Source organism: Phytophthora infestans, genomic scaffold (assembly GCF_000142945.1).
Source record: "Phytophthora infestans T30-4 supercont1.4 genomic scaffold, whole genome shotgun sequence".
Classification (NCBI taxonomy): Eukaryota; Oomycota; class Peronosporomycetes; order Peronosporales; family Peronosporaceae; genus Phytophthora; species Phytophthora infestans.
Genome location: NW_003303755.1, coordinates 3,244,841 through 3,313,206, shown reverse-complemented (window position 1 = coordinate 3,313,206; position 68,366 = coordinate 3,244,841). Strand labels below are relative to the sequence as shown.

The following is a 68,366-nucleotide window of genomic DNA, read 5'->3' as shown; positions in this document are numbered from 1 at the left end:
CGATTATGGGGCGACGAAAGCCTTCAGCAGCGGCCAAGCACGCAGCAGCGGCCAAGCACGCAGCACTATTCTCGGATGAACGCGTAGTAGTGGGTGTGGATGACCTGGTGCTGCTGCCTTCCGTGAGCGAGACGTCCATCCTGGAGAACCTCAAGATGCGCCACGCCGCTGACGTCATCTACTCGTACATTGGCCACGTCTTGGTGGTTGTAAACCCATACAAGTGGTTCGATATATACGCAAATTAAATTGTGAGAGAGAGAGAGAGAGCAAGCCTCACGCAAGCCAGTACGCCTCATCCGCAAGTTCTATTCGATACATAAACTAATATAAACCATACTTTACCTAAGTCAGTGTCGTCGTGAGCAGCACGGCGGCACGGTCGCTCTTGTCCATCGATCACAGTAAACCTTGGTATAACCGCACGTGGCATGCGCAGCCGCAGGCTGCAGCAACAGGCGTAGGATAGGATGTAGGATCGGCTGTCAGTGTCAATGCCAGGCACTGACAGGCCACTTGTATGTACTGCTGGTGCTAGCCTCTTTACACAGGGGCTGGCATCTCACAGGTTTAATACAAACTATAAGTTACCTATCGAAATGCAATGTCGTTTGACCAATGCTTGGCTTTGAGCGACCTTGGTACCTTGTACCAAATATCCCGAACTATGACGTGTCATACACCTGAAGTGTGAAGTGTCACACTTCATGTAACCAGGGTACGCTTAGGGCTACGTACCCCGTTACAGCTGGTGACATTGCATTTCTATAGGTGACTTTTAGTTTGTATTAAACCCAAGCTTTATCGACCTATAAATATACTCAGTTTACATTCTACCTTAAATAGGTCACTTCGCTCTCTTTTGATAAAGAGGGGACCTGTGAACTACCGTTCATTGAGAGTTTGTAAACTCTCGGAAGCTAACTTCCTCTACCGCAAGGTGCTGTGTGACCCCGTCACAGCGCGACTGCACGAACTTCCGATAGGAGATCGCTCGGTTGAGTTTTGCACAATATGATACATGTATAATGCTACAGGATGGAATATTACACAATCCTGTAGCATACTATCCGTCATTTCGGACCAGAGGTGTAGTAACTAAGTTAGTCTGACTCTCCTCTCTCCATATTTGGTGTGTTTTTAGAGTTTTTTTCTTTCAAAGTTTTTTACAGCTAAAATTATTAAAAGAAAAACAACGAATACTGGTTTTAGTACCGGTACAAAGTCGCCTCGGTTGACGGCACTTGTCGCACCGATTCCGTCTCGATTTCCCCTCAGTCCAGGACTTCTCCCTTGAAGCAGTTGTACCAACTTCACCTCGGCCGATTATGGGGCGACGCAAGCCTACAGCAGCGGCCAAGCACGCAGCACTATTCTCGGATGAACGCGTAGTAGTGGGTGTGGATGACCTGATGCTGCTGCCTTCCGTGAGCGAGACGTCCATCCTGGAGAACCTCAAGATGCGCCACGCCGCTGACGTCATCTACTCGTACATTGGCCACGTCTTGGTGGTTGTAAACCCATACAAGTGGTTGGATATATACGCAAATTAAATTGTGAGAGAGAGAGAGAGCAAGCCTCACGCAAGCCAGTACGCCTCTCCGCAAGTTCTATTCGATATATAAACTAATATAAACCATACTTTACCTAAGTCAGTGTCGTCGTGAGCAGCACGGCGGCACGGTCGCTCTTGTCCATCGATCATAGTAAACTTGGTATAACCGCACGTGGCACGTCGGTAAGTGCGCAGCCGCAGGCTGCAGCAACAGGCGTAGGATAGGATGTAGGATCGGCTGTCAGTGTCAATGCCAGGCACTGACAGGCCACTTGTATGTACTGCTGGTGCTAGCCTCTTCACACAGGGGCTGGCATCTCACAGGTTTAATACAAACTATAAGTTACCTATCGAAATGCAATGTCGTTTGACCAATGCTTGGCTTTGAACGACCTTGGTACCTTGTACCAAATATCCCGAACTATGACGTGTCATACACCTGAAGTGTAAAGTGTCACACTTCATGTAACCAGGGTACACTTAGGGCTACGTACCCCGTTACAGCTGGTTTCTATAGGTGACTTTTAGTTTGTATTAAACCCAAGCTTTATCGACCTATAAATATACTCAGTTTACATTCTACCTTAAATAGGTCACTTCGCTCTCTTTTGATAAAGAGGGGACCTGTGAACTGCCGTTCATTGAGAGTTTGTAAACTCTCGGAAGCTAACTTCCTCTACCGCAAGGTGCTGTGTGACCCCGTCACAGCGCGACTGCACGAACTTCCGATAGGAGATCGCTCGGTTGAGTTTTGCACAATATGATACATGTATAATGCTACAGGATGGAATATTACACAATCCTGTAGCATACTATCCATCATTTCGGACCAGAGGTGTAGTAACTAAGTTAGTCTGACTCTCCTCTCTCCATATTTGGTGTGTTTTTAGAGTTTTTTTCTTTCAAAGTTTTTTACAGCTAAAATTATTAAAAGAAAAACAACGAATACTGGTTTTAGTACCGGTACAAAGTCGCCTCGGTTGACGGCACTTGTCGCACCGATTCCGTCTCGATTTCCCCTCAGTCCAGGACTTCTCCCTTGAAGCAGTTGTAGCAACTTCACCTCGGCCGATTATGGGGCGACGCAAGCCTACAGCAGCGGCCAAGCACGCAGCAGCGGCCAAGCACGCAGCACTATTCTCGGATGAACGCGTAGTAGTGGGTGTGGATGACCTGGTGCTGCTGCCTTCCGTGAGCGAGACGTCCATCCTGGAGAACCTCAAGATGCGCCACGCCGCTGACGTCATCTACTCGTACATTGGCCACGTCTTGGTGGTTGTGAACCCATACAAGTGGTTTCGATATATACCGCAAATTAAATTGTGAGAGAGAGAGAGCAAGCCTCACGCAAGCCAGTACGCCTCTCCGCAAGTTCTATTCGATACATAAACTAATATAAACCATACTTTACCTAAGTCAGTGTCGTCGTGAGCAGCACGGCGGCACGGTCGCTCTTGTTCATCGATCATAGTAAACTTGGTATAACCGCAAGTGGCACGTCGGTAAGTGCGCAGCCGCAGGCTGCAGCAACAGGCGTAGGATAGGATGTAGGATCGGCTGTCAGTGTCAATGCCAGGCACTGACAGGCCACTTGTATGTACTGCTGGTGCTAGCCTCTTCACACAGGGGCTGGCATCTCACAGGTTTAATACAAACTATAAGTTACCTATCGAAATGCAATGTCGTTTGACCAATGCTTGGCTTTGAGCGACCTTGGTACCTTGTACCAAATATCCCGAACTATGACGTGTCATACACCTGAAGTGTGAAGTGTCACACTTCATGTAACCAGGGTACACTTAGAGCTACGTACCCCGTTACAGCTGGTGACATTGCATTTCTATAGGTGACTTTTAGTTTGTATTAAACCCAAGCTTTATCGACCTATAAATATACTCAGTTTACATTCTACCTTAAATAGGTCACTTCGCTCTCTTTTGATAAAGAGGGGACCTGTGAGCTGCCGTTCATTGAGAGTTTGTAAACTCTCGGAAGCTAACTTCCTCTACCGCAAGGTGCTGTGTGACCCCGTCACAGCGCGACTGCACGAACTTCCGATAGGAGATCGCTCGGTTGAGTTTTGCACAATATGATACATGTATAATGCTACAGGATGGAATATTACACAATCCTGTAGCATACTATCCGTCATTTCGGACCAGAGGTGTAGTAACTAAGTTAGTCTGACTCTCCTCTCTCCATATTTGGTGTGTTTTTAGAGTTTTTTTCTTTCAAAGTTTTTTACAGCTAAAATTATTAAAAGAAAAACAACGAATACTAGTTTTAGTACCGGTACAAAGTCGCCTCGGTTGACGGCACTTGTCGCACCGATTCCGTCTCGATTTCCCCTTAGTCCAGGACTTCTCCCTTGAAGCAGTTGTAGCAACTTCACCTCGGCCGATTATGGGGCGACGCAAGCCTTCAGCAGCGCGCAAGCACGCAGCAGCGGCCAAGCACGCAGCACTATTCTCGGATGAACGCGTAGTAGTGGGTGTGGATGACCTGGTGCTGCTGCCTTCCGTGAGCGAGACGTCCATCCTGGAGACCCTCAAGATGCGCCACGCCGCTGACGTCATCTACTCGTACATTGGCCACGTCTTGGTGGTTGTAAACCCATACAAGTGGTTGGATATATACGCAAATTAAATTGTGAGAGAGAGAGAGCAAGCCTCACGCAAGCCAGTACGCCTCTCCGCAAGTTCTATTCGATACATAAACTAATATAAACTATACTTTACCTAAGTCAGTGTCGTCGTGAGCAGCACGGCGGCACGGTCGCTCTTGTCCATCGATCATAGTAAACTTGGTATAACCGCACGTGGCACGTCGGTAAGTGCGCAGCCGCAGGCTGCAGCAACAGGCGTAGGATAGGATGTAGGATCGGCTGTCAGTGTCAATACCAGGCACTGACAGGCCACTTGTATGTACTGCTGGTGCTAGCCTCTTTACACAGGGGCTGGCATCTCACAGGTTTAATACAAACTATAAGTTACCTATCGAAATGCAATGTCGTTTGACCAATGCTTGGCTTTGAACGACCTTGGTACCTTGTACCAAATATCCCGAACTATGACGTGTCATACACCTGAAGTGTGAAGTGTCACACTTCATGTAACCAGGGTACACTTAGGGCTACGTACCCCGTTACAGCTGGTGACATTGCATTTCTATAGGTGACTTTTAGTTTGTATTAAACCCAAGCTTTATCGACCTATAAATATACTCAGTTTACATTCTACCTTAAATAGGTCACTTCGCTCTCTTTTGATAAAGAGGGGACCTGTGAGCTGCCGTTCATTGAGAGTTTGTAAACTCTCGGAAGCTAACTTCCTCTACCGCAAGGTGCTGTGTGACCCCGTCACAGCGCGACTGCACGAACTTCCGATAGGAGATCGCTCGGTTGAGTTTTGCACAATATGATACATGTATAATGCTACAGGATGGAATATTACACAATCCTGTAGCATACTATCCGTCATTTCGGACCAGAGGTGTAGTAACTAAGTTAGTCTGACTCTCCTCTCTCCATATTTGGTGTGTTTTTAGAGTTTTTTTCTTTCAAAGTTTTTTACAGCTGAAATTATTAAAAGAAAAACAACGAATACTAGTTTTAGTACCGGTACAAAGTCGCCTCGGTTGACGGCACTTGTCGCACCGATTCCGTCTCGATTTCCCCTCAGTCCAGGACTTCTCCCTTGAAGCAGTTGTAGCAACTTCACCTCGGCCGATTATGGGGCGACGCAAGCCTACAGCAGCGGCCAAGCACGCAGCACTATTCTCGGATGAACGCGTAGTAGTGGGTGTGGATGACCTGATGCTGCTGCCTTCCGTGAGCGAGACGTCCATCCTGGAGAGCCTCAAGATGCGCCATGCCGCTGACGTCATCTACTCGTACATTGGCCACGTCTTGGTGGTTGTAAACCCATACAAGTGGTTCGATATATACGCAAATTAAATTGTGAGAGAGAGAGAGAGAGCAAGCCTCACGCAAGCCAGTACGCCTCTCCGCAAGTTCTATTCGATACATAAACTAATATAAACCATACTTTACCTAAGTCAGTGTCGTCGTGAGCAGCACGGCGGCACGGTCGCTCTTGTCCATCGATCATAGTAAACTTGGTATACACTTAGGGCTACGTACCCCGTTACAGCTGGCGACATTGCATTTCTATAGGTGACTTTTAGTTTGTATTAAACCCAAGCTTTATCTACCTATAAATATACTCAGTTTACATTCTACCTTAAATAGGTCACTTCGCTCTCTTTTGATAAAGAGGGGACCTGTGAACTGCCGTTCATTGAGAGTTTGTAAACTCTCGGAAGCTAACTTCCTCTACCGCAAGGTGCTGTGTGACCCCGTCACAGCGCGACTGCACGAACTTCCGATAGGAGATCGCTCGGTTGAGTTTTGCACAATATGATACATGTATAATGCTACAGGATGGAATATTACACAATCCTGTAGCATACTATCCATCATTTCAGACCAGAGGTGTAGTAACTAAGTTAGTCTGACTCTCCTCTCTCCATATTTGGTGTGTTTTTAGAGTTTTTTTCTTTCAAAGTTTTTTACAGCTAAAATTATTAAAAGAAAAACAACGAATACTGGTTTTAGTACCGGTACAAAGTCGCCTCGGTTGACGGCACTTGTCGCACCGATTCCGTCTCGATTTCCCCTCAGTCCAGGACTTCTCCCTTGAAGCAGTTGTAGCAACTTCACCTCGGCCGATTATGGGGCGACGAAAGCCTACAGCAGCGGCCAAGCACGCAGCACTATTCTCGGATGAACGCGTAGTAATGGGTGTGGATGACCTGGTGCTGCTGCCTTCCGTGAGCGAGACGTCCATCCTGGAGAGCCTCAAGATGCGCCACGCCGCTGACGTCATCTACTCGTACATTGGCCACGTCTTGGTGGTTGTAAACCCATACAAGTGGTTCGATATATACGCAAATTAAATTGTGAGAGAGAGAGAGAGGAGGCAAGCCTCACGCAAGCCAGTACGCCTCTCCGCAAGTTCTATTCGATACATAAACTAATATAAACCATACTTTACCTAAGTCAGTGTCGTCGTGAGCAGCACGGCGGCACGGTCGCTCTTGTCCATCGATCATAGTAAACTTGGTATAACCGCACGTGGCACGTCGGTAAGTGCGCAGCCGCAGGCTGCAGCAACAGGCGTAGGATAGGATGTAGGATCGGCTGTCAGTGTCAATGCCAGGCACTGACAGGCCACTTGTATGTACTGCTGGTGCTAGCCTCTTCACACAGGGGCTGGCATCTCACAGGTTTAATACAAACTATAAGTTACCTATCGAAATGCAATGTCGTTTGACCAATGCTTGGCTTTGAACGACCTTGGTACCTTGTACCAAATATCCCGAACTATGACGTGTCATACACCTGAAGTGTGAAGTGTCACACTTCATGTAACCAGGGTACACTTAGGGCTACGTACCCCGTTACAGCTGGTGACATTGCATTTCTATAGGTGACTTTTAGTTTGTATTAAACCCAAGCTTTATCGACCTATAAATATACTCAGTTTACATTCTACCTTAAATAGGTCACTTCGCTCTCTTTTGATGAAGAGGGGACCTGTGAACTGCCGTTCATTGAGAGTTTGTAAACTCTCGGAAGCTAACTTCCTCGGTGCTGTGTGACCCCGTCACAGCGCGACTGCACGAACTTCCGATAGGAGATCGCTCGGTTGAGTTTTGCACAATATGATACATGTATAATGCTACAGGATGGAATATTACACAATCCTGTAGCATACTATCCATCATTTCGGACCAGAGGTGTAGTAACTAAGTTAGTCTGACTCTCCTCTCTCCATATTTGGTGTGTTTTTAGAGTTTTTTTCTTTCAAAGTTTTTTACAGCTAAAATTATTAAAAGAAAAACAACGAATACTGGTTTTAGTACCGGTACAAAGTCGCCTCGGTTGACGGCACTTGTCGCACCGATTCCGTCTCGATTTCCCCTCAGTCCAGGACTTCTCCCTTGAAGCAGTTGTAGCAACTTCACCTCGGCCGATTATGGGGCGACGCAAGCCTACAGCAGCGGCCAAGCACGCAGCACTATTCTCGGATGAACGCGTAGTAGTGGGTGTGGATGACCTGGTGCTGCTGCCTTTCGTGAGCGAGACGTCCATCCTGGAGAACCTCAAGATGCGCCACGCCGCTGACGTCATCTACTCGTACATTGGCCACGTCTTGGTGGTTGTAAACCCATACAAGTGGTTGGATATATACGCAAATTAAATTGTGAGAGAGAGAGAGAGCAAGCCTCACGCAAGCCAGTACGCCTCTCCGCAAGTTCTATTCGATACATAAACTAATATAAACCATACTTTAGCTAAGTCAGTGTCGTCGTGAGCAGCACGGCGGCACGGTCGCTCTTGTCCATCGATCATAGTAAACTTGGTATAACCGCACGTGGCACGTCGGTAAGTGCGCAGCCGCAGGCTGCAGCAACAGGCGTAGGATAGGATGTAGGATCGGCTGTCAGTGTCAATGCCAGGCACTGACAGGCCACTTGTATGTACTGCTGGTGCTAGCCTCTTCACACAGGGGCTGGCATCTCACAGGTTTAATACAAACTATAAGTTACCTATCGAAATGCAATGTCGTTTGACCAATGCTTGGCTTTGAACGACCTTGGTACCTTGTACCAAATATCCCGAACTATGACGTGTCATACACCTGAAGTGTGAAGTGTCACACTTCATGTAACCAGGGTACACTTAGGGCTACGTACCCCGTTACAGCTGGTGACATTGCATTTCTATAGGTGACTTTTAGTTTGTATTAAACCCAAGCTTTATCGACCTATAAATATACTCAGTTTACATTCTACCTTAAATAGGTCACTTCGCTCTCTTTTGATAAAGAGGGGACCTGTGAGCTGCCGTTCATTGAGAGTTTGTAAACTCTCGGAAGCTAACTTCCTCTACCGCAAGGTGCTGTGTGACCCCGTCACAGCGCGACTGCACGAACTTCCGATAGGAGATCGCTCGGTTGAGTTTTGCACAATATGATACATGTATAATGCTACAGGATGGAATATTACACAATCCTGTAGCATACTATCCGTCATTTCGGACCAGAGGTGTAGTAACTAAGTTAGTCTGACTCTCCTCTCTCCATATTTGGTGTGTTTTTAGAGTTTTTTTCTTTCAAAGTTTTTTACAGCTAAAATTATTAAAAGAAAAACAACGAATACTGGTTTTAGTACCGGTACAAAGTCGCCTCGGTTGACGGCACTTGTCGCACCGATTCCGTCTCGATTTCCCCTCAGTCCAGGACTTCTCCCTTGAAGCAGTTGTAGCAACTTCACCTCGGCCGATTATGGGGCGACGCAAGCCTACAGCAGCGGCCAAGCACGCAGCACTATTCTCGGATGAACGCGTATTATTGGGTGTGGATGACCTGGTGCTGCTGCCTTTCGTGAGCGAGACGTCCATCCTGGAGAACCTCAAGATGCGCCACAGCGCTGACGTCATCTACTCGTACATTGGCCACGTCTTGGTGGTTGTAAACCCATACAAGGGGTTGGATATATACGCAAATTAAATTGTGAGAGAGAGAGAGAGCAAGCCTCACGCAAGCCAGTACGCCTCTCCGCAAGTTCTATTCGATACATAAACTAATATAAACCATACTTTACCTAAGTCAGTGTCGTCGTGAGCAGCACGGCGGCACGGTCGCTCTTGTCCATCGATCATAGTAAACTTGGTATAACCGCACGTGGCACGTCGGTAAGTGCGCAGCCGCAGGCTGCAGCAACAGGCGTAGGATAGGATGTAGGATCGGCTGTCAGTGTCAATGCCAGGCACTGACAGGCCACTTGTATGTACTGCTGGTGCTAGCCTCTTCACACAGGGGCTGGCATCTCACAGGTTTAATACAAACTATAAGTTACCTATCGAAATGCAATGTCGTTTGACCAATGCTTGGCTTTGAGCGACCTTGGTACCTTGTACCAAATATCCCGAACTATGACGTGTCATACACCTGAAGTGTGAAGTGTCACACTTCATGTAACCAGGGTACACTTAGGGCTACGTACCCCGTTACAGCTGGTGACATTGCATTTCTATAGGTGACTTTTAGTTTGTATTAAACCCAAGCTTTATCGACCTATAAATATACTCAGTTTACATTCTACCTTAAATAGGTCACTTCGCTCTCTTTTGATAAAGAGGGGACCTGTGAGCTGCCGTTCATTGAGAGTTTGTAAACTCTCGGAAGCTAACTTCCTCTACCGCAAGGTGCTGTGTGACCCCGTCACAGCGCGACTGCACGAACTTCCGATAGGAGATCGCTCGGTTGAGTTTTGCACAATATGATACATGTATAATGCTACAGGATGGAATATTACACAATCCTGTAGCATACTATCCGTCATTTCGGACCAGAGGTGTAGTAACTAAGTTAGTCTGACTCTCTTCTCTCCATATTTGGTGTGTTTTTAAGAGTTTTTTTCTTTCAAAGTTTTTTACAGCTAAAATTATTAAAAGAAAAACAACGAATACTGGTTTTAGTACCGGTACAAAGTCGCCTCGGTTGACGGCACTTGTCGCACCGATTCCGTCTCGATTTCTCCTCAGTCCAGGACTTCTCCCTTGAAGCAGTTGTACCAACTTCACCTCGGCCGATTATGGGGCGACGCAAGCCTACAGCAGCGGCCAAGCACGCAGCACTATTCTCGGATGAACGCGTAGTAGTGGGTGTGGATGACCTGATGCTGCTGCCTTCCGTGAGCGAGACGTCCATCCTGGAGAGCCTCAAGATGCGCCACGCCGCTGACGTCATCTACTCGTACATTGGCCACGTCTTGGTGGTTGTAAACCCATACAAGTGGTTGGATATATACGCAAATTAAATTGTGAGAGAGAGAGAGCAAGCCTCACGCAAGCCAGTACGCCTCTCCGCAAGTTCTATTCGATACATAAACTAATATAAACCATACTTTACCTAAGTCAGTGTCGTCGTGAGCAGCACGGCGGCACGGTCGCTCTTGTCCATCGATCATAGTAAACTTGGTATAACCGCACGTGGCACGTCGGTAAGTGCGCAGCCGCAGGCTGCAGCAACAGGCGTAGGATAGGATGTAGGATCGGCTGTCAGTGTCAATGCCAGGCACTGACAGGCCACTTGTATGTACTGCTGGTGCTAGCCTCTTTACACAGGGGCTGGCATCTCACAGGTTTAATACAAACTATAAGTTACCTATCGAAATGCAATGTCGTTTGACCAATGCTTGGCTTTGAGCGACCTTGGTACCTTGTACCAAATATCCCGAACTATGACGTGTCATACACCTGAAGTGTGAAGTGTCACACTTCATGTAACCAGGGTACACTTAAGGCTACGTACCCCGTTACAGCTGGTGACATTGCATTTCTATAGGTGACTTTTAGTTTGTATTAAACCCAAGCTTTATCGACCTATAAATATACTCAGTTTACATTCTACCTTAAATAGGTCACTTCGCTCTCTTTTGATAAAGAGGGGACCTGTGAGCTGCCGTTCATTGAGAGTTTGTAAACTCTCGGAAGCTAACTTCCTCTACCGCAAGGTGCTGTGTGACCCCGTCACAGCGCGACTGCACGAACTTCCGATAGGAGATCGCTCGGTTGAGTTTTGCACAATATGATACATGTATAATGCTACAGGATGGAATATTACACAATCCTGTAGCATACTATCCACCATTTCGGACCAGAGGTGTAGTAACTAAGTTAGTCTGACTCTCCTCTCTCCATATTTGGTGTGTTTTTAGAGTTTTTTTCTTTCAAAGTTTTTTACAGCTAAAATTATTAAAAGAAAAACAACGAATACTGGTTTTAGTACCGGTACAAAGTCGCCTCGGTTGACGGCACTTGTCGCACCGATTCCGTCTCGATTTCCCCTCAGTCCAGGACTTCTCCCTTGAAGCAGTTGTAGCAACTTCACCTCGGCCGATTATGGGGCGACGCAAGCCTACAGCAGCGGCCAAGCACGCAGCACTATTCTCGGATGAACGCGTAGTAGTGGGTGTGGATGACCTGGTGCTGCTGCCTTCCGTGAGCGAGACGTCCATCCTGGAGAACCTCAAGATGCGCCACGCCGCTGACGTCATCTACTCGTACATTGGCCACGTCTTGGTGGTTGTAAACCCATACAAGGGGTTGGATATATACGCAAATTAAATTGTGAGAGAGAGAGAGAGAGAGCAAGCCTCACGCAAGCCAGTACGCCTCTCCGCAAGTTCTATTCGATACATAAACTAATATAAACCATACTTTACCTAAGTCAGTGTCGTCGTGAGCAGCACGGCGGCGCGGTCGCTCTTGTCCATCGATCACAGTAAACTTGGTATAACCGCACGTGGCATGCGCAGCCGCAGGCTGCAGCAACAGGCGTAGGATAGGATGTAGGATCGGCTGTCAGTGTCAATGCCAGGCACTGACAGGCCACTTGTATGTACTGCTGGTGCTAGCCTCTTTACACAGGGGCTGGCATCTCACAGGTTTAATACAAACTATAAGTTACCTATCGAAATGCAATGTCGTTTGACCAATGCTTGGCTTTGAACGACCTTGGTACCTTGTACCAAATATCCCGAACTATGACGTGTCATACACCTGAAGTGTGAAGTGTCACACTTCATGTAACCAGGGTACGCTTAGGGCTACGTACCCCGTTACAGCTGGTGACATTGCATTTCTATAGGTGACTTTTAGTTTGTATTAAACCCAAGCTTTATCTACCTATAAATATACTCAGTTTACATTCTACCTTAAATAGGTCACTTCGCTCTCTTTTGATAAAGAGGGGACCTGTGAACTGCCGTTCATTGAGAGTTTGTAAACTCTCGGAAGCTAACTTCCTCTACCGCAAGGTGCTGTGTGACCCCGTCACAGCGCGACTGCACGAACTTCCGATAGGAGATCGCTCGGTTGAGTTTTGCACAATATGATACATGTATAATGCTACAGGATGGAATATTACACAATCCTGTAGCATACTATCCATCATTTCGGACCAGAGGTGTAGTAACTAAGTTAGTCTGACTCTCCTCTCTCCATATTTGGTGTGTTTTTAGAGTTTTTTTCTTTCAAAGTTTTTTACAGCTAAAATTATTAAAAGAAAAACAACGAATACTGGTTTTAGTACCGGTACAAAGTCGCCTCGGTTGACGGCACTTGTCGCACCGATTCCGTCTCGATTTCCCCTCAGTCCAGGACTTCTCCCTTGAAGCAGTTGTAGCAACTTCACCTCGGCCGATTATGGGGCGACGCAAGCCTACAGCAGCGGCCAAGCACGCAGCAGCGGCCAAGCACGCAGCACTATTCTCGGATGAACGCGTAGTAGTGGGTGTGGATGACCTGGTGCTGCTGCCTTCCGTGAGCGAGACGTCCATCCTGGAGAGCCTCAAGATGCGCCATGCCGCTGACGTCATCTACTCGTACATTGGCCACGTCTTGGTGGTTGTAAACCCATACAAGTGGTTGGATATATACGCAAATTAAATTGTGAGAGAGAGAGAGAGCAAGCCTCACGCAAGCCAGTACGCCTCTCCGCAAGTTCTATTCGATACATAAACTAATATAAACCATACTTTAGCTAAGTCAGTGTCGTCGTGAGCAGCACGGCGGCACGGTCGCTCTTGTCCATCGATCATAGTAAACTTGGTATAACCGCACGTGGCACGTCGGTAAGTGCGCAGCCGCAGGCTGCAGCAACAGGCGTAGGATAGGATGTAGGATCGGCTGTCAGTGTCAATGCCAGGCACTGACAGGCCACTTGTATGTACTGCTGGTGCTAGCCTCTTTACACAGGGGCTGGCATCTCACAGGTTTAATACAAACTATAAGTTACCTATCGAAATGCAATGTCGTTTGACCAATGCTTGGCTTTGAGCGACCTTGGTACCTTGTACCAAATATCCCGAACTATGACGTGTCATACACCTGAAGTGTGAAGTGTCACACTTCATGTAACCAGGGTACACTTAGGGCTACGTACCCCGTTACAGCTGGGACTTGATACTTTCTATAGGTGACTTTTAGTTTGTATTAAACCCAAGCTTTATCGACCTATAAATATACTCAGTTTACATTCTACCTTAAATAGGTCACTTCGCTCTCTTTTGATAAAGAGGGGACCTGTGAACTGCCGTTCATTGAGAGTTTGTAAACTCTCGGAAGCTAACTTCCTCTACCGCAAGGTGCTGTGTGACCCCGTCACAGCGCGACTGCACGAACTTCCGATAGGAGATCGCTCAGTTGAGTTTCGCACAATATGATACATGTATAATGCTACAGGATGGAATATTACACAATCCTGTAGCATACTATCCGTCATTTCGGACCAGAGGTGTAGTAACTAAGTTAGTCTGACTCTCCTCTCTCCATATTTGGTGTGTTTTTAGAGTTTTTTTCTTTCAAAGTTTCTTACAGCTAAAATTATTAAAAGAAAAACAACGAATACTGGTTTTAGTACCGGTACAAAGTCGCCTCGGTTGTCGCACCGATTCCGCCTCGATTTCCCCTCAGTCCAGGACTTCTCCCTTGAAGCAGTTGTAGCAACTTCACCTCGGCCGATTATGGGGCGACGCAAGCCTTCAGCAGCGGCCAAGCACGCAGCACTATTCTCGGATGAACGCGTAGTAGTGGGTGTGGATGACCTGGTGCTGCTGCCTTCCGTGAGCGAGACGTCCATCCTGGAGAACCTCAAGATGCGCCACGCCGCTGACGTCATCTACTCGTACATTGGCCACGTCTTGGTGGTTGTAAACCCATACAAGTGGTTGGATATCTACGGTGAGGACAATATGCACGCATACATGCATAAAGCGCGCATCGACGTGGCTCCGCACGTGTTCGCCACTGCCGAGGAGACATATCGCACCATGTTGAGCGAAGAAGACAACCAGTGCGTCATCATTAGCGGAGAGAGTGGTGCGGGCAAGACCGAAGCCTCTAAACAGATCCAGAACTACATTGCAGGGGTCAGTGGCAGTGGTGCAGGCGTGGACAAGGTTAAACGCACATTTCTAGAGAGCAACCCGCTGCTTGAAGCGTTTGGCAACGCCAAGACGCTGCGAAATAACAATTCTAGTCGCTTCGGAAAATACTTTGAGCTGCTCTTCGACTCTGCTGGACGCCCACAAGGCGGAAAAGTGACAAATTACCTATTGGAGAAGTCCCGCGTCGTTAAGCCTGGTAAAGGAGAGCGAAACTTCCACATTTTCTACCAGGTGCTCGCCGGGTTGCCTTCTGCAGCCAAGCAGAAACTCTATTTGGATCGAGGAGGACCCGACAGCTATCACTACCTGAAGGCCAGTGGCTGCTATGACGTCGACGACGTCAATGACGCGCAGGAGTTCGAAGAAACCATGGCCGCCATGCAGCATGTGGGCATAAAACGTAAACAGATCGAGCTGGTAATCCAGACGTTGGCGGCGGTGCTGCACATTGGCAATACCCAGTTCCAGCCCGAGACTGTAGGAGATGCAGAGGGTTCATCTGTTCGCAAGCGCGAAAGTTTGCAGATTGCGTGCGAGTTGCTGGGGCTGGATGCTGCGAAATTAGAGCACGCTTTGTGCTACAAATTGCTGCAAACGATGGCTCCTGGAGGCAAAATTGAGTCGTACGAGGTGCCACAGAATGTCAGTCAAGCGAAGGCTCAACGGGACTCGATTGCGAAGACTGTTTACGACCGACTGTTTGACTTTCTGGTGGAACGCGTGAACCACGCACTGGATATCGAGAAGAAGGCTGAGAAACATGGTGAAATCTTGGAAATAGACGATATGACCACGATTGGTATCTTGGATATCTACGGGTTTGAGATTTTCGACAAGAACGGCTTCGAGCAGTTCTGTATCAACTACGTGAACGAGAAACTGCAGCAGATTTTCATTGAGCTGACTCTTAAAAGCGAGCAGGAAGAGTATGCGCGTGAAGGGATTGAATGGGCGCCGATTCCGTTCTTTAACAACAAGGTTGTGTGCGACTTGATCGAGGCACGTCGTCCTACGCCTGGCATTTTCCTCATTCTTGACGACACGGTCAAGACGATGCATTCCCGACAGTGGGAGAGCGTGGATGCGAACTTTCTGGATAAAGTGGCAGGTATCCACGGCTCGCATCCGCATTTTTCCAAGCGTGGAAAGACTTTCGAGATTAAACACTATGCAGGCGACGTACAGTACAACATCGACGGCTTCGGAGACTCCAACAAGGACTTTTTGAGTAAGGACATCGCGCTCATTATTAGCGAGACGTCTAACAAACTCATGCGCTACATCTTCCCCGAAGAGATCGACCTGAACGACAAGCGTATGGCGCATACAGCAGGATATAAGATTCGAACTCAGTGTGAGGCTCTTGTGACCGCGTTGATGGACTGCACGCCTCACTACGTGCGCTGCATCAAGTCCAACGATCAGAAACAGTCCAACAAGATGGACGACCGTCGTGTAGTTCATCAGATTAAATATCTGGGTCTGCTTGAAAATGTGAAGGTCCGTCGCGCTGGCTACGCGTATCGTGGAGACTATGGGCGCTTTGTGGATCGTTTCCGTCTGCTCAGTAAGGAGACGTACCCGGAATTCCGTGGCTCGGACAAGAAGGGCACTCAAGCAGTACTACGCGCTGCTGTGAAATCACTGCCGCAACTAGAAACGGAAGTTCAGCTTGGAAAGACGATGGTGTTTATCCAGACACCTGAAACTTTCTTTGAGCTCGAGAAACTACGAGAGAAGAAGCTGGGATCATTTGCCATGCGCATCCAGAAGGTGTGGAAGAAATACTTTGGTCGTCGGCATTTTCTGCAACTGAGTCACGACATCACGAAGCTTTACACGTCCAACAACAAGCAGAGGCAGCGTGTGAGTATCTACCGGCCATTTGATGGGGATTATCTGCGCGACAGTACAATTCGCGAAGCAGTTATGGGGATTATTCAGCACTATAGAGACTCCGAGAAGATTGTCTTCATGGATGAGATTGAAAAAGCCTGTCCGATCGCTGGCGTGTCTCCTGACGGACCTCCAATTGTGGTGGTAGGACGAATTCTGATTATTACGGACCAGTATTTGTATTTGATGGAGAAGCGCACGTGGCAACCTGTTGTGGACCCGAAGAGCACGTGGGTCCCCCCGTTGGTGTACATGCGTCGTCGTCTACGATTGACTGCGATAGAAGAGATCACGATGAGTACATTGGCAGACCCGTATTTCGTGCTGAAGGTTCGTCCAGAACCGCTTCTTCCCGAGCCCAACAAGAGCAACTGGGCGGAGAACAAGTCTACGATGGTTTGCATGGCGACTGGCAAGAAGTTTGGGCTGTTCAATCGTCGTCACCACTGTCGGTACACTGGCAAAATCTACTGCAACGACGTGTGCAAGCAACTGGAAGTGGTGCCGGATCTTGGATTCTACACACCAGTGCGCGTGTACGATAAAGTAATTGGACTCATGTCCACCGAGATGCCTGAAGACCAGCTCCTGTTGTCCGAGAAGAAGACGGAAATCGCTGTCACTCTTGTCGACGCCATCCGCTCTTTGGCCAGCGTTGCGACGCCGATCAGTTTCAGCGATTCCGTTCGTTTGCGTCGGGCTGCAAGCGCAGGACTGTCAAAGACGCCACCCCAACAGATTCAGTTCGTGTCTTCAGGTCACGACCGAATCACTGGAGATGCCAACAACGTGCAGATTCAAGTAGCGCCGGGTGTGCCTGATGAGTACATTCGCAAGCGTCGAAAACGCGAGAAGGCTCGTCGTAAGAAGCTGGAAAGGCAGCGCGAGGAAGAGCTGGCTATTCGAGCCCAACGTCAAGAGCAACGCGGCCGTGAACGTGAAGCGGAACGCCTGCGTCGTGTTGCCGAAAAGAAAGCCAAAAAGCAGGCGGAGAAAGAAGCTCGAAAGCATGCGTTGACGTCAAAAAAGTCGGCCAAGGCTACAATGGAGTCGGCTCGAAAGTTTGGCGAAAATGTGCAGAGCTCGTCGTCGAACGGAGGAATTGGAGGAGCCAACAGCGAGTTGGCTGCTATTCTTGCGCGTCGTCGCGGAGCATAAAACAATTTTACATTCGTTTGCAGTAAGAAACAATCAAACTACACTGCGGTTTTGTCAAGAATACGCTGAACAATCTAACCACGTTCTACATGTACAGAGCCTTACTTCGCATGTGTCTAGAAATCTACGGACTGCACCGGCAAGAAGTTGATACCGACCGGTGTCACCTTCGTGCAATACCAAAGGTTGACAGACGAGAGGTTGACGAGTGTTTTCAAGTGCTCGAGTCCCGTGTCGGTAATCTCTCCACACTCGGACAAGTTCAATGACGTTAGTGACGTGACCTTGCTCAGTGTCAGCATACCTTCGTCGGAGAGGAGACAGCAATTTCCGAGATCTAGCGACGTAAGATTCGGCATGTTGAGGAAAGCCTCGAGACTCGCATCGGTCAACTTGGAGCAGCTTGCCAGATCGATCGACTGCAGCTTTGTCAGTGTTGACAAGTTGAGGATTCCTGCATCCGTGAGCTTGTTACAGTACCACAGCACCAGAGACTCCAGTCCCGTCATCTGCGCAACAGTTTTCGTCGCCCTATCCGTGAGAAGACGGCAATTTGCCAGGTTCAGTGTCTTCAAGCGCGTGAGTCCCGCGAGATGAGCGATCCCATCGTCGTCGATGCGATTACAGCGCATGAGATTGAGGTTCGTGAGGTTGCGCAACGCACCGATCCCCAGTAAAGCCTTATTACCCACCTGGCGACAATTCGAGAGATCCAAGATCACTAATGAACTCAAGTGAGACAGCGCTGCGATGCCTTCGTCTCGGATGCCAGAGCAGCCACCCAAGTACAGCGACTTGAGTCGATTTAGCTTCGACAGCTCGTTGAGACCCTCGTCTGTAACGTTAAAGCAGCTCACCATGTCCAACGATGTCAGATTGCGGAGCTTCGCGATGGACCGCAGTCCTCGATCGGTGACTTTGCCGCATTTCATGAAATTCAAGAATCGCATCTTTGTCAGAGACTCCATGTGCTGGAACGTAGCGTCGCCGATCTCGCTGCAGTACCAAAGATTGCAGGATGCTAGCTTTGGGAAATTCACGAGCACCTCGGTGCCTGCGTCGGTGATATTGTAGCATCCTGCCACATCCAATGTGACGAGGTTAACTAGCGGTGCTAGAGCTAAAAAGCCTTGATCGGTGACTTCTCCAACATTTGCAATCTCCAAGTGTCGGAGTTTCACAAGCGTGCTGAGTGAGCTGATGCCCTCGTCCGTCAGCTGACTGCAGTTCGACAAATTGAGACTTGTAAGCGACGTCACCTCCGCCAACGCGGAGATACCGCCGTCTGTGAGAGCTCCTTGGTTGCAATACCAGAGATTGAGCGTCTGGAGGTTCTTGAGCCGAGCAAGAGCACGAATTCCGTTGTCGCCGACTTGGCTACAGCCGCGAAGATTTAGGTAGTTGAGCTTCGATAGATTCGAGGCAATTGCTGTAATCCCCTCGTCACTCACGACTTTGCAATATCCGAGATTGACCGACGTGAGCGAGTTCGACTGCGACTCGGTGAGTAGCTTGATGCTTTTGTCAGTCACCTGGTAGCATCCTTTCAGCGCCACAGATGTTAGTCCAGACAGGTTGGCGAGCTGCTCAACAGATTCATCGGTGAGGCTCGAGCAGCCTGTAAGGTTAACCTCCTTCAGATGAGGAAACTGCATTGGTAGACTCATCAAATTCTCGTCGAAAATCACCTTCCGAGCTGGAATAAACGAGAGCGCGTGTGTTGCTCGACCAACTTCTCGGCAGATTGTCTTGTTCGTGAGCGTCAAACGGTATATCTCGTCGACACGCAGGTACGGGACTATAATGTGCAGTGCGGGTGCGATATCAAGCAGCCTGTTCGTGCTGCTAATGACGCCGTCATCGATCGTCTCCATGAAGCTGCTGCACCGGCTGCGACTCATGGAAGACGATGCTCTTGATCGCGACCGCTCCCGACTTCCATCTCCTTCAGCGAGATTAATCCCTTGTACAAATTGACGCCAGTGGTTAAAAGTCTTCTTCCTCCACACGTACATGAATCGGTCATTCACACAGGAGCAGCAATCATCTATGTCCTTGCGCATCCGCTCGACGCTTGCATGTTTGCCTTCATCTCCTTGACACTCCAGTGTGCAGCGGTCGGCTGCGTTCGCGTTGCACTTGCACGATGCGCGAATGAACTCCACTTCCTCCACAGTTAACGTTGACAGGGAACGGGTCATTTTGCTGGTACTTGGGACAAATATGCCGGGTGCTTTGGGGATTCCGAAGTGGCGAAATCACCGTGGGGACTGCATGGTCAACGTCAATCAAATGAAGCCAAGGGAATAGAGACGGAAGCGCACCAGGCTGTACTACAGCCTGTAGGACACATGTCGCTCTATGCCAGGGCGTTCTGGGCACTGAGGCTGACGTTGCGTCCTCGGAATGATAATCAGATTTCTGAGTCAAGGGGCCTGGTGAGTGGTGGTCTTCCTTCTGTCCGACGACAACTGACCCTAGAAGCTCTTGTACATGAAATTATTGCAATAAGAGACAAATTTTGCTGGATTTCCTCTTCGCGGAACAGTCTTTTTGGCTCAAAGGCAATGGGTACAGTCTCTTTTCCCACTAAGTGCGATCGTATCAAAGGGGAGTTGGTGGCCGCGCAGCTTCGCCCCATTTGTCAATCAGAAGCTCTCAAGTCACCACCTTCTTTCTCTATACCAACTCAAACACACAGCAGCCATGGCTATCCGCTGTCAATTCGAGAACAGCAATGAGATCGGTGTCTTCTCTAAGCTCACCAACTCGTACTGCCTCGTGTGTGTGGGCGGCAGCGAGAACTTCTACAGCACCTTCGAGTCTGAGCTGGCAGACCACATTCCCGTAGTGCACGCCAGTATCGCCGGCTGCCGCTTCGTAGGACGCGTGGCTGTGGGCAACAAGCGCGGTCTGCTGCTTCCCAGCACCACCACGGACCAGGAGATGCAGCACATCCGTAACGCGCTGCCCGACTCGGTCGTGGTACAGCGTGTGGAGGAGCGACTCTCGGCTTTGGGTAACTGCATCACCACGAACGATCACGTGGCGCTCGTACACACGGATCTGGATCGTGAAACGGAAGAAATCGTGGCTGACACTCTCGGCGTCGAGGTCTTCCGTCAAACTGTCGCGGGCAACGCGCTCGTAGGCAGCTACAGCGCTCTGTCCAACCAGGGATGCCTCGTGCACCCGCGCACCAGCGTGGAGGACCAGGAGGAGCTCAGTTCTCTGCTACAGGTGCCCGTTGTGGCCGGTACAGTCAACCGCGGTAGCGATGTAATTGGCGCCGGCCTCGTGGTGAACGATTGGACGGCTTTCTGTGGCCTAGACACCACGTCCACCGAGATCTCAGTGGTCGAGAGCATCTTCAAGCTCCAGAACGCACAGCCCACCAACATTGCCACCACCATGCGCAGCGCTCTCATCGACTCCATGACCTAAGGCAGCAGACAGTTACGACGGGGAGAACAAAGTGTGCAATCCATTTCCAAGTTTACATGTAGCCGAATTAGGTCTCAAGAACACGCTACGATACTGAAGGCTTGGAGAGCTCTGGTCCCCGTGCTTTAGCTATTTAACCGTACGCTCCAATAGATGCTTTGCCATCAGGAATCCGTTCATTTGATACCGTGTTGCTACCAAGTTACGTCTTGGTTGTTCTCAGGTTGGTTGAGTGGTTTTGTACTGGGCGACCGTGGTGAGGACGGTTGCTGCAGTTGTGCTAGTTCGTCTAGGATTTCCTCCAGTTGGCGCTTGAAAGAGGCGATCTCTGCGGTTTTGGCTGCCATTGCTGCACGATGAGCACGTTCGCGACTCAGATGTTCGAGGTGAGTTGACGTCAAGGCACGATCCAGCACCACCTTGAGCTCAGCTTCACGCAGCTTATGTTTCTGCTCCAGAGTAGCTACCTGGAGTTCTAGGGACCGGTACTGCACCATGGAAGGCGTTTGTGGCAACTGGAGTTCGCGACGCAAGGCTAAAAGGTCTTCTTCCAGTTCAGGAACTCGCTGAGCTTGTATCTCCAAAGAACGATTGTGTCGCTCCGCTTCAAGCGCCAATTTCTCAAGACTCTGCATTTCACGTTGGTTCCCTGTCAACTGAGCTTCCAGAGCGGTGTTCTTCTCGATACAGTTAGCAATTTGCTGCTGATGTCGCTCAATTGTCTCGGTAGCAGTCGCTCGCTCACTGTTTAAAGTCTCTCGCGCTGCATCCAATTCTTGTCTTAGCTGCGTTAGCTCGGCTTGTGCGTGCTGGGATACAACAGGTTGCGACTCTGGCAAGCTCTGCGTCACTTCTTTAGGCTCGGAGTTGAGCGCTCGAGCCAAACCTAATGCCTGGACAGTGGTCAACGTCTGTGCCAGTCTGGCTCGAGCGCTCTCGCTGTCTTCCAACTGCGCCTTCAAGTCCGCAACTTGGTCCTCAAGCTGCTTGCGTTTGCCATCTTCCTCCATGGCTGACGAATCTTTAGTAGGAGTGTTCGCCAGTTGACTTTCTGCCTCGAGTTGCTCCACTCTAGATTTCTCTTGCTTCAACTCCACCTCCTGCTCGCGTAGCTGACGTTGCAAGTTTGCAATCACCACAGTAGACTCCGCATACGTGAGACTTTCTTGCTTCGGCTGGTTGCCTCGTCCAGAATACTGTTGCTTGCGCAGAGATCGATACTTGGCCTCCCACTTGCGCTCCAGCTCTTTGATCTTGTTCGTGTAAAAGCGTCGGATCTTCGCCAGCTCCGCTTCGGACGTAGAGCTGTCCTTGGACATGGGTCTGTGTGATAACGGGGTCTTGGAGACCTGCTTGAGCTGCTTTTCCTGTTCTTTAATCTTCCGTTTGTACTGCAACAACAATTTTTCTTGTTGCTGACGGAAACTTGCTAACTTGGTCTCGTTCGACTCATGTGCTTGCTCTAGCTCTCGCGATAACGCTGCCAGCTTCTCTTGATAGTCACGTTCCAGTGCCCGTGTCTTGGACTCCTCATCTGCTCGACGGGAAACCAAGATGAGGTTCGCCAAGCTGTCCGGGTGTCGACGTCTCATGGCCTCTTCCAGCTCTGCAAGTCGACTTTCAAGCTCTTGAATCCGCCGAATGTCCATCGGTGATCGACGATGTGATCGAGCAGGCGATGGATTGGCTTTCTGGTCGTTAGACAGCGTAGGCTCGGGGGTTTGAGCAGCAACCTGGCGACGAAGACGTTGTAGCTCTTCGTCCTGATCGTCGAGCAGTCTCTGGTTTTCCACGTACCAGTCCAGCTTCTTCTGTAGTGCATTTAAGGCATGAGAGTGTTCTTTCTTGCACAGTTCCAGCTCATTCTGCAGCTCTCGAGCTTGTTGAGCTTCCTGCGCTACTTGAGTCAAGTCGACACCTTCGTAGCGACACTCAAGCTCGACCTTAGCTTTCTTCACACGGTCAAGTTCCAGTGTGACTTCATTAAGCTTCTGTTGATACGAAAGTCGGACGCCAGCAAGCTCTTCTTGAAGAGCCATAGCATGCGCCTCTACTTCTAGTCTCGCTTCCACCGCAGCACGATATTGCGCTTTGCTGGTAAGACCGCCACCACCCCCGAGAGTTGATGTCTCTCCGAGCTGATCTTGTAGCTTTCTAACCTGCCGACGCAGTTCTTCATTCGCCTCATGGACGTCGTAATGAACGTCCTGTCGAACTTGCTTGAGTTGCTGCATAAGACGTTCATTTTCCTTTTGAAAAGCCTCAATCAAGTTGTCCTGAGTCTTGATCTCCTTCTGAAGTTTCTTGTAAGCATGGGAAGCCTCGCTTCTTGCAGCTGGAATATTCTCGGTCTCGAGTTTGTTATCTGTATCTGCTTTCGATGCGGTGAGCTTGCCAGGCGGGTCGCTTGCTGTTGTCTGAATATGTTCTTTCAGCTGAAGAATATGACGCTGAGCCTGCTGAAGACGCAGCACCAGGCCATTCTCTCTTGCGATGCTGGCTCGTTGAGTGGCTTCACGTTTCTCTTGTCTTAAGATTTGGGAACTTCGCACAAACTCGTCGATCTCACGCTGTGTGTCTTCGTCTTCTGCTAGAAGATCTGGATCAAACGAGATTGCCATTGGCTCAATGAAAGGTGGCGGAGCAGCGGCTGAAGATCGATAGCCTGCCAATAGTCTGGAGGAGACTGGATGCACGCTCTCAGTGGAAGGAGAATCTGCAGCCGCAAGATTTGGAGTACCAGGCTGAATGAAGCGCAGCGAGGCAACTTGGCTTTCTATCTGGCGGAATTTATCCGCAGTTGATAGCCGCGTAGTCACTATTGATGCGGAATGTACAACTGGTGGTACTTGAGACTCGAGGTCGATCGATGTGGCATTTAATGAAAATCTTTCCAATTCTTGGTCGTCTTCATCTTCGTCAGCTGGAGGAGGTGGAGGTGGCGGACTCTGAATCAATGTAGTAGTGTCAGTTTTCATGAGAATCGAGCGACATTCATTGACAGACGGACGTACGGAAGGAGGTGAATCGGCTGAGTCGGTTGATAGCACAGGTGCTGTAGAACTTCCACCGCCAGCATCTTTAGTTGACGCAAAGACTGTTGACGTTTGCTCGGAAGCCTCCTGCGTCTCCTGCTGCTGCAAAACAGTTTCTTGTGTTGTCGGCTCTTCTTCATTGTCTTGTGCGTAGAAATCGCCATATTTTGCTAGCAAAGCATCGATCTTTGAGGCTTGTTCGACGATAGGGTCGCTAGTACTAGGACTGCCAGCCTCCAGTATGATATCCTTTGTGACTTGAGATGGTTCTGGCGGACAACTGCTCGAGCTTTCGTTCAAGGTAGCAGGGTCAGCTTCAAACACATCGTCTTCATAGTCTTCGTTATATTCTTCGTCAGATGCAGCTGGCGCATCGTCCAGTGTTGCGAGAATCTGCATAACAAGGAAAACTGTTGATCAGCTAATGCTCTAGTCTCGAAGTCGCCAGTAAGGAACCACCTCTTGGCCTTCCGACTTCTCTGAGATGACAAATTCTTGCCTCGATATCTCGGTTTCCTACAGTTGAAAAAACGGACTGAATTAACACCTCTCGCTTCCAGAAGACAGCAAATAGTGCGCAGGAACACCTCAAAATCATCCTTTGCATAGCCGAACGTATCGCTGGCATCTAATGGCTGTTGCTCAGCGACTTCCGACAGGTAGAAGTCCGGCTCTGGAGCTTCTTTTCTCTCTGCTATGCTATCGACGTCTAGTTCGGACTTTGAAAAGGTCATTTGTTGCTGCTCGTAGCGCGGTGGCGTTGCTGTACACAACCCAAGTTATAAGTGTCCGATGTGAACATGCCTCCTTGATAAACTGGCTTACCCCGTTCGCTATTGAGTGCGTCTCTATTGACAGCAAAATTGTCACTGCCATCACTTGACTGGAGTGAGAAGCGAGGATAATTGGATTTTTAGTAAGTATCACAACTCTTTTCAAAGAGGTCAACGCACAAGAGAGAGTCGAGTTCGATCGACGCTTGGCTTTGGTGGGAGATGGACCTGAATTACACGCATAAGCCATTCTGAGTGATTTGAACAGAGCAGATAAAGCTTCAAACAGCTATATACATAATACTTACCTCGAAATCTGCAGATACGACTCCCAATGAGTCCGATAAGCTGGAACGCCCCGCATCACTGTCGCTGAATCTGTTGTCATTCTTATCGCCAGTCTGGTCTTCGTGTTGTAGACTTGCCGCTTCTTCTCCATTACTTGAAGATGGCGCCTTCTTGTCGCTTTCCTGTATCGCTGAAAGTTAGACCATGCATACACAACATAAACGCTCCAGGTTCAAATGCATACCCTATCGCTGACTTCATCTTCGTCGATTTTCTCGTCTGGTTGAAACTGCGTACTTCCTGTGCGTTTCAAGATCTCTGTGATGCGATCTTCCATCGATATCGGTGCGCTCTTAGTCATCACCTTCTTCGCCAGCGTCTTCAGCTCCTCCTTCTTTTTCTTTTTCTCCGTCTTCGATTGATATTCATCATCCGAGATGTCCTCTTTCTTCAAAGACGTCGGGAACGCAGGCGAGTTCATATCAAACTGATACGGATCGACACTGCGGTTGTCTACAGTCAGTCAGCAGGTCACAAACTTCAACCGTGACATAACGTACTCTGTATCCTCTAGCTCGCCACCTCGCCCCGTCGAGTAGTCATCGTAGTAGCTCGGAGGGGGCTCTTCGGAGTCCGAAAATTGTGTCTTGGACGATTTCTTCCCACTTTTCTTCTTGTCAGAGCTCTTGCTCTTACCTTTACTCTTACTTTTGTGACTTTTGCTCAGTTTTGACGACGCCAGTAGCGCAGCTGCAGCTGCCGTCACTGCTGAAGCTTTCGACGTCGTATATGCCCCGCCAGGCTGCGATCTGCGCTTCGCAGGCTCAGGAGACAGCGAGTCTTCGTCCTCCTGCAGAAACCTGGTTCAATGTAAAACAAAGTCAGTACTGCATGCCAGGAGGCCATTCAACCATGATCATATCGCTAAGGCGCTGGCAAACTTGGTGGGGTAAATTGATCTAGCAACCAATGGGGATACTGAGCTAAACACACCGTTCAAATTCGCCGTCCGAGTCGGAATCCATGACGCCGCTCGCAAATTGAATTGTACGAAATACAAAAGTACCGTAGTTGAGCACTACTAAGTACGAATTTAATGCGGCACCACAAGACTATTATAAAAAGTGTCAGAAAAAGCTATCCCCAAGCCACCAAGTCGAACACAAGAAGACGCTGGCCTAAGATCATGGGGGAGGACAAGAACAACGGTATGTCATCTGTCATGTAAAGCTTCATCCTAGCTGCAATATGAGCATTTAATTGATGCCTTACGCGGCTTCTGGGCTCGGCAATAGCTAACAAGGTGACACGTACACACTTCAGACCCGTTTAACTCTAAAAATGCTATTGTTGCATTTGCAAATTAACAGGCGAGGGCGAGGGCAAGGTCGCGGAGAAGGGAACGACGGAGACACCTATCCAAAATATGTACACCTTCTGGTACATCAAGCGCAGCACCGGCAACAAGGCCGTCAGTGTAAGACATTTTATAATTGTTGCAATAATTGTGCTTGTTGAACTGATGATGTTGTAATGGTTGGTCACTTGCAGGAGAGCTATGAGAAAAGCATCAAGGGGCTCGGTGACTTCAAGACGGTAGGGAGTTTGGTGGCTTTTGAGTTGGATAATGAAGTGATAATTGTGAACTGAATAATGATTATATTGGTTACAGGTCCAGGACTTTTGGAAAATATACAACCACTTGGTGCGGCCAAATGACCTGCCGAACACCATGGACTACCACCTCTTCAAGACGGGCATCAAGCCTATGTGGGAAGACTCGGCCAACCGAAGAGGAGGCAAGTGGATGGTACGCCTTCGCAAGGGCATTGCCTCGCGTTACTGGGAAGATCTGGTGCGTGGTTTGAGACGGAAGGAGCTATAATACCATGGGAAAAGGTCTGACAGGTCTAATGGACAGGTGCTAGCGATCATTGGTGAGCAGTTCGACGTGGGTAACGAGATCTGTGGCGCTGTCATTTCGATCCGGTACAACGAGGACATCATCTCGCTCTGGAACCGCAATGCTGACAACAATGAAGCGTGCTACCGTATTCGGTAAGACAAGGGATGGGAAATCTGTCAATAGAGCTTACTAAGTACTTGTATTACTTCATTTTAAATAGTGATACGATGCGGAAAGTGCTCAACCTACCGCAGTTTGTGGCATTGGAGTACAAGCGCCACGACACGTCGCTGAACGACAACTCTAGTTTCCGCAACACGACTCTGTGGCGCTCGGAAAAGAATGATGGCACTAGCCGTGAGGGCTCTTCTGGCGGCGATCGTACGTCCTCGGGCTCGCGTTACTCCCGTGGAGACAAGTCTTCAGGCCACCAGCGATCTTCTTGGAGCCGTGACAACAAGCGTTCCTTCCACAAGTCCGACAGCAATGACAACAGCCATCACCGTAACAGCAGGACCAACGACGATAAGGGCGAGGTAGATCATTAGGTTAATCAGGACGTGCAGTAGCACCAGCAGTAGCAGCTTGTAGATGCTGGTTGAACAGGTAGACCCCCGCGCGCGATGCCGCTTGTTGTGGAGAAAGGAGCAGGATGAGGTCAAATTCAGGCATGTAGCTGCTGAGGGAACGATAAGACAAGTTGTGTGTGGAGATAAGTTGAAGTAACTCGTTTACGACCCAAAGATGAATACCCACCGCAATTTGCCTAAAAATACGAGCTGTTGGGCGTCGGATCGCTCTTGTTGTCACTCTTCTTCATTGCTTTGGGGCAAATCAGGTGTCCTGGACATCGCCGTTTTTCATCGACGAGCAATGGACCAGCAATCCCAGAAGGCTCGCAACAAGGGTGTTGCTATCTCGGCACTAATTCGTGATGGTAAGCGTCAGCGTTTGGGCTGTCATCATCAGCTAAAAGGAAGGTCTGATGATTGTAGAGCAAGAGCGCTATCGTATGCATGACCCCCACCTCATTACCGCTCTTGACGAGGTCTACCAGTACATGACCACCAAAGTAGATCCGATCCTGACCAAGGTACTGGAAGAGGTGCTGTTGTACCAACCAGATCAGACAGCCGACTTCCTCGCTAATGCAGTGCGAGGAACCCTTAATCTCAAGAAGTACAACTACATGGTACGTGGGGGGGCTCCGCACCATTTGAAAAGGTTCTCATGTTGTCTCGTGTAGGAGCTAAAGCGACAGGTTTACTTCGACCGCAAGGTCCGTCATTTAATGATACTAGCGACCAACAATACTATTCGAGAACGTCCTGCTGATGTCCAAGCGTTCCTGGCGGAACTCTTTGAAGCTCGCTCCAAATTCTACCGATAAGCTTGCTGGTCAATCATGCGCTAAAGATCAAACTTCATACTTTAAATCAATCGAAGATCTTTACTTAGGACAGCTTATATTTCGCTGAGGACTTCGAGACTTGTCGTTGCTTAAGCTACGCGGCGTGCATGGTAAGCCTGACGCAGTCGCAACTTCGATTGCAGATTATTTGCCAGGGTAGGCACGAGTCGTGCCGCACGACTTCCTGTAAAGGCCTAAGGAGCTTCAATCGCCGGAGGATTGAACGAAGTCGATAGTTGCTGGCACTTAAAGGCAGGGAACCCGATAAATATATTTATTGCCAATTACTGGTTATTGTTTCTATCAATAATTTATTTACGAAAAATGCTTCAGCAAAATATGTATTTTCGAAGTTGGTGTACGACGACCCAACTTTTATTTTCCCTACCTACAGTTTGTGGTTGGTTCGACTTCTCCGAATCGCATATTCTGCAACTTCAGGAACACCCCAACAAAACCTACTCTCTTCTTTCACCACCGTGGATGCTTGCATTTAGGCGGCTTCACCCAGGCTCGGTAGTTTATTTCACTAATAATTTACGTTTGCAATGTCCCCGCAAAGACAGTGGCAGCCACTGTGGCTTGCCCTTATTAGTAACTTACCAATGGTATTAATAAGTTATTAATACCATTGGTAAGTTACCAACGCTACATGGAGCGAACAGCAAGAAAATGTTTTGCGATGGGATGTCGTTCGTTGGTCCATCCAGTGCTCAATTGGCATATTGGTTCCTCCTTTCTTCGTGCACGCACTCGGGTTGGTAAACGATGAACGCTGTTATTGCATTGGCGCTTGGTGCCAGCTCTCTGGCTGTCGCTGTCGCGGATCCTAGAGTGATGATCGAGTCCACCTGCTCCAATTATTTATTTGCTGAGTTCTTAGGTTCCGCGCGTTATGTATTTCTCGATGTCCTTTGAAATTGATATAAATTATATTTTCGGGCTCCCTGCTTAAAGGTACTTGCGAGGATCAGCTCTGGCAGACACCTGGCCATTGACCAGTGGTCAACAAGGGCGGAAGCAGACTTTAACCGACCAAGCTGAAAAGCTTTAATTTAGAACGCTGGGTGGGATCATGCAAATAGGGCAGTCGGGTGAACAACATTTACGGCGCCTGCAGGTTGAAGTACCATGATTCATGGTCCATGAAGCGGACTGTGGACTGAGCCTAAAGCTTTAGAGACCCTTTAGTTAAGGGTCTCTAAGAAAACATTTACTGTACTCGTTGTCGCCGTAGCACTTTCACGGGCTTGTAAAGCTCTATCGCTCTGATCAAGATGCCAATAAACTTCTTCTCAACGTAACTCATTCCATTTAAACTTCCTGTTCAGATAAAGTCGCTCGGGTTTCGAAAGTTTGCAGGTTTTCTCGAAACCTGTTTGCTGTTCGAACCTGCATTTCAGACAGGTGGGACCGTTGAAAAGAGCCCGTTTGCAATGCGTCCATGCACCCCCATCTGGCCACTCTTCTCCCCATTTCAGCTTCCTCATCGAAACCAGGAAGCGCTGGGCCACTCAGCGCAATGAGCTTTGTGTCGCTGTTGCTGCTGGCGCTAGCAGCCACACTTCACTGCACCACCGCGGGACCTGATTATTACAATCCATGGTACATGATCAACATTGCGAGCGTCGTCTGCTTATCTGGCGACGGAGAGCAAACTAACTCGTCGTCCTCAGTGATTGAAGACTTTGGAGAGCGGCTCGATGTGGTGCTGGTAGCCAACGATTCGATTTCAGACGCCTGGATTGACGCCGCTGATGGATATGCTGCCGCAGCCGACAACAAAATACTGTACCAGACAGCGAGCTGGTCTCTACTGGAATACGGCACGCAGGGTGGCAAGTTCTCGTCGTACTGGGCACGATTCCAGGTCGTCAATGCTAATGCTTCGTCCATGTCGATGTGCGCCATGGTGGCGGAGTGGAATAGCTCGTGGAAGGATAACAAGGCGGTTCTGTCCGCTGTCGACGTTATGGATCGTCTGGACAATAAATGTAAGGAGAACGATACCGTCGCTCTAGCTTTCAACGGCCCAGTCTCGGATAATGTGGTGCGCTATTTAGAGGGGGAAATTGCCGTCAATGAAGCCGTGTCGCCGTTCATGATGCACAAAGTGGAGAGCTCAAAGATTCCTGAAGCCGCTGACCGTTTATTCGTCCGTCTAGCGGATGGTCTTTGCCCTCGAGACGAGTCGGCTAAAGCAATGCCCGTTCAAACAGACGCGGTAGCCCCGGTGATCAGCCTTTTCAGAGGAGAAGTGTGTGCTCCCTTTTTCGGTCCCAAAACCCCTCATGTGTCAAACGAAGAGAGTGACCACAAGGATTCGGACTGGAAGCGCGATCTTCGATTCATCGTTCCAGTTGGCGCGTGCGTCTTCGTGCTTGGATGTGCTGGGTTAGTCTACCTTTTACGAAGACACAAGAAGGAGTCTGCCAAAAAAAACGAGACAGCAGAAACTCCAAAGGAGGAGGACAAGCAGGATCCTTCCAGTCTACCGTACGTGCTCTCCGCTCACCCAGTATGATTGTAGTTTTTAAATTCCCGATTCTTCTTAACTAAGGGGCAAAGAAATCGTTTGTACAAGTTGTACCTTCGTCAAAGTGACGAATCTCAGCTCGAATTTCTGCTGACAAATGTTTGATGCTCGCCATATTATTTTTGCTGACGTAAAAGGGGTTGAGCTGCGTACGACTTTAATGCTTCCGCTGAGTGGCTTAACTGGCCGGCGTTTCATGTCGATAGCGGACCTTTCTCCTCTTCCTCGTGCGTATGGAGGTGCTCATTGCTCATTTTCATTCTTCAATTCGAGCGACAGGTCTTGTCATTCTACGTAAGTACTGTAGAACTCAATTCGTGAACAGGTATCAATGCCGAGTTGACATTGCGACGATGGGTCTGGGAATAATTTTGCTGATACAATACCTGATGGCTCCACCATCCTAGCGTCATATTTAAGTGCGACTGCCGCACCAGCAATCAACATTGATGTCCAGCTCTCAAGGTTTTGCTCTAGAAAACTCTTCGAATCAGACCGAAACAAGCGTTTTCGTGCTACATGTAAGAGGCAACATTTCAAGGTCGGACATTTGACGGAAGCTGCAGATGGATGCGCGGTCGTCGTTGATAGCCTCTCCAACTTCCGTGTCATCACCTCACTTGATTTGCGCAATGCTAGTGGAGCGAAAAGCTGACTCTTGGTCGGAAAGCGACGCCACACAGGCTGCTGTCAAGGTTTTGGACCGATTGCAGTATTACTGCGATATGAATGATACCATTATTCTGACGTTCACTGCTGCCGTCACGGATTCCGTAGCTAGGTTTCTATTGGATAGAACCACGAAACGATACCGTTGCGCTGTATCGATGCACTTCAAAGTCAAAAACCGCCGAATGGATTACGTTTAGAACCTTACAGCTCGCTGGCTTGCTCCTGAAGCGTTTAGTGCTTGTTTTCCAGCAGATAGAGCAGGAAAGACGCACTCGAAAGTTTTACGGCGCAGTTGACGCGGTCGAGATCATGGCCACCCTCCACAAGCCCCCAGTTGTTGATCTGGAACTCTTCCTCCAAGCGGCAGATGTCTATGGCCTCCTTTGCCGTTATGTGGCGCTTGAAGACCGCAAGCGCAGTGATCAAAGACTGTGTCAATAAACCAATAATTGAAACTCTTAGTAACAATAGATACATAGCGCGCCACAGAGACCAAATCGAACCTTGCACTCCTTCGTCAACGTTCGCATGGCCGTCAGCTCAAAGTCATTCAGCTACCACAATAGCAAAAGCATCGTTAGCTACCGTTCAACTTTTTTCCCACCAACAAGCACATACCTTTTCCAGATGAGCGCGCACATTAGCCACAAGCTGCTGGTCGTGCGCAAGTGGGTCAATGCTGCCGTGGCTCACGTCCACTTCGCCCTTGAACAAATCGCTGAACCATTTGCGGATGGGTTTCCACTTCTTCTGCTGCAGCGCCACGAGCTTCTCCTGCTGGTCGGCTGTCACCTGGTAGCACACCGTGTCCGTATGCAAATAGTGCATCATTTCGTCGATGGTCTCCTGACTGCTGGACGTGAACACTAGATCCAACGCCGTGGACGCGAGCGTCATGATGGGCATAGTAGCCGGGCGGATGTCATGACTTTGTGCATCCCATTCGTGAGCTACCGCGTAAGCCATAGCGCGTGTAGGAAGCCGCACGGGTTGCTGACGCGGTGTCTTCACCGTCTTGCCATCCAGTGTCACAGCGTAGAGCTTACGCGGCTCTCCGCCGGTCTCATCCACCGACTCCTCCACGTCTTTGACACCCACGTCATTGTAGAAGCGCAGTACACCTGTGATCTTTGGACCAGCGATACCACCGACGCCCGCTTTGGCCGAGAACGCACGCTGTGAGGCAGCAGCGACGGTCTTCAGCGTCCAGGTGCTGCCCAACATGGTGAAGTGTCAAAAAGTGTGGATGTTAAAGTTGTTGTTCCGTTTAGGTACGAAAGAGGTTAGTGTGTAGGTGGTGTGCAATTGAAATCGATCATTGTTAGAAACAGCAATGTCGTCAAACCCGCAGCACGTGGTGGACACGGAGGACGCGGCTGAGCTCAATCTAGGCGACGACTTCCGCAACGAGACATGTCTGTCTAACGCCGAGGTGGCTGTTATCCTTGAGAAGCAGAAGTCCGACTACGAGACGCAGGAGAAGCAGCTTACCAAGTGCGTCACACTGACGTTTTTCCGATTGATACAGCTATTACCCCTTGTTGTGGCTGATTAAAGCTTTAATTATTGCTTTTTGTCCTACCATCACAGTGTGTTCCAGAAGACATACTCGTATGTACAGCGCTTCAGTGGCACTAAGGACCCTGTGGCCAACCAAGCTTCGGTTACCGAGCTCCGCGAGTAGGTCATCTGTTTGGTCGCTGCAGGTTTCTCGGGATATTTATTGCTTTGATTTTGCGGTACAGAGCACTTATGTCGTTAGCGTTTCAGCGTGAAGCAGACGGCGAGACGGTTGAGTACCGACTCGAGGAGTTCGAGATTGCTTGTCTGTCCAATCTGAACCCCGAAGAGGTGGAAGAAGCTGTGGCTCTCATCCCCAGTCTGCACAAGCGTTTTGCTGAAGATGAGATCGAAGAGATCCTGGGAATCGTGTCTCGTACGGCTGCTCGAATGTTCGGTTAAGTTGCACAGCGGCATTCAAACGCCATGCAACCTGTAACGGGTAATTGACAAGATTTCAACTTAACACGCTATCTCACACGTCACATATTCGTAAAAAAAACTTGCCCGCCGCCATTTTGTGATGCTCCAACGATGGTTGATGGTGCCTATTTTCCGCGGCGCAAACGGCGTCGTACGGAGCCTCCAGCAGTTTCCACAACCACAGAAGATCACCAACTTAAAGATATCTCTACCTACGATTCGTCTACAACGCAGGAAGTATCATGGCAGCGCCAAGAGCGAGGAATCGTAGTCGACGGAGAGGACCCAATTCCACCTCCAACTCACACTTTCTCAGACTTTTCGCTGCCTTCCGACGCCATTTCCGTTTTGCAATCGCGTGGTGTCACCAACCCGTCCGCGATACAGTCTCAGGCCCTTCCGTGCGTCTTCCAAGGCCGCGATATCATCGCTTTGGCCCCTACTGGCAGCGGAAAAACGCTATGCTACATCCTTCCCATCGTTGGACTACTGCAGCGATTGCCTAGTCAATCAGGATCTGTGTTCGAGCACTACCCTGTAATGCACACAATACCGACTTCTCCTTGTGCGTTGGTCATGGTACCGACGCGAGAACTTGTCGATCAGGTAGTGCAGGATCTCGTGGCATTCTTTCCGAGCTCGCCAAACCCACCTGTTGTTGGAATCTGCGGCGGCATTGCAGTGGATGATCAACTCGCAGAGCTGCGGCAACATGCAAATAATTCAGTCGCCATAGTGGCAACGCCAGGAAGGCTTTTGCATCTGGTCCAGAGTTATGGCGCGACATTGTCACTTGGACAAATCTCCCTCCTTGTTGTCGATGAGGTTGACCGCGTACTGGATGCCCCAGAGATGGAAACGCAGCTGCGTGAGATCCTACAGTTCACAAATGCTGTCGGTCGGCAGACGTTATTGCTGTCCGCTACGCTTCCTGTCTTCTTGCCACGGTTGGCAAGATCAGCAGTGCTCCGGCCTGTCACGATTCGCGTTGATGAGGCCAACATGCCGTTTCAAGCTCCATCAGTGCTGTCGCATCAAACCACTAGCTCTGCTCCAATGACTATACTTGCCCTCTCGACGACCTCAAATGTGGTTCATGACGTACAATTCGTGCGCCCGGCGGAAAAACCTTCTCGTTTACTGCGTGTGTTACGCGCGACCAAACAACCGCCAGTTTTGGTATTCTGCAATTCACGTTCAAGTGTCGAGCGCGTCGCTCGTCTACTACGCAACGAGCAATTCCACGTAGCACCGTTGCATGGCGGGCAGTCTCAAGGATATCGCACTCGAGCACTACGCGCGTTTCGTGCGGGTTATGTTGACGTTCTTGTGGCAACAGATCTGGCTTCGCGCGGACTTGACCTCCCGGGTGTCGAGCATGTTATACTGTTCGATATACCACATACTATTGAAGACTATGTGCATCGCTGCGGTCGTACAGGAAGACATCCTGGGGGTGGCTTGGGAGACCTTGACGTCTCCGGAAAAGCCACATCTTTCCTGACGCGCGAGTGTGCGATTGCAATGGAGTTGAAGCAAGTGCTACGAGCAGCTAAGCAACCACTACCGCGTGAGCTGGAGGTGTTAAGGAACTTCCATCATCCCGTTGATACCCAGCTAGAGCAATAACACTTAACGACTTCAAGCACTGAGGTGGGACGTTGCGAGCCAACCAAAGGCGAAAAGTGAAGAAAAGCACGAAAGTGAAGCTGGAATGGCGTTTTCTCTGCAACCTTTAATGGAGTCGAAAGACGCTGCAGAACTGAATTTGGGCGAAGAATTTGAGAACGACACCTGTCTGTCCAACGCCGAGGTGGCGATAATCTTGGAAAAGCAGCAGGGCAACTACAACGAGCAGAAGAAGATGTTTACTGGGTATGGTCCTTAGTTTTGATAATTACGTGCTCAGTACTCGTCGGTCTCACAATTGCTGCAGTGTGTTTAAGAAGACGCAGTCCTACGTGACACGCTTCACCGGAACAAAAGACCCAGTTGCCAACCAAGCTGCTGTGATCGAGATCCGTGAGTAAGTGAAGTTTATATGTACACCAAACGTGCGAATGGGTGTCTTATCTTGTGTGGACGTCACCCCTACAGTGCTCTCCAGTCACATTCGTTTGAGCATGACGATGAGGTTCATCGGCTGGAAGAGTTTGAGATCGCAAGTTCGTCCAACTTGTGAAGTGGAAGAGGCCATAGCTCTGATTCCGAGTCTGCCGAAGCACTTCACTGACCACGAAATCGAGGACATATTGGCTCTTATCTCGGGTCTTACGGCTCAAATGTTTCACTGAACATGTCTAAAGTGTAGGTTTTTGCTCGAACACTGCGGCTAAAGCGACAAATTTCAAGTCAACAGACGAGTTCAACAACGATTTTTGGTTTACTTATTCTCATGATCCTACAAAGTCCACCTCGCGTTTGCACTGTACTGCTCACGTGCAACCTATATTTCGTATTCACGGAACCCCTTGACGAGCTTCATCACCTGGTCACCAGCAAAACGACCAAGTGCACCGCGTGCCACAGCCAGTTCAGAGAATTGCGTCACCTCGTCCGTCAATGGACCAGTGGAAGCATTTTCCTGCTTACCAGCAGTTTTAAAGTGCTGCAACCTCTCGTACGCAACACCAGCACGTGCAATAGCGAACGGCACTGGCTCAAACGTGTGATCTCCATACTTGACAGGTGTCGTGTGGTCTCCAGTGACGACGATGGTCACCTCGTTGGCCTCCTCGCCACAGTCAGCGTGAATACCTTCCAACAGCAGAGAGATCATCTCGTCTGCGCGTTCAGTAAAGTGCACTTTCTTCGCTACGTCGCGGTCGTGACCGGCATCGTCCACTGCCTTGACGTGAACAAAGCCAAAGTCGAACTCGCCATCTAGCAACACTTCCAGCGCCGTATCAGCCTTTGAACGCAGATTTGTGTGGTAGTCTCCTGTGGCACCAGGAGCAGACACGATCTCAAAGCCCAACGACATGCCCAGACCAGCGATGATGCAAGTCGGGGCGATCATGAAAGGAGTCAACCCATGCATCTCAGTGAACGTTGGGACATCAATTCGTTCACCAGGGCCACGGAGAAGAACCACATTTGCAGGTGGCTTGCCCTCTGCCTCACGAGTCTTATTGATCGGGTGATTCGCCAGTCGTTCGTGAATGGCATTGGATACTGCGTTCAGCACCTTGCTCGAGTAAGCAGCCTCCGGCGTGTCGTTCAGTGGCTCTGACTTGACCAGAGGCAAGCTACATGCCGACAGCAATTATGTGTTAGTTCAGTTCGATTGTACAAAGATCCGTGGAGTACGTACTGGTCCTTCAGCGGGTCGGTGCCCGCTATTTTGTCACTTAGTCCGGGCCCTTTAAAAACAATTCCGCAACGGTGTTCCGTGGCGTATTTTGTAGCCACTACAAGGCCTGGGAACTCGGGGAGGGTCAGACCGTTCAAGAAGCTGCAGAGATCAATCCCCCAAGCGGGGAAGTTGCGGTCCACACGTCGCCTTTCAACGATCAATTGACCGTCTTCATTCTCCTCCACAGTGGCGAAATTACACTTGAACGCGACGTCACCCTTGCTCATCGGCAGTCCAGCGCCCATCGCTTCAAAGGATCCACGTCCACGGTAGTGACTACGTGTAGTATTTCGATTCGCAAGCACACAGTTATGCACCATACGACGCCAGAGCTTCGTCTACAGGGCACGTACACGATGGGATTGTAACCTAGGATGGACATGTGGGCTGTGTCGCTTCCACAAGCGTAACCAGGCTCCACGGGGTCCATGAGGCCTGTTAGACCTCCATCTACATGTAGAGAGCAGCTTAGATATCAGAAACAGATACTCGCAAAAACGCGGAAGCAATTAGACCTACGGGCGATAGCATCCATGGCAGGAGTATGTGCCGCCTTTAGTGGCGTCTTCTGATCTAGCTCTAGCAGCGACACATCGGCCAGACCGTCGATAAGGACGAACACCACTGATCTCTTCTTCATTCTGCTGACGCACGCAAGTCTCCTTGGTCCGATGTGAAGTACCGGTAACCAAATCGGTCGTACTTAGAGTTGACCAATAGAATCTGATTTTCGTTCTCTTCATAATTTGTTGTTTTTAGCTGGTCGAAAGCAGATTAAATTGTTCAAGATCTCCGTTTGTTGTTGTTTAGACTGTCTCCCGGCTCACCTGTTTTGCGCTTGACGTCAATATCCTCACGAACCACCTGTTACGCATTATCTCTTGTACAAGTACTACGACGTAGTACAATGCAAGTGATTTGAGACTGGATGAGACGACCTGCTAGCTTGGTCACCAACAACGAAGCAACACCACTGCACAGGACACGACTTTAGGATCTGCACCGCTCCTGACAGCTGACACTGATAGTCAAGTAACCCCGACCGATGTAACGAAGTCTATCTGGCTGGGAGGTCTTAGCTTGCTTGCATAAAATCTTCCTCGTTCTTCCTCTTGGACAAGTAGTTGCCAGTCTTCTTTTGTTTTTATTTTCCCTTTGTATCTTTGTGCTTGAGTCTTCACCATCTTCAGACTTTTGCTCTTGTTATTGCCTGTCTTGCATCTGTGTAAGTAGAAGTACTAAATCTGGTAGAGAGCAACACGAGCGAGCAGCAAACAATCGCGAAGCAGACAGGAGGAAGTCGAAGCGAGATGCCGTGCAGTTTCCATGCAGTTGTTGATGTCGGTAGCTTGGGTCGTCAGTGGTAACCGGTTGGATAACTGGGCTTCGAGAGCTGCTACACGCCGATAATGATCGTAGGGGCTTAATCCCGGCCACTCGAGCGACGAGGAGACCCCGAAGGCGAGCGGCGGCCTTCATCTCGTCGGGGAGACGACGAGTACGAGCGGTCGTTAGCGCGACGAGGTGAGGGCGACCGAGCAGCCGGCGATGTAGAGCGGCGAGGAGACCCAGACCGACGAGGCGACGCCGGTGCACGCGGCGACCGGGAGACCGAGCGCCGAGCCGGAGACCCAGACCGACGCGCAGGCGAGTGGCCGCGAGAGCCTGAGCGAGAACGAGAACGGGATCGAGCCTTCACAGGAGAGCGCGAACGTGACGAGCGACGAGCCGGAGCCCGACGGTCACGGGAGCGCGAACGAGATCGGCCACGCGGCGCACGGCGGCGTGGGGATCTTGAGCGCGAGCGGCGGCCTCCTCCGCGTTTCTCGGTCCTGCATCAACATCCATTCTCTTCTATAAGAAGCTGTTGACTATGTATACATCAACTTTGAGATTGCACGCACCTTTCACGCTCGCGCATTTGGTCCGTCGACTTGCGACGCTCCTGAGCGAATACAACGCGGATGTCGCGGCCATCAATGCGTACACCATCCAGGTTACGGCGAGCGTCCTCTGCCTCGCGCTCGCTGCGGAACTCGACGAATGCAAAGCCCTTGGGCTCTCTGTTGCAATTGCACACAAAGCAACGTGTCAGACGTGCTCAACTTACGCTGCAATGATCCAGCAGACTATAGTGGATGCACGTACTTGGTGTAGAAATCCTTGGGGATGTAGACATCGCGAACCTCGCCATAGCGCTCGAACTCCTTGCGGATGTCCTCGGGTCTATAGATCGCGCCATAGCAGCAATTAGTCCATGTATTAGGCCAATTCGGCTCTTTAAGCTGCGCGAAGCAGCTCAAAATGCCGTGGAGATGTGTGCTTACCTGAGTCGGCGGCTGATGTTGCGCACCAGCAGCGAAATTCCTCCACGGTCACCCATGTTTGTCAGGTTTAGTGACGCTTTGAACAGTTGCTGTTTGCCTCTTTGGCTCGGGCGTTTTCAAGTATGGCGCCTATGTTGGGAGGCCAACCATTCGTACTAGCAAATCGTATGCGCTGTTATGACCAATCAGAGTCGTAATCTCGCATTTTCCAGGTTTTTAATTTGACAATAACTGCACTTCAATTTCTGGTGCAAAATGTGACGTGTGAGGTGGCCTGCTCCTCCTACTCGACAATAGCATTAGATTTTAGACAGCACGGCCCACCACAGCGTGAAGCAGATGCAACCGGCGATCACCAGAGCAAGAATCGTGTTGTTGCGCATCTTCTTGCGGCGAATCTGCTCCACGAGCGTGTTGATGCCGGTGAACGAGCTGCCAAGCGTCGCAACCTTGCCGTGGGACGACGTAAACTGCCGACGCTGGTTTTCCAGCGCGTTCTTGGTCGCCATTGCCTGCTCAATAATGCTGCTGGTCATGGAGCGTGACGAGTCCACAGCGCGGCGCTCGTTTAGCAGCGAGTCCATTTCAGCGTCTTCCGAATGGCCATTGTGTGCTCTGCAGTTGCAATCACAAGGTATCCACGTAATTAGACATCTCAATGTAGCAATAGCTCGCCATAATTGGGGCCACATAGCGCTAAGTGCGGCACGCACCTGTTGCCAAAAAGCTTCTGTGCATCACGCTTCTCCTGTAAGGCACTCTGTGGAGTAGATATGCGTACATTGATGCACACGCAACGCAGTTAGAGGATCCGTACACGGGGAATCAAGCCGTGCAGTATACACCGTCACAGATGCCGGTGCATCTATCTTACCATTGAGCGACGGAACTCTGTGTTAAAGTCGAAGTAGAGCTCTCGGTAGCGCTGCAACATGGCGTCCTGCGTTTTTACCGACGTCTTGTTCACAACCACATTCATCTCGTCGATTGCATCTGATAGCTGCACGTTAGAAATAGAGCCGCCGTCAGACCAAAAGACCCAAACTTTTCCAGTCTTCCTCTCTGCTTCTAGCATCTCGGTATTTTTCACCTACCGACGCCAGAGCATTCTCGATATCCACTGCGAGTTCTATCTCATCTGCAGCTTCCTCTGGTGGGTTCTCTGCGCCGAAAACACCACACACAAGCTGCATTAGATTCTCAGCACTGTCACCGTGTTCGCTATTCTTCTTTTTCCTCTCCATCCACACCTTCGTCATACACCGCAGCAGAGCTACGCGTCTGTGCTCTACTAATAGACGTGTAGGCTGCGATCTTGTCCTCCAGTGTGCGCTCTGCCGCCCGCGCGCTGCTGCGCAGTTCCTCCCATGAGCGCGTCGCTGTCTGCATCATCTTCGTTTCTCGAACTTCAGGGTTGTGTCGATCGTCATTTTTTTCATTTAATTGGTCAAAAACACGTAATGACACCCTCATTTACACACACGCGTCACTTTGCAAGTGAGGAGCCAAGATGAAGGGCGCGGCGCGGCGTCTGGCAGCCGCGGTGGAGGCAATCCGTGCCGGTGGAGGCTCTGTCGCAGAGCAACAGGCGCAGCAGAAGGAGTTGGTGCAAGCGCTAATCGTTCTACAGCGTCTTTGGAAGCCAGAGCTTCTCACAAACCCCACACCGCCCACGAAGCGAAGCGGCAAGAGTAACGCAGCGCTATTCCAACTACTGCTAGCCACGCTCATCGTGTACAGTGGCGGTCATGCGGGAAACTCCAATGCGGGTATAGCGGGAGGCAGTGCAGGTGTGTCGCTGTCGTCATCCAGCACCCCAACATCCGAGTGCATCCATCGCCTGGTATGCGATCTCCTGGTGCGCTCTTTCGACTTCTCCGTGGTACCGAGCATCAATGATACGCTACTGGCTAAAAGTACGTCGCTTTTCGTCAAGGTGTCTCTGGTTATGGTGGTGTGTCGTCTGCCACTACAGCAGTTCCTGCCAGATGCAGTAGCTCTAGCCAATAAGAACATTCGAAGTGCTGATTATTATATGAAGCAATGTCTAATTGAGAGTGTCGCTCATGCTCTGGAGGGAAACTCCACGAGACTGGTGTCGTTCCATGCAGAAGCTTTAAAGATCGTGAACAAGAGCCTTCAGGACAAGGCGGTGGAAGTGAGGACCGCTGCTGCGAGGCTGCTACAGGTGGTGACAGAGCGTACATCAGTCTCAACCACGAATACTGGGGCTGGTTCCTTAGCAAATCAGGGAGGCAGTAGCAATGCTAGTGGATCTGGCGGTGCTGGTGGCTCTATGACTGGAGCTAGTGCAGGTGGCAGTGCGAGTGCTAGTGGTGTTTCGCTTGATGCAATCTTACAGATCACGGCGAAAGGAATGGATGATGTTGCTCCCGAAGCGAGGAGGGCGTACTCTGTGGTGGTCGGTGTAGTGCTTGCCAAATACGCGACGTCTTCTGGAGAAGCAGAAGTGCAAGCAGGTGGTGAGAGCAATGGAGCGGGTGCATCTTCCTCCAGGAACACTGATGACGATGGTGGGAGAAACTCAATTGAACACGATACACCTCCCTCTAGTGGAAGTGGGACTGGGAAGTCCAAGACAGGCTTCAAGCTGCACGTCCCTGGTATTAATCTGCCGTCTTCACTCTCTCGTCGAAAAGCTGCTACAGTGGATTTCTCGACCATCGCAAACGTTGTTCTGTACTTCAAAGACATGGTGACTAGCAAATATCTGTCGACGAATCCGAACCTGAGTCACGGAGGCATTCTGGCCTCGTTTTCCATCGCTCTGTGCAGTATGTTCGAGCATCTACCGCCTGATTCAATCCCCGAGGCCCAGATTCGCGAGGTTTTGGATGCTACACTTGCTGTTCTTGACTATCCATTTGCTCTTGGTGACTTGACTCGTGCTCGCAATGCCGTGGGCTTTGTGCTGCGTTGTGGACTCAATGGATGTCTCACAGAACGCCAACAAGAAGTGTTGCTAGGCGCTTATCTACAGAAGCTAAAAGATGAGACTCAAGCAGCCGAGCTCAACCACCACAAGTTGCTTACAACGCTAGTGGAGATGAGTCACATGTTCCATTCCATGGGTGAAGCTTCCGTAACCCACGCACGAGATGTCAGCGATATACTCCAAGGGCTTATTTGCCATGAAAAGCAAAGTGTTCGCTTCCAAGCTGCCGTCGCGCTGGCGTCTCTTGTCACTGCAATCCCATACCGACTTAAAAATGTGCTGACGGACTGTCTTCAGGGCCTTCGCGATACTGCGGAGTACCTGATGCGAGGAGGTTCGGATGGCGAAGAAGCGAGAAACGCAGAGTCCACTGAGAAGATGGACGATGGCCAAGAAGAAGGCGGCGATATGCAAAGCAAGGCCCACTTGTATGCGATTCAGGGCAGATCTACGGCGATTGTCCATATTCTTCGTGCTATCAAGCTGGACGGTAAAGATGGCTTGTCTCAAACGATTATGGACGATATCTATGCCATATCGGAGGAACTTGTGGAGAGTCAGTTCTTCAATGAGTGTGCGGATAGTATCTGGCTCACTTGCACGCGTGCTGGCTGGGCATTGGTCGGAAGCCTGGTGTCGGTAAATGACGAGCACTGGATAAAAGCCAATTTGGAGAAACTCTTGAATTTATGGCTTAAGTCTAGCGTACTGCACAGTCGCGAATCATCTCTGGAGCTGCTGCGCATTGAAGCTGCTGTAATCCCCCTCAGTAGCTTCTTGTCCAACTGCCAGGCCGCGGCTACATACTCTGACAGCGATGTGTACATTCTTGCGAGTCACGTGCTCCATGTCTACTTGACGGCAACACAGGACACTCTCAGCAACCCGCTCAAGCGCCGTGGCCAGATTGCCCGATACCGTCTAATGGGATGGATCATTAACTGTTTCTCGATGCTGCCTCCAATCTACAGTGACTCGTACATTGTGCTGTTGGATCTGATCGCCGAATTCACAACAGCTCAGGCGTTGACAAGCCTTAGACACTCCTCGTTAGTGCCAGCAAAGTCCACGTATCTAAAGAGTGTGTTATCCTCAGAAGACAACACACTGGACGTGGTAACTTTATCACGATTGGAGCCAGGCGATTATCCATCGCCGCTATACTCTCGAGAGCTGAATCACATTCTGGGTTTGCTGCAGCAGGAAAATGCGTTGACTGATACGGAGCTGGAGGTGCAATATCTTGATACCTTTTGGAGATCGATAGCGGAAAAAGAAGCTGCGGATGATGTAACCAAGCCAGCAAGTCACAGTCCGTTCACTTACGTTCGACTCGTGGATGTCAGCGTGCTTCTCTTTGGTCGACTTTTCCACTTCATTCCCGAAGACCTACAGCTGCGATGTCTTCAGCATTACGCAGGAGCGCTGTCCGACGTTCGAGCGGATTGCGAAGTCAATGTGTGCTCGCTGTTGTTCGCGGTGATCGCGGAGGCGAAACGTCTGGAAAAATCTGGTACCGCGCCAACTTCATCCGATTCGCTTTCTGCGACGTCGTGGCCTCTTCAAATGCAAACCATGCTGTGTGAAATGATCTCGAGTGAGAACACGGAAGTTCGTCGTGGCGCTGGTGAGGCGCTAGGGGCGTTGGGAATGATTCTTGGAGAAGACCATTGCAAGGGACTAATTATCGAGCTGGAAAAGCGCTTGGTGGTGGATAAACTCCCTCAAGGCGCTTCTACAGCCACGTTTGGCGCCAATCCTGACCTCGATGTATCTGTTCTGTCAGCTGGTGCCGCTTTTGCGTTGGCATGCATCAAGCGTGAATGTGGTTCGCGAATTTCTATTGACACAGGCCTCATTTTCCGGTTTGCAGGAGAATGTTCTCAACCTCTTCGTACGTGGATCTTGCATTCGTGGGGCATTATTCTGGAATCTGTGAATTCCACAGGAGGCGACTACGAACACTTCGTGAGCTCGACGTTTTCGCTAATGGAAGCGCATGTACTGGCAGGCTTTGTGTATTCAAAGGCCAACAAGCGTGGGCTGCGGTGGCAAATTAGTACGAAGGTTGCACTGGGACGGATTATTAACGACGTGGTGGCCACTCTTGGTCCGGAACTTGGTGGATCGAATGATCGGTTGAACGAATTCTATTCGTATTGGATGCTTCTGCGTCAGGATGGCGACGCTCGTGTAGAGTTGGAGTTCTTGAGGTTCCTGGAACAAGTCGTCGTGTTCGCTCCGTCCCGCTTTCAGTCGGCAGATTTGAGGTATATTTTACGCATCATATCTGATACCGCTCTGCTGAATTCTGTAACTTCATCGTCGCTGACCGCACAGCAAAACTCAGAATCTCCAGCTTTGTCGCCGCCATCAGGACAAAACCCGTCTCTAGCGGCGTTTGGGAGTTTTGGTGAACCATTTGAGCAGAATGGTTTTGTTAACGTTGGAGTGTACACCAATGGATGGAGTCGAAGTATCCTGCAAAATGTTGGCTTGTCATGTATTCGCACCCTGGTGGAAAGAGACCCGACGTTGATTCGCCGCCATAACCTCTTTTGTCTGCTGTTTTCGGCGCTTCACGTCGAGTACAGTGAGCTTACGTGGATCTACCTGCCTGGACTGCATGGGATGTGGGACGTGCTCTCATTTGCTGTTGTGGATTCGGTAAGCATGCATCGAAACAGTATTAGTGTGTTGCAGAGCACCGCACTGGCATTATTAGACGTTGAAGGTGGAGATCACGAGAGTGCTGAGCCATGTCTCTGGGCTCTGCTGTGTCGTAGTATTGCCATTGGTGAATCAGGTACTAGTGCCAATACGGAGCAGCTCATGATGAGCCCGAAAGGGGCAAACTCGGGTGTCCAAATCACTGCGAGCTTTGAAGGAGATGATGACGACACGTCCTCGTGGTCACCTGTACAAGTATCGAAGAGTGACGTGAGTTCGCTTGCAATTGCCACTCAAGTGAATACGTGGAGAGCTACGAAAGCAAGCGTGGGCGACCTCATTGCATTAATGCCTCCGCTTTCTCGACAAGTACGTCATTTCGCAGTGGAGTGTGTGTTACGTGTGTTTGAATTGATGACGGGGATCTCGCCAATGACGACAAACGTGAGTCTGATTAAGCAGCTTCACTTTGATCTCGCTGCGGCGCGTCGTTACTTCTTCGATGTGCTGTCTGCTGGAGAATCTACCGAGTCTAAGATCGGGAACTTCCTGTGTATGTATCTGGACGAGTTTGTAACTCTCGCGTGCCATGTTGCCACAACGTCAGCTGAGGGTGACGAGCTTCTCATGTTTCAGTGTGTGGGGCTTCGACTGTTGAATGTGCTGGTGAAGAATTTTGCGTCAGCACGCGACCCCGAAGTGGCAACGGGGGACGCATACTTGTTGGATCCTTATCGTGCCCAGCTTTCGTCCGCTATCCGCCACGCTTTGAAGCAGGTACAAGTGGACACTTTGCCTATCACTCCCAGTTTGGACAAGAGTGATGAACGGTATTTCTACGCCCCACTACTTCTCGAAGCGCATGGTATTGCTGGTGCCTGTATCTCGGCTCACCTTATTCAAGACAAGGTGGGGTTGGGACGTATCCTGAGAGCTGTTGTGACCACCGACTATGGGCACGCGCATTTTGTTGGAGATGAACTCACCCGAACTTCGTTGTCACTTGCAAACTTGGCGTCTGTGGGAGAACTACTAACGTCTAGTGTCGCGGAGACGATCGCTCAAAAGGATGCGCGTGATGATGACCGCCGAGTGATTGCGACATCTCCACTTGTCAAGGCAATGCTCACCGGGCTGTCTGAATCCACGGAGTACTTGTTCAAGTGTTGGATGGATTCGACGTTTGCTTACGGCGTCGTAATGCAAGGATGTGCGCAATGGGCGGAGCTAGACACAACAGCTAGTGCTAAGGCTCTACTTACCGATGAAGTGATGGTTATGCCAGCTTTGCAGATGCCGCTCCCACCGATTGGTGCTCCTGTGAACGCGTCAGCGGATGCTTTATCGGCTGCCAAAGCGCTACGTACGCTTTACAAGCGATACTGGCCGAAGATCGTCAATGCAATGGCAACGTTAGAAGTCTACTTGCCAACCTCGGTCTCGTTATGTAGCGCCCAAGACAGTAATATTCCGAAATGGTCGTCTGTCTTGCTGTCCAGTGCGATTTTCCATGTGAATGCAAACGCTCGTGATCGTATGGAGGACGAAGGGGAGCTACCGGCCGTTCTTCGCAGTATTCCGCTGCTACTGAGAGCGTTAGTGGAAAACCCCGAGGAATCTTCATCGAGCAACTTTCCAGTGCTCTTGACAACGTCGCTGAATACGCTCATGCTGGCAAGTAAGCGATGTTCTGGCCCTGCGCAAGTTGAGGCCCTGAAGGCGATGTTCTCTTGCATATCACGCGAGAATCTGTCATTTGCTCGTGAGACTATAAAGTCTGGAGAAGATGCACAACAGCGCGCTGCTGCCCTTTTCGACACGGTAGCACAAGTCGGGTTGTGCCCAACTGAGGTCGTTTGCCAGCTGTGTGACGCGACTGAACAGACAAGACATGCCAGAGCTGTGAGCATCGGTAGCAGAGCCACAGGGTCTCGTAGAAGCTCCGCTACCAGTGTTGAGGATACCAAGCACATGACTGAAATTGTACAGTTTGCTACAAATGGTATCGTGCTTCTACACACGACTGAAGAAGCACGGCATGGGGTAATACGCTCGGTTGCTATGGTACAGCAGATCATTTGCTCTGTTGCTGGTGACCATCATTCTTCTGCAGTTAAGAAAGCTGTGGTGACCTTAAGTCGTGCTTCAACTGAGTCGGTGCTCGCGCTGGCACGTGCGTGTGATGCAAAAGGCGATGCGACTGACGTCTCAGCCCAAGTCAAGTCCAGTGTTCGCAGCTCTTTCGAGTTCCTTGCGGAATGGCTCAAGGTTGATGTCCACACTGCTCCAGGGTTTTCGATGCAGATCGTGGCAAATTATGCTGTGAGCTTCCCGCCGTATCTTCAAGCCGACGCAGGACGTTTCCACAATGAGGTAACAGAAACAACTTTATCAATGCTGGAGCATCATACTGCGCCTAGTACTGAAGACGAAGACGCGAAGAAGCAGCAACATGCTGTCAGTGCAGATCTTTTGCGAGGTTTGCACGCCGTTGTGAAGAAGCTCTTGGACGCGCATCAAACGTCCATTCTGAATCGCTACCTGGTAACACTCGGCCCCTCTCTCGTAGAGATTGTTGCAGTAACAAACGGCTACCCAGAGATGCCGGCCAAACTTGCTGAGCTGGATAAAGCGGAGGAGCTTCTGCGCTTGCTGACGGCGCAGTTGAATGGCCAGCATGGAACTGTGTTTGTGCACATGCTGCTCCCTCGACTTGCGTCTGTGCTCAGTCATCCATCACCGACAACTCCAGACAACGTGATTCCGTCGCAAGTCCCAGGTATCTTGGCTCGACTGCTTCTGTGCTTTGCACAGACTCACGCTGCTGCATTTAAAGAAGCTGTGGCGGCCATGACACCCACGTTGCGTAGTGTGCTGGAAACAACGCTGCGTCTTGCTCTCACCGCCTCAGTTCCAGCTGCTGGAACTCGTGGACACTCGTCGCTTCCTCAGATTAGCAGTCCTGCTGCCAAACTTGACCTTAGCCGATACAACTAAGCGTCGAGTCTTTACGAACAACGTCAGCTAGAACGTTTGCATGTGAATGAATTGCACCGAATTGTACGTAATGCTACACGTGCTAACACTTGCGTATTCGAAAGTATGTTAAAGTCTCGACGTTGGGTCGGTTGTTATGTGTGTGATATCCTCATAGCGTCGTCTCTGGACGAGAAGCTGCGGCGACATTCTGCACTGCTAGTAGCTCCAGTAGACTGAATAGAACTGTGTGCACAAGGTCCATGCTGTATAGCTTTAATTCACGACACACAGATAATAAGTACTACTAGACTTGATAAGCGACGAAAGACTCACCTCTACGCCTCCGTCCAGGTCAACAGCCACTTCTTCCATCTCAACTCGCTCGATCTCGTAAGTGGACAAGTCAAATGGCAAGGAATCAAAGTAGAGTCGCTCTACTAGCTCAATGAGCTCTGGAAACAAGCAGCAGGACACGTCAACAACAGCTCATCATAAAAGGCACGACCTTTGTCGCGTACCTGGCGCGTAATTAGACGGACGATTGCCTTCAGGTCCGTCCTTCGTCTGCTGAAAGAGCCGACGCAGTGTGGCCCAGGGCACCGTCATTGTGTACGTACGCACAACGTCCTCCTCATTTGTAGCCCTATATTTGAGCTGCAGCGGCCCTCGCGATGATTCTCGCGTAGTTATTCGCCCCACTTCTTCCTGGTTATTCACGACACTCGATCGTCTCGCTTCTTCCGCCAACAGACTCGCAACCGCCCAGTTACGCGCCAAGCGCTTGAGATTCAGCTGCTGAATATGCACGACATGTGTGCTCACCACGCACTGGAAGCGGCGCTGTAGCCACGAGCAGACCCAACGTAACAGCTCTTCGTCTCCTCTCAGTAGCAGAACCTGTTGTCTCTCTCGTCCTCTACGCGGCACACGCTGTTCCTCATCGGTCGGGAAGTAGAGCACAAAGCCCCCCGAGCGTTCTGGGCGTGCTTTCATCTTGTCGGATTCTCTGATGGTCTTTTGGTCCCGTTCCTCACGGATCTGGAAGGCAACGAGCGCATCTGTGTTGCGGATGCTAACGCTGTAGCCAAACTGTTGGCCGCACGCCCGCAGCGCCGCGGCGCGCAATGTTTTGACTAAATCGTGGGCGTATTCGCTGAGCTTGTCGCGGTGGAAATGAAAGAGCGGCGACGCGCAGTGGAAGACCCAGCGACGGTCTAGCAGCACCTGTTCCATGCTCACACGTTCGCGTTCACGACGAGCTGCAGCCTCACGCGGCGTCTCCTTCGTCTTCCCGACTTCCTCGGGCGTGCGCGTATACTGCGTCGGACGCATGGGCGAGCTGTAGACTTCTCGAAGCTTCTGCTGCTGCACGGCCGAGACCAGCGGCTCTGGACGTGAGTTCTCCACCATTTCGTTCTCAGGAAGCGTCTCCACAACTTCGTTGTTACCGACGCAGCAAATTGCCATCACGTTGTATTATCGTAACGGTTTATGAAATGTCGGACCAAAGAATCATAAATGCTGGTGATTTTTTTTTAAGATGGTGGCATCAGCGGTATGATATCCCCAGACGATGTTGCTTTGCTTGACCGTCTGAATTTTTTTAGTGTGTTTGTCACAATGAAGAAAAAATCAATTCGAGGATTCAGCAGCTTCCCATGCCGCTAGAGCCTCAAACTCGAGTGACGTCGTCATCGATTTCGTTTAAGAGCCGCACGTGCAGCAACTCGAGTGCCACAATTTCGACAGCAAACAGGAAGAGAAGCAACACTAGCGCTATTATAATAATATACAGCAATGGCCCTCATCGACGCAGTGTCTTGGACTGAGCAGCGACATTGCGCTCAATGCCTGCATATTTTTTCATTGCGTCTTTTCGATCGCGGCATCTACATGTACGCGTGAGAGCGCCACAAATTCGCCGCAGCTTGTCTTTTCCTCTTAGCTACCGGAGTCGTTACTATTACAGTAATACAACTCTACCACAATTACACGACAGGTGGTTTAGAGAAGCTTGCTGTGGAGAAAATGTTGTATTCACACAAACCGATCTGATCAACTAACTTCAGCTCCAAAATGGAAAAAATAAGTAGGTGTGTTTTTCAAAAATAGGTAGACTGACACCAAAAATATACCTAATGCATAACAAATAACCAAATTTAGAATGACCTTTTAAAATTTAAGAACATATATCAAAGTCTTAAAAGTAATATCGTACGACCCGCACAAGGCCACACTGGCCCAATCGTACGATCATACTTATTATTGCTACTGCATTTGTACGTTTCTTGCATTTTGGCACAGCCCAGTCTTTTCATGACGACTTATTGACTTGTGCACAACGAGTTATCGATGAACGACTAACATATTTAACAGGATTGACAAGTTAGAGAACGAGTTAATAGCATTCAGAACGAATGGCACTTAGCGTGTGTGCCATTCGTTCTGACAAATCGTCAGCACTTTTGTTTCAGTTCTGGAAATTGTTGACGGACAATGACCAAGTCAAGCGACCTCCGTTGGCGTGCAGTGTGGTGTAGTAGAACACACAAATACCGTCAGATGTGGATTCCTTACACAAACCACAACGAATCGCCGAGTTAGGTCGGTGGTTGTATAGCCTGCGCAGAGGGTGGTCCCCTCGCGGGTCGGCCCTTCCGGGACAGACGAGTGGCTCGCTTCCACTCGGTTTCGACTAACCAAGTCAGATCACTTCCGAGGCTCCGCCGAGTTTGGTTCGGCTGAACTCGTTCACAACCCTGTGCCCTCCACCAAAGGATGGACGACGGCGCGCGAGCGCTTTTACAGGTCACCGAGCGCAGAGACTGCTCAGCTAGAAGTGCTACGGCACCCGGGCTATCCGACGTACCGGCCCGCTGAGTATGCGGGGCTTTCTTTCGCGCGTAGCGAGACTTTGTCCTACCCGGACCGACCTAATCGCTTGGCGCTACCAATCAATACCCTACAAGCTATGCCTCTCGAGTATTAACGGCAGGCATAATTCAGCCCTATGCAAGGACTTACCGGAAAAGTGTACACGTGTCTTGGACTAGGAAAATTCTGCTCTGTTATCTTCTGGGAGCCTTTTCGGCTCCCCCTATTTAATCCTATGCTTCTTTTACAAATATTTAGTGAAATGTAGTCGTTTCGGATCTCTACCGACCCTTCAGCTGGGTTCAGGCGACCGTTAAGCTCAGCGGCTATCCGGATAGCATATCCGGACAGATCGCCGAGTACTTACCGTGATCCTTTGTTCCTAAGATCTGGGCTATCAGACCGAGCCGATTCTTGATCTAAAGTAGGTTGGCGTATGGTCGAACCTGAAAATCCCTACACCACAACAGTCACCTTGGTGCAGGTTTACGACATCAAAGTAGAAGTCGTGGCTAGCGTCCTGGGTGTATCAAAACGGTCTATACAGCGATGGTATGGATGGTTTGTGAGTCGGGGAACTGTCGAGGGTACTGGAAAAAGCAAAAGAAGTCAAGATGGCCACACAACGTTTGTGCTTTCGTCGGTGAGTATGCTGAAACCCACCCATGCTTCTATATCGATGAATTGCGCAGCGCTCTCAAGGAACGCTTCCCGACACTACGCAATACGTCGGAGGCAACGATCTGCCGTGCTCTCGGTTTGATCGCCATCTTACTCGCAAGATTCTGAGCAAAAGAGCCCGGGAGGCAGCCCCAGCTGAGATCGCCGTGTACTATAATAAGTTACTACCGTTGTATTCCGGTCCGGAGCAGCTCATATTCATTGATCAGACTGCTAAAGCCGGTCGAGATTGCATGCGTCGTCATTCATGGTCACCAAGAGGTATGCCAGCTGTGGTAGACCTTCCATTTGCCCGAGGAGAACGCGTTTCGGTACTCGCAGCTATGAACACTACTGGTTTTTTTGCATGGAAGATGACAAGAGGAACATTTTCACGAAAGGAATTTCACCAAGCTTTTCGTGATCATATTGCGCCTTTTTTAAATCCGTGGCCGTTGCCTCGAAGCATTGTCATTCTTGACAATGCTAAGATACATATGTATCGCGAGTTAGAATAACTAGTGCACTCCACTGGTGCTCTGCTTTTCTTCCTTCCACCTTATTGCCCACAGTTGAACCCTATTGAAGTTTCATTTTCCTTGCTAAAGAGATGGATCATCAACCACGCCAATATGGATTTTCGGGTTAATCCAGAAGCAGTAATGAATGTGGCACTTCGGGAGTGCACTAGGGCAAATGAGTACGTGGGGAAAAACTTATACCGTAAGTGTGGATACGCCGCAGGTTTAGTTGAAAATGTATTCATCGAAAGAGCGGATATAAACTAGCTAAATGACAATCTGTTCACGGGAATGTTCTCGTTTTTTTCTCTTTTTCTAAACGTCTTGCCCCACGTCTACCTCATCGTTAGCATCTCGGCCATCATCGCTCTCTGCGTGGTCGATGTCAGGAAGATCATGTGGCTCTGCCGTAGGCGGTACCACACGCTCGCGATACGGAGGGCAAAGGTCGTACCCTGGTAGACCAAGCGCTCGGCGTACCTCCAGAATGTCCAAGTCAATTGGCACCAGTACGCCATTCAGGCATACGTGTATGCAACGCGTTTCACGCGTTGCAACACTAGTAGCAATTTCATGTTGGTGTCGCTGCGCTTGTGCGTCAATGTATCGAAGTTGTCGAAATGTCTCGTTGTCTGGGCGAAGTACAGGTGCGTCGTCAGGCTGTCGCACTTGAACAGTTGCCCAATAGTCTAGTGATGCAGGCCCCAATGGCGATCCGTTTGTAGTTTGCAAGTGCTCTGAAATTCTCCGTGTAGAGCGGGCCGTCCTAGCCGCTGTAGCTCGGTGAATTGGATTGCGTACAAAAACAAATAGAAACGGTGGTCTTGACGCTTTGGATTCGACCAAATAGACGAAAAGAACTGGTATAATGATCCTTCTTCTTCTGGGACGCGTTTGTAGCACGCTGACGAGCGTTCACCGTTGCTTTAGCGTAGAGCCCGCTTTCAGCATCCCATGTGATGCCAGACTCGTTAGAAACAGGTCGCTTAATTCGTTCGCGAAGAACAGCGTACCCCTCAGCAATTGAGAACGAAGCCTCGAGCGAAGAGTGGGTTATCCGGCAGTCTGTCTGTGGCTCCCCAATCTTGATAGCTACCTTAGCATCACATGTCTGGGGCAGCGAAGGCGGCGTTGTGGTCATTTTGGGCTGGACGGTGCTGAGATAAAGACTAAATGGCCTTTGGAAAGCGAGATGTTCTTTTTCGTCTCAACGACTTCCAAAAATAGTCAAAACGATTAGATCGACGAATAGAGGGTGCAAAATTTAAGAAGCGTACAATAGTACTACCTAGTATTTCCAGTGGAGCTCACACCCAGGAAACATTCTCCACTTGGTCGAGCTAAAAGAAGACATGACCGTTCTACAGCCAGTCCGTTTCGCAACTTTTCCTGGCTAATCAGTTTTGAAACCCCATCGCCTTGCTAGGACGAGGTGCTCACGTCCCTTCATTCATCATATTTTGCGCTCTAGCAAAGACTCCTTACGTGCACTGTTAGCCAAGCCAAAATGTCGGAAACTGCAAACGTGTCACCATTTTCTGAAAGAGACCGGCTAATGCTAATGCCATCTAACTCAAGGAGTCGAGACGATACACCAGCACCGTTGAATGTGACTGTACCTAGCACCACTACTCCCGAGAAATCGAGTGCATCAAAGTCGAAGAGCAACACACCTGATCGTCACGAATCGTTGCGCGTTAGTTGTGTTGAGCTTGAGGATATTTCAATTCCCCGACGCCTGGGGTTACTACGAAGTGACTTGGACTTGAGTCTGGAACGAAACGACCTTGAGACGTATGGATCCGCTGTCAATCGAGGGAATAACGTTGCACCAGAGTCATTTGGGACGAAAGCAGTACTGCTACAACGATGTCGAGAGTTTGCTAGTCAAGCTGGGTTTTTCATTCGTGTCGCGACAAATAGCTTTCGTAAGATGAAGAAGGAGGGTGATGCCAGATATGAGTGCAAAGTGTTAAAAGGTCAGCAGCAACTGACGCCTGGCACAACTCCCTCTTGTCCATTTTTCATCACGGTGTATGGAATTCGAGACGAATGGAAAGTTACCAAGATGTGTATAGCTCACGACCACTACCACCACGTTGGTTTTCAAGGGGATTCATTCGTGGAAGGTGATCTAGCAACATCCGTGAAGGGTAAAGCTTTTCTAGAATTCCTTCTCAGCAAAAACATTGAATCGAATCGTCAGACCGCTTCCAGGATCAAGCGTCAGCTGGCGGATGCATTACAAGGAAACATGGAAGAAAGTTATCAGAAATTGGAGTCATATCTGTCTGTTGTGGCGACAGAGAACCCCCGTTCACATTATGGCTTTGAAAAACATTTAATCGGCGTTTTCAAACTTTACGGACGTCAGCCAGAGGTTGGATCACGTTCACTTGTGGCGAACGGTGAACTTGGTTGAGAAGGAGTGCACATGTAGACGGTGGCAAGACACAATATTCCCATGCATTCACGCCTTAAAAGCGGCCGTGCATCATGGCATGCACATTACTGAATTGTTTGACTGGGGCAACCACACATCTGTGACCTATCACTCAACGTATTTTCACCAATTCGTTCCGGGCGTGAGTTCAAGCAGAATTGTACGAGACGATCATCTCTTCGTTTCAGCAGTTAATGTGCCACCAGAGGAACTGGGCAAGCGAGGACGAAAACCGGGGCCTCGGTCGAAGCACAAACGCAAATCACACAGACCGGGATCCGCAGTAACACCTACAGCTGCAATGACACAGTAGGTCTCGAGCGCCGTGCCCAGAGAGAGACTAAAGTTAAAGTGTGCGACTCGTACGACTGAGCCATTTGGTCGAACTCGTACGATCAATAACCGAGCAAGATCGTACGACCTAGATTTTTTTAAGAAACCCAAAAAATATAAACCTGTTCGATTAATTTTCAGAATCTATGTATGTCTATTCAGTTAATATATGTGGTGCTTTCAGATTAAATTTCAAAATAGTTTGTATGGGTGCATGTATAATTTCTTATAAAATGAAAAATTGAAATCTGCTATTCTATAAAAAAAGGTTAGGAAATTCACATCTGAATAACCTCACGGCATTGCGGGCACAGAGATGTCTTCTGCTCGCTCAGTGCATGGGCGACAAGTGCTGACATACATTCTCTGCATGCAGCTTGTAGGCAATTTGGCGGGGTTACCGGATTCTTAAGGACACCCAAGCAAATGGGGCAGTTGTTGGAGGTGGCAGTATCCTCGTCTCTGCGGGGCATGTCATCATCGTCATCAAATATTTCGATGATAACAGGAGCCGCAGGCTGCACACGCCGCGATCTTCTTGTTGCTGGGGGTTCTTCAAACGGTGGAGGGGGGGGGGTCTCTGTTGGTGTCGACCCTCTTAATTATACGACAGGAATTGGTACTGCTGCTGGAACTGAGCTCGTAGAGCCCTGGATGGGTGGAGAAGGACTAGGATTTTGCCGCTGGACCAACCGCAGCGCAAGCTGCTCGAGAGCCCCACGCCGAGCTCTTGAAAATCGACGGCCGTAAGCAAGCTTAGCTGCTCGAGCTTCCTGAAGTCGGCGGGCCTTGAGAGTCGGGTCATGCTGCTCCAGGCAGACTTGGCGACCGACATGCTTTCTGAGGCTATGTGCTGACAGAACTCGACCGCAAACAGGGCAAGCGACTCGCTCGGACATCGTAGATAGATTAATAAACCTACTTACATCGATAACCTTTTGTTGTGTTGCTGCATCGTCTTGTAAAACGTCTTACTATCTGACCTAACCCTCAACTTCTTATTCCTAATTATACCTACTTACAAGTAGGTTAGTCAATCTACTTACTGATTCCATTTTGGATTCAACCTATTGGCTAAAGTTAATTCCTCGGTCAACACACAAGGTCCAAAGCGATTTGGCAGTAAAGGGGCAGGCTCGCCACGACTTTCTGTTTCTCTGGAGGCATGACCTATCCCGCCTCTGCTGTCGCAGAGCCATCCTTAGTGTTTCTTGAATGTGCACTGAACGTTGGAGCTGTGATCGGTGATTTCTGCATGGACCGGGTCCCATACAGAAATCACAGCACACATCGACCACTGCGACACACCACGGTGCCGCGCCCCTCACCTGACTACGAGCCGTGACGGGTCTTAGCGCGTCGGACCTGCATGCGGCCAGCATGTACGCAGGCGACACGATAGAGTATTACTCCCGTATGCTCGTCTTTGGAGATACCCGAGGACATCACACGACCAAAGTTCTCAGGATTGACGAAGACGTTAGCGCCCAGTATTCTATCGACGTGGACACCGATGAGCCGATCCCGCGTGACATGATGGTGCGATTGGTTGTGGACCGCCACGGCAATCGTTTTAAACCTGCGTACGCCATTTGGCGCACACTTCGCTCGTATACATTAATACCAGGAGAGTGCAGTGCCCCCCCCGTCGAGCCGTTGCCTTTGCCAAGGCTATGTCGATCGCAGTCCGGGGTGCTGTGGAGTATGCATTCCAGCAGCATCGCGCTGGGTGTGAGGGCTTCGTTGGAGAGTGCTCGCAGCCGGAGAGAGAGCTCAGCGAGAGACTAGCCAGTACTGGAGACTCGTCGTCGTCGTCCCGCACCGCTGTCGTAGCCAATGCAGCATCTGACGACGGATATTCTCGATTGCCGAGCCAGTCTGCACGCGATAGACCAGCGGATACGCAGCTCTCCAACATGTTACCTGCATGTGCTGAGGTGGGGACGTCGCCGTCCAGCACCATCCGCGTAGGCGATACAGCTGTGGACGTGAACAAAATAGCTAATGCACAGGAAGGAGATGGAAATGCAAGCGAGGATTGCTTGTATTCGGTCACAAAACCTCGTCAGTTGAAGGAGTCAATTTCTGAACCTACCACATCGGATTCCATGAGCTTCAGTGCATCCATTTCGAGCGGTGGAGATCACGGCGACGGTGGAACCGCTGGTGAACATGCAAACAGAGAGGTGTCACGCGAGGAAAACACGAAGTCTTCAACGCGTCCCTGCCATGTGGTGCCAGCTGACCAGGAAGTTCTCGATCTTGGGAAATACATACGTTCAGTTCCAACACGACTTGAAAGGGCGAAGATCCGCCACCAGGCGATGAAGTGTTCGGGCACTTGGCACGTCCCGCGTTCGCGGAAACGGCGGCATCAGATGAAATGCGCAATTACGCGCAGTGGAAACCAAATCTATCATGCCCGCAGTGTTCAGGCGAAAAGATATAAAGCTATGCTCCAGAATGAAGAAGTTAAGCTACGGTTGCTAAATTTGCACGCGCGGCGATCTGTTTACGTGGCCTATGTTACTCAAGGTCAAGTTACACTTACGGAGGTACCCTGGCCTCCAGGAATTCGCGAGATCAACGCGTGCGAGACAATGGGAGTCAAGTTTCCAGACGTCGGTGCTGTAGTCAAGTGCCGCTGCGTCGGAGACTGTTTCTGGGATAGCTGTGATAACGTCGACTCTGTACCCCGGTGTGCTGTAATCTCGGGGCGCGCTGCAGCAACGCTCCGATCGTGCGGTCAACTCTGAAGCTTTTTGACACTGGGCGCGTCGGTCTAGGTGTATACACTACGACGAAACTAGACGTAGGAGACATCGTTGGTGAGTACACGGGTCTGTAAGGTGAGTGGGAAGGCAAGGTGGACGGCCTTCAAACAAGCTTTGAAGCAAAACAGTGGCTATACGCTACTCTACAACGCGAAGTCCACCATAAAGAAGTTTGTCTACGTGGAGGCCTTTCAGTGCGATTCCATTACGAGCTTCGTCAGCCACGCCTGTGATCCCAACGCTGTATTTGTGGGGATGCAAAACCGTCGCAACGTAAAGGTGTTAATTAAGATGATCAAGGATGTCAACGCAGGAGCTGAAATTACCGTCCGTTACGGAAACGAACGTTGGTTTGTGTGTGCTTGTGGCGAATGTTGGGAGGAAATCCAAGAAGACGATGATGGGTAAGTATGACTCGCTAGAAATGCGCGTGTATAGCTTGTTTTACTGATCCATATAAAAATGAAAAGATTTTTAGTGCTGCCATCTACGATGATCCAGAGGTGCTGAACAGCTCAGTACCGAGGTATTAACATTTTTCCGTATCCAAGACCATGGATACGATACAATTGCCATTGTTAATTTTAGCAAACACTGGAATCAAGTGTGGTGACCTATGTTCATGCGAGGAAAATTGAAAAATGATGTTCCCTCATTATCGGACAATAAAGTATATGTATTATCTTCTACGCATTTGCCAAGATCTTCAAAGCATTTCATACGAATCATTCAGGACTAGTTGAAGTATAATGCTCGAAAGCATCATGTCATTCAAGTTAAACTGAATTAACTCCTGCCTCAACACGACACTAACCCTGAGAAACCGTGGTGCTAGATCACTCAAAGGATAGTGCAGGACCTGCACTCCGAGGTCGACCAGCAGCCTCGGAGTCGCCATCCTTGCGTTTGCGCTTCTTCCTGCTAACCAAAATTTCGCGCCCTTGACTATCCACACTCGCCGTCACTCGCATTGCGTACAGCACATGTACGAAAGTGCCAAACACGAAGCAGTAGTTGCAGGGACACCACTGCCTCTCAACATCAACGTCCCAACCGCCGTTAGGTTGATTCAAAGTCTCCATTCTAGCGTAATTCACCCCCATTTGAGCGGATACTGCGATACCTTCCTCACTTCTTCTATTAGGACCCACCACAACCCGTGGAGCTAGCAACGCTTTCACCCGGATGATCTCCGGTGGTCCAGCACAGCCAGAATCATTTCCATTCGCATTAACACTAGACAGTAGGCGAGAGCGAAGCAGCTCGGACACCCTGCGTGTGAGTGTTATTGCTGAAATGACACCGAACGCGAATGCCCTTGCACTGGTGGACGGCTCTTGGCAGCAGGCACTCAATTTCCTTAGTAGATTACCCATTTTAAGACGGCGGCGCAACGTGAGCACTGCATTGAACGTCTCAACAGGATTATTCGTAGTTGCGAAGCCACTAGGAGTAGCGTACGCTTGCCATGTGCTGAAGGGTCCTTGTAGCCGTTGGTCGTTCATGTACTGAGAAAAGAGATAAAGTCGCGGGTCATTTCCCACGTTTCCAAAATTGAGTCCCTTTTTCGCAAAAAATCGTGCTCGGTCCGTGCGAAGTGGAGATCGTAGATATCGTGCACTACCCTTGCAGCTAGATACGAGGAAATTGACTTGATCGCGCTTTGAACTTTTTCCATCACGTGGAAGAAGCACATAAGAAATCGAAATCTGGGATTAAACCCAAAAGTCGTGTATAAACGTTGCGTTGTGTCTTATCTACGTATGCCATTGCGTATTGCACGATTAATTCCTTGCCAGTAACCCACGAATACAGTCTGCGCATGGCTAGAAGCGCAGACTCGTACACAAACTGCGTCTCTTGGGACACAATGAAGATCGCAACTAGGTGGAAGCGCCGAGAGCGATCGGACACTCCAACTACAACGACAGGGTAGTCCACGTGGTTCATCTTGTAGGTAGCGTCGACGTGTAGCACAAAACGCTCGGGGGGAAGCATCATCCGCAGTAGTAGAGCCTTAGTTGTAAGCCCTATAATAAACAGTTTTTCGTCTGATCCGTTTCCGACGACTAATCTTCCGTCACAGTCGTAGTCCAACCGAAGACAAATGATTGTGTCATTTGTTCGAAGCCATTGAAGGCATGAGCGTAAATCCAGACCGTCAGTTCCTTGAGACGATCGTGATTCTCCAAGTAGGTTCTGGAAGTGGTTTACAAAGTTTTGCACTGTAGAGAGGGAAGGCATGTCGTCTAGCGGTGTGCTGAACTTGCGTGACAGCGCAATGCGAATACGCATCCGTCGTAGGTGCTGAGCGGCCATCTTACGGCAGAAACGTTTCTGCGTCTGCGTTAGTTTTTTTCGTTTTGTAGCCTCAGCTATAGTCAAATGCTCGCCAAACCCATAGATGCACGCAACATTTGTATCGCTGCGTGTCACCACCTTGCCCCGCCACGAGCATTTCACCGAGACGGCCTCGCCGGCCTCAGCACACGCCTCACACGCGCACTCCAATAGTCTGTACCGCATTTTATGCTCAGAGCCGTAGCATATAGTGCACACTATGCTGTTGCTCTTAGTGATGTCAAAGGCCTTCAAGCCGTCGAGCACCACATCCGCGTCAGCTTCGCTGACGTTCAGGGCCGCGTCCCACCAAGGGATATGCATCGGCATCTCTCCTCGGGCGGAACCTCGAGAATAGCGTCTTTTTCGTAGATTTACAGAATCAGCCGGTGCGACAAGTTGGACGTAGAGGTCCTGGTTGGCTAAAATAAAAAAATTCAGCTGCATCAGGGTGTTTGTGATTGGGTAAAATTAAGGTAGTGTGCACTGAATGACGACCTCACGGCAAACAACGTAATTGGATAGCTTAGTTGTTGTCTTCTCTGTTTGTGCACCGAAACAGAAAATAAACAATTGGTAAAATACAACGATTTGTCGTGTGCTGACATAGCACTTTGGGGTGGTGACCCACGTTTGATGTGCTGCCCCATGTTTCGTGTGCCGACTCAACACTTTTTTGGGCCGGTCACGCGTTCTCCTTGCTGTGTTGCTCGGTAATTTATCGAGTTTATCTTCCCGTGAATTTGAAACCAAACAATTAGACTAAAAATTTGCAAAATCTTGTGGTCGACAAAGTACGACATTTCCAGGAACGGGAGAAACCCACAACGGTGATACGGCGAAGAAGGACGAGAAGATGCGAGCGCCCGGTACGGAGACTGCGAAACAAGAGGGTGTGGCGCACGTCCAGTTGGTCGCTAACACAGGTATGACGCATATAAGTTACGCTGTGATGGATATAAACTGATTTGATGTGTGTAGGACGTCGCTCCACCTTGCGCCCGCGTGATTACGTTGGTCTGACACGCGGCTACACGAAGGATGTCTCCGCCCCGAAGAACGCCACGAAGAACACCACGCAGGACCAGGGGCGGATCGAGGGTCAAAATGGGGGGGGCAGCCCCCCCCATTCTTGGCGGGGGAGTTTCAATTATTTTTGGCAGTCTTTCATACGCCAAGTGTTGCACAAGCAGTGATGTCAAGCAAGCGACATCAGCCGGCGATCACGACGTATTTCAACAAGAAGTCACGTCCAGCATTACCAACCACAGGCGACACGCTTCGCCAAGCCCTCGTGTTGCCTCCTCCACAGGAACTGCACACCGAGCACCATCGTGCGGCATCTGATTGGTGCTCGAAATTTGGCATTCCAGACAACGCAACGGAGTGTAGTGCTGCAGATTTCGGGAAGTGCGACCCGGTTCATAGGCCGCCAAATCTCTTCTTCGTTAAGCAACTAGTAGAACATCTTGGTCTCTTTCGTTCTGTGATTCAAGCCTATGTCTCGATGGGACCTCACCAACCTTATTTGCCCCACTATCCTGGACACGAAGTAGGCGGGTGTTTACGGCCATTTTCGGCTTCTTAGTTTGAAAAACACCGGTGGCTTGAATATTCCTTCACATCAGATGCAGCCTACTGTTTTCATTGTTATCTTAGCCTAGAAGTGATGACGATGGAACGCGAGCTTACGGTCTATGCTCAACCAAACAAAGGATATCGAAACTGGAAGAAAGCCACGAGCAAAGATGGATTTATAAAGCACGTTGGTCAAAGATCCTCCAGACACCATTCAGCTACTCTAGAGTTTGAAGCCCGCAGGACGGCTGAAAATGATGTGGGAATCGCCTTACAAGAGCAAGTAAATAGTCAGCGAGCTCAGAACCGAGCGCGACTTACTTTAATACTTAATATTTGCCTCCTCTTAGCTAAACAGAAAATCGCCTTTCGCGGCAACGACGAGAAGGTTTGTTAGTTATTGCTGTTGACGGTGCCATATTCACGATAACTAATGAATATGCTGGTTGTGTGATCTTGTAAGCAAAACTCACAAAACAAAGAACATTTTTTTGAGCTCGTTCAGTTCTTGGCAAAACATGTTCCTGCATTCGACAAAGCAATGGCTTGTGCCAGAGAAAATGCGCTGTACACCTCTCCTCGAATTCAACGCGAGCTTATCCAGTGCTCGGCAGATATCATACGCCAGTACATTGTGTCAGTTGAGATCGGAAATGGGTTCTACGCTGTTCTTGTGGATGAAGCAAGCTGTGTAACCAAGAAATAGCACGTGTCAATTGTTATTCGCTTCGTTTGCTGTCACGGCTACTATTAAAGAGCGTTGTTTGGGGGTTGTACATGTGCGCAATACCAATGCCAACACATTATTTGAAACTCCAATATGTCCGGTGATTTCAATGGTCTTCAGCAAAAATTACGTGCGCGATGCCCGAGTGTCTATTATGTCCATTGTTTCGCACATCGATTGAATCTTGTTCTTGTCGCAGTCGCAATGAACACAATTTCGGTAATCAATTGTTTCAATACTGTGCAAAGTATTCATACAACAGTGAGTGCGTCTTGCAAACGCAAAGACCAGCTTCTTGATGAATCTGCTCAAGAGCTGGTGTCTATGTTGGTGCAAGGGAGTGCTATAACGGGTCGGGGGCTAAACCAAAAGCGGACCACAGAAAGTTTAAGCAACACAAGGTGGAATCGCCAAATTTGAGCGCTAAAAAAGTAAAATTACTGTGGAATCCAATCACTGCTGTTTTAGATCGGATTGTTTCCGAAGGTCTGAAGCCAAAGAAAAGAGCAGAGGCGTCGGGCATTCTTGACCAAATGTGGACGTTTAGCTTTGTCTTTCATGTTGAAATTCTCATCGCAGCTCTAACAAAGACGAATTGTTTATCTCAATTTCTACAAAAGGAAATGTGGATATTGTGTCGGCTGTAAATTTGTTGAAGCAGCTTAATAAAGAGCTTGTTGATATGCGTGACTGCAACATCACAAGCACACAATTTGATAGTTTTGAATCTTTGTGGAGTTCTGCAGTCCGATTCTGTGAGCAGATTCAAGTGAACGGTCTCCCTCTCGTTCCTGCCAAGACAAATTTGTGGACAAGGCGGGGAATTAGGGGCCGCAATTGTGGGAGATCAGGCGTGCCAGGTGCGGATAGTACCAAGGATGCTATAAGCCATACGCAAGAACAACACTATCGCGACGACGTTACACGGCTGTCACAGCAAATATTATTTCTGAGCTTGGTTCACGCTTTAGTGGGCAGGTTCTGCATCTTATGGAGCTAAGCGGAACTTTGAGTCCTAGATGTAACTACAACAATTGGAACCCAGACAGTATTGTGCTACTAGCGCCTACTTACTACGATAACGACTTCAAAGATAAGTTATACAAATTACGAGATGAGGCCAAGAGATTTCATGAGCTGTCAAAGATAGATAAGCGATTCCAAGGCTTGAAGACGGCAGAAAACTTGGGCACAACTATGTTTGAAAGTGACAACAACGAGTCGTTTCCGCTGTTGTATCGTCTGATATGCTTAGTCTGCGTGCTACCAGTGTCAACTGCAAGTACGGAGAGGTCTTTCTCTGCAATGAAAAGGATTAAGACGCGACTTCGATCTACCATCGGTGACTTGTGGTTGTCGAACCTGATGCTTCTGGCCATCGAACGAGATCTCACCTGCAACATCGACCAAGACTCAGTACTCGACGCTTTTAGTGCTATGACGTCTAGGCGTATACCCCTATAAAGTGCAATTGCCCCCTGATTTTTTTAGGCTGCGTCCGCCCCTGCGCAGGACGCCACGCAGGACGAGGATGTCCCCGCCCCGAAGAACGTCACGAAGAACGTCACGCAGGACGAAGATATCCCCGCCACACAGGATACCACGGCTAAGGCTACCACACATGAAAAAGAGGTGCAAGCGCAGTTTTTGGAGCTTATCCGAGGTTATGGAGCTAATCGAGAGTTACTAACCGTCGCTCCAAAAATAGACTCCTTAGAGCTAGAGGGACCTCATGACTCCACTGGAGTTAAGTATTGGAGCATCTCAAAATATCCACACGGAAATCTAATATTGGCTAATCCGGACTTTTGCTTAGATATTCCTTACTTGCGTACCAGCGGTTTTTTTCTATTTTTCTACTTCATTTATTATTATTGTTTTGTCAACCAGGTGCATTATTGATACTAGTATTCACCGACATTTATTTTTCCATAGTGAGATCAGGTTAAAAATGGAGAAGCACGTTTTAATCGAGTTGGAGTCACAACAGCTTGCTTTTTATATCAAAAAGTGAGTCTAAGTCATTTCGTTTGAGCTTGTGCTGTCCAATGATTTCTTAGAACTACAAGTGCCCTACCCAGTAGGTTGCTTCGCTAGCCTTTCACTTATCAATTTGATTTCAAGCTCAAACTACTTGCCCTCCTACGCTTCGCAATGACCAAGAGCGCCGACATCTGCTGCGTGCGCTATGCAGGCCTTCCAGACCACTACTTCAAGTGCAACTTCTGCAACAAAGTGCGTCGCCAGCTCCCTTCTTTACCGTTCACGCTAATTAGTCGCGGTTCAATTATAGTCGTACTTCGTACTTATAGAGGATAAGACAGTACTATTACCACTTTTAGTCGTGCACCACTTTTAGTCATACACCAGATTTAGTCGTTCAGTTGTTCATAGCCACTCAGTCGCTGTCGAGATCCTGTGCAGTTAATAACTGCCAGTTATACGTATTTTAGCATTGTCCATGAGCACCGACGGAAAGCGTTCTCTGCAGCATGTTGTCGCTGTCAGTGACAGAGTCAAGTGTGTGGAGTGGATGGCTGTGACAGCAGTATTACACGGAGAGAAGGTCCTCCCTGCCAAAGCCATCGAAGCCTTTCCAGCCTACTTCCACTCTGATGACCGCCGCGCCAACCTAAACAAGGCCCGAGACTGGTGGAGCAAGCGCCATGCTCTGGTGCAACCTGAGGAAGAGCGCCAGCGAAAGTTAACGCGCAGTGGAGCTGGAAACCGTAGCCAATTTGTCATAAAGACAGTTGTCGGGAGTGGTCCTAAAATGGGTGAGCATTGGGCCTGGCTGTAATCTATCCTATTATCTGAGTTTGATCGCTTACGCAAAGCTAGGGTGAAAAATGTCATCGCGATTGCTATTAGATATTGCGTTGACTTTGGTTGAGGACAGTCTTTTTCACCCAGTGTACGACAAAGCGTTCCAAATTAACGTTAAAAACTTTACTAATATCGTTACACCTCGTCGAATCCAAGATTTCGCAGACCGACACGACATTGTTTACGCCGCCTCAAGGGCAAAACGCAAGTCAGCAGCGAAAAGCAGCGCGTCATCCACGCGTCTGTTCGTCTATTGCCGAGCACCTAGGGCGTCTAAAGCAGCAATTCGACGACGGTCTCATTGACCCCGATCTGCAATACAACATGGATGAAAGCCATTTCGTTATTAAATTAGATGATGGCTAGACTCTTGATTTCCATGGCGCCTCCCACATTAAGTACCGTAGCGTAGTTTCTTGTAAGTTCAAAATCACTTTTTTTAAAAGTCAGTTTTTAGCAAATTTATGGTTTTTTCAGGACTCGAAGGTATTACAACGTGTGTTTTCTTCGTGGCGGAACCAACGTACAAATAGGGTGCTCAATGCTCATCTTTAAAAATAAGAATGCAAATTATCCAATCCAAGGCTTGCCCGATTCAACGCCTGGGGTGGCGTATCGAACTTCGCCTACAGCCTTCATAAACAACAGTTTGATGTAGCAATGGCTGCGTGAAGTCCGTTGTTGGGGGCCAGGGGAGACCTTTCGTCAAGCAACGCACACTGTGGATGGACAACGCGAGCGGTCACAGTGGAGACGATGTTGTCGCTGTAGCGAAAGAATTGCGAACAAAAATGCAGTTTTTTTTCAGCTAATGCTACAGACCTAATACAACCGGCTGACCGGCTTCCTATTCAACGAATTAAAAAGCACTGGCGACGACTCTGTGAGCAGCGGAATATGGTGCAATCCGACGTGGACATTGGCGACAAGGCTCTGAGTCGTTGCGAATCAAGGAAAGAGACTCTTCTTGGAAACCGCAGCAGAATGCGTACGGCTGGTGAATTGCGGGCGAGATGAGAATGATCTCAACTGGGCTAAGAAGTCCATGATTTTGTGTGGACTAGATGTTGGCTTCTGTGGCTACTGGAATTTCGATCAGCTTGGCCGAGACCTGCAGGACATTGTCGCTAAATATCAAGATGAGTTCAAGAAGGACTACGCGGAAGCAGGGCAGTCGGCTCAGCTTCAACCTTCTAGGATTCTATTATACATAGTCATACACCACAATTAGTAGTATACCTCGATTAGTCGTACATTTTTTGGGACTCTGAAGTCGTACACCACTATTGGTCAGAGGCCGACTAATTAGCGTGAGTGATGTAGTGGCTATGTCAGCCTAATCAGCCACTTGAAGGACAGGTACCCCGACTACGAGACTGACTGCCTTGTCCACGCCAGCTCTCTGGCTGGCAACCTACAGACATTCAGATTTGTGAGCGACAAGGTCGCCAGCATCTGCCACTGGATGAAGTGAGTGGCTGCCATAAACATGCCTCTATCTGAGGTGGGCCACCCAGCGACTCGCACCATGTCCCGGCTCTAGCTATCTTTTCAAAGACTCTAAAAAAAGAACCTAGCCGCAACAACGAAAGCTGTTGAGAAGGAGATTGCCAATACAATTCCTCCGACATTTGGAGTCATGTACGACGGCTGAACATGCTTTCTAGAGCACTACGTGGCGATTTATATAGTCTATTGGCAGGACGGCCAGCTTTCCTACGTCCTATTAGCGGTGGCACCGCTAGATAATGCCGATCTCACTGCTGCGTCAAATTGCGCCTACATTAAAAATATTCTGGCGATTTTCGGCCAGTCAGACGAGTCACTAAAATTTTTGGTGGGTTACAATGCGCCACCAATCGGCTGGCGGCGACCATGCTCGGTGTCCCATTGGTGGGTTGCACGTCTCGCCGTTTTAAGCTGGCCGCTTAAAACGTTTGGCGGGACACAAAGACCTGGGTGGGACTGTGAGCGCGCTAATGGCGCTGCTCCGGACGATCAAGAATCGCGCCGAGGCTCGACGCAATACAAGCTTAGCGCCATTGCGTGCTAATGCTACTCGGTGAAGCTCCATCTTCGTGATGCTGGAGCGGTACGTTCGCATCCGCGACGACATCAATCTCGTCGACGCTGTTTACGACCTGGAACCTAAGCCGGCTACCCACCGGCGCATTGTAGCGCTCGTCGAGAAGCTCAAGACGTACAACAGCGTGTACAAGAAGCTACAAGAGGACGGGATATCGATGAAGTCGGTGCGTCTTTTATTCGACAAAATGGCTGAAATGTTTCCGGTAGTGGGTAACTACCTACTCCGCGACGTTGATATTGTCCATTCCCCGGTGTTTGACAGCGCCGTGGCTAAAAAAAACGTTGCTGTTGGGTTGCTCTTATGCTGCTAAATTTGTGCTTACCTGCCTATGTTGCTCAATGTCATCTCGAGGTTTAGAAGCCGATTTGACGCCAGAAGAGTCGCAGGGCCTCCTGCCGCTCCAGCTAGAAGCTGGTGTGTTTGACCCGGTGGTATCGTCGCGTGGATCGCGCACTCGGACGCGCGCCCGCAGCGCTGAGGACTTTGCAACCGCGCCGCTTCAGTCGCGTCTGGACCCCCATCATGTGGCACCGCAATACCAATCGATCGTCGACGCAATTCCTCCCGCTCTGCGAGAGGCTGTCCTCGCAGTGCAAGTTGATCATGACGCTACAGCGTGCGTCCCTGCTACCGATGAACTTCGAGATGCTCACCTTTCTATGGCTAACCGTAAGTTCTGGGATGCAAGTACCCTGATGAGACTTTGTGTTGATGACACTGATGAGAGCAAGTGCCAATGGTGCTACCGAGGGACAATACAAAATGTATTTCTCATTTATTTATTATTGTTCTTCTTCGTTTTTATTTATTTCTAATTGTTGTGAAGTACAGGTAATTTATTATAATGTCCGAGCACTGCGTACCGGTATGATGTGTGTCACTTACGACACATTGAAACCGCTGCTGATTGCTGGTTGGGAGGAGCTGCTAGAGATCGAGCGGTTGCAGCTACTCTACTCCGAGAAGGAATCCCTTCAGGAAATTAACTTTGAGCTGATAAGTACTATGAGTGCTCGAGAAGATGCCGCGGAAAAATACGTGTCTGCTGCATCTCGTCTTGCTAGCAACACGCCAAACGGCATCATATTGCCATAATGTCTTCCACTAAAGAAGTTGCGCAGACATTCCTCGAAGAATTGTACGCTAGATAAGGAGAATATGCGAGGCCGAGGGGGTGATTTCAAAATATTTACAATTAATACCGTAATTTCGGTGTCAAGTGTCACCCCCTCCGTGCAGG

The 68,366-nt window shown here is 49.5% G+C and overlaps 17 protein-coding genes across 17 annotated transcripts; 9 read left to right on the top strand and 8 right to left on the bottom strand.

Moving 5' to 3' along the window:
- Positions 1 to 12,830: 12,830 nt before the first annotated feature.
- On the top strand, positions 12,831 to 17,626 carry PITG_03804 (myosin-like protein; the record flags this gene model as incomplete). The annotated part of the gene is made up of 3 exons (XM_002906802.1): positions 12,831 to 13,051; positions 13,370 to 13,399; positions 14,044 to 17,626. 3 exons carry the CDS (start codon positions 12,831 to 12,833, stop codon positions 17,624 to 17,626), a joined length of 3,834 nt encoding a protein of 1,277 aa, XP_002906848.1.
- A 91-nt stretch (positions 17,627 to 17,717) lies between these two features.
- PITG_03803 (uncharacterized protein) lies at positions 17,718 to 19,865 on the bottom strand (the record flags this gene model as incomplete). The annotated part of the gene is made up of 1 exon (XM_002906801.1): positions 17,718 to 19,865. The coding sequence occupies one exon, from the start codon at positions 19,687 to 19,689 to the stop codon at positions 17,743 to 17,745; it is 1,947 nt and encodes a 648-aa protein (XP_002906847.1).
- A 414-nt stretch (positions 19,866 to 20,279) lies between these two features.
- On the top strand, positions 20,280 to 21,213 carry PITG_03802 (eukaryotic translation initiation factor 6; the record flags this gene model as incomplete). Its single annotated transcript, XM_002906800.1, has 1 exon — positions 20,280 to 21,213. One exon carries the CDS (start codon positions 20,333 to 20,335, stop codon positions 21,068 to 21,070), a length of 738 nt encoding a protein of 245 aa, XP_002906846.1.
- A 51-nt stretch (positions 21,214 to 21,264) lies between these two features.
- On the bottom strand, positions 21,265 to 22,662 carry PITG_03801 (uncharacterized protein; the record flags this gene model as incomplete). The annotated part of the gene is made up of 1 exon (XM_002906799.1): positions 21,265 to 22,662. The coding sequence occupies one exon, from the start codon at positions 22,660 to 22,662 to the stop codon at positions 21,265 to 21,267; it is 1,398 nt and encodes a 465-aa protein (XP_002906845.1).
- Positions 22,663 to 25,547: 2,885 nt separating this feature from the next.
- PITG_03800 (uncharacterized protein) lies at positions 25,548 to 26,191 on the bottom strand (the record flags this gene model as incomplete). The annotated part of the gene is made up of 3 exons (XM_002906798.1): positions 25,548 to 25,554; positions 25,718 to 26,026; positions 26,160 to 26,191. 3 exons carry the CDS (start codon positions 26,189 to 26,191, stop codon positions 25,548 to 25,550), a joined length of 348 nt encoding a protein of 115 aa, XP_002906844.1.
- A 111-nt stretch (positions 26,192 to 26,302) lies between these two features.
- PITG_03799 (eukaryotic initiation factor 4E, putative) lies at positions 26,303 to 27,845 on the top strand (the record flags this gene model as incomplete). Its single annotated transcript, XM_002906797.1, has 6 exons — positions 26,303 to 26,374; positions 26,537 to 26,643; positions 26,718 to 26,762; positions 26,839 to 27,021; positions 27,088 to 27,224; positions 27,293 to 27,845. The coding sequence occupies 6 exons, from the start codon at positions 26,353 to 26,355 to the stop codon at positions 27,618 to 27,620; spliced, it is 822 nt and encodes a 273-aa protein (XP_002906843.1).
- A 100-nt stretch (positions 27,846 to 27,945) lies between these two features.
- On the top strand, positions 27,946 to 28,462 carry PITG_03798 (uncharacterized protein; the record flags this gene model as incomplete). The annotated part of the gene is made up of 3 exons (XM_002906796.1): positions 27,946 to 28,009; positions 28,068 to 28,264; positions 28,319 to 28,462. 3 exons carry the CDS (start codon positions 27,946 to 27,948, stop codon positions 28,460 to 28,462), a joined length of 405 nt encoding a protein of 134 aa, XP_002906842.1.
- A 2,125-nt stretch (positions 28,463 to 30,587) lies between these two features.
- Positions 30,588 to 31,007, top strand: PITG_03797 (uncharacterized protein; the record flags this gene model as incomplete). The annotated part of the gene is made up of 3 exons (XM_002906795.1): positions 30,588 to 30,673; positions 30,734 to 30,740; positions 30,792 to 31,007. 3 exons carry the CDS (start codon positions 30,588 to 30,590, stop codon positions 31,005 to 31,007), a joined length of 309 nt encoding a protein of 102 aa, XP_002906841.1.
- Positions 31,008 to 32,149: 1,142 nt separating this feature from the next.
- Positions 32,150 to 32,915, bottom strand: PITG_03796 (uncharacterized protein; the record flags this gene model as incomplete). The annotated part of the gene is made up of 2 exons (XM_002906794.1): positions 32,150 to 32,245; positions 32,310 to 32,915. 2 exons carry the CDS (start codon positions 32,913 to 32,915, stop codon positions 32,150 to 32,152), a joined length of 702 nt encoding a protein of 233 aa, XP_002906840.1.
- Positions 32,916 to 33,011: 96 nt separating this feature from the next.
- On the top strand, positions 33,012 to 33,718 carry PITG_03795 (uncharacterized protein; the record flags this gene model as incomplete). Its single annotated transcript, XM_002906793.1, has 3 exons — positions 33,012 to 33,185; positions 33,282 to 33,371; positions 33,437 to 33,718. 3 exons carry the CDS (start codon positions 33,025 to 33,027, stop codon positions 33,651 to 33,653), a joined length of 468 nt encoding a protein of 155 aa, XP_002906839.1.
- Positions 33,719 to 33,785: 67 nt separating this feature from the next.
- Positions 33,786 to 35,303, top strand: PITG_03794 (DEAD/DEAH box RNA helicase, putative; the record flags this gene model as incomplete). Its single annotated transcript, XM_002906792.1, has 3 exons — positions 33,786 to 33,825; positions 33,913 to 34,179; positions 34,267 to 35,303. The coding sequence occupies 3 exons, from the start codon at positions 33,786 to 33,788 to the stop codon at positions 35,301 to 35,303; spliced, it is 1,344 nt and encodes a 447-aa protein (XP_002906838.1).
- An 85-nt stretch (positions 35,304 to 35,388) lies between these two features.
- Positions 35,389 to 35,856, top strand: PITG_03793 (uncharacterized protein; the record flags this gene model as incomplete). Its single annotated transcript, XM_002906791.1, has 3 exons — positions 35,389 to 35,549; positions 35,611 to 35,700; positions 35,772 to 35,856. The coding sequence occupies 3 exons, from the start codon at positions 35,389 to 35,391 to the stop codon at positions 35,854 to 35,856; spliced, it is 336 nt and encodes a 111-aa protein (XP_002906837.1).
- A 264-nt stretch (positions 35,857 to 36,120) lies between these two features.
- PITG_03792 (2,3-bisphosphoglycerate-independent phosphoglycerate mutase, putative) lies at positions 36,121 to 37,685 on the bottom strand (the record flags this gene model as incomplete). The annotated part of the gene is made up of 4 exons (XM_002906790.1): positions 36,121 to 36,922; positions 36,988 to 37,305; positions 37,383 to 37,479; positions 37,549 to 37,685. 4 exons carry the CDS (start codon positions 37,667 to 37,669, stop codon positions 36,121 to 36,123), a joined length of 1,338 nt encoding a protein of 445 aa, XP_002906836.1.
- A 468-nt stretch (positions 37,686 to 38,153) lies between these two features.
- Positions 38,154 to 39,412, bottom strand: PITG_03791 (splicing factor, arginine/serine-rich, putative; the record flags this gene model as incomplete). Its single annotated transcript, XM_002906789.1, has 4 exons — positions 38,154 to 38,861; positions 38,934 to 39,092; positions 39,178 to 39,255; positions 39,357 to 39,412. The coding sequence occupies 4 exons, from the start codon at positions 39,410 to 39,412 to the stop codon at positions 38,453 to 38,455; spliced, it is 702 nt and encodes a 233-aa protein (XP_002906835.1).
- Positions 39,413 to 39,550: 138 nt separating this feature from the next.
- On the bottom strand, positions 39,551 to 40,748 carry PITG_03790 (uncharacterized protein; the record flags this gene model as incomplete). Its single annotated transcript, XM_002906788.1, has 5 exons — positions 39,551 to 39,971; positions 40,070 to 40,116; positions 40,231 to 40,356; positions 40,451 to 40,518; positions 40,607 to 40,748. 5 exons carry the CDS (start codon positions 40,746 to 40,748, stop codon positions 39,656 to 39,658), a joined length of 699 nt encoding a protein of 232 aa, XP_002906834.1.
- A 118-nt stretch (positions 40,749 to 40,866) lies between these two features.
- On the top strand, positions 40,867 to 47,979 carry PITG_03789 (uncharacterized protein; the record flags this gene model as incomplete). Its single annotated transcript, XM_002906787.1, has 4 exons — positions 40,867 to 45,759; positions 45,802 to 47,139; positions 47,206 to 47,355; positions 47,431 to 47,979. 4 exons carry the CDS (start codon positions 40,867 to 40,869, stop codon positions 47,977 to 47,979), a joined length of 6,930 nt encoding a protein of 2,309 aa, XP_002906833.1.
- A 151-nt stretch (positions 47,980 to 48,130) lies between these two features.
- On the bottom strand, positions 48,131 to 49,371 carry PITG_03788 (uncharacterized protein; the record flags this gene model as incomplete). Its single annotated transcript, XM_002906786.1, has 4 exons — positions 48,131 to 48,232; positions 48,295 to 48,413; positions 48,480 to 48,626; positions 48,714 to 49,371. The coding sequence occupies 4 exons, from the start codon at positions 49,369 to 49,371 to the stop codon at positions 48,131 to 48,133; spliced, it is 1,026 nt and encodes a 341-aa protein (XP_002906832.1).
- Positions 49,372 to 68,366: the final 18,995 nt, after the last annotated feature.